This window comes from Phacochoerus africanus, chromosome 11, assembly GCF_016906955.1.
Source record: "Phacochoerus africanus isolate WHEZ1 chromosome 11, ROS_Pafr_v1, whole genome shotgun sequence".
Taxonomy (NCBI): Eukaryota; Metazoa; Chordata; class Mammalia; order Artiodactyla; family Suidae; genus Phacochoerus; species Phacochoerus africanus.
Genome location: NC_062554.1, coordinates 16,557,530 through 16,629,618, shown reverse-complemented (window position 1 = coordinate 16,629,618; position 72,089 = coordinate 16,557,530). Strand labels below are relative to the sequence as shown.

Here is a 72,089-nt window from a genome sequence, read left to right as displayed (position 1 = left end):
TTTCCAGGGAAAGGAAAGGGACACAATTGCTCTTTGGAAATCAAGCCTGTCAGCCTGCACCCTGGACTCCTCTGTCGGGTGGGGGCCTGCAGCAGACTGTCACGTGAACTGTTAATAAAAGAGAAAGCAATGGAAAAGCAGATTCATCATCAACTTTGCTCTCCGCCTTTCCATCCTTCACATTCATGCCTTAGTGTGATTTCTTTGTTTTTTATGTATAATTTACAAACACAGACATGACAGATCTTTTAAAAATTATTTTTTATTCTTTATTATAATATAGCTGGGAGTTCCTGCTGTGGCACAGTGGGTTAGGATCTGGCATTGCTGCACCTGTGGCGTAGGTTGCAGATGTGGCTCAGATTTGATCCCCGGCCCAGGGACTTCCATTTGCTGTGGGTGTGGCCAAAAAAGGGGGAAAGTGTAGGTATAGTTTATTTACAGTGCTGTGCCAATTTCTGCTGTATAGCAAAGTGATATATACATATATATATATATATACACATATATATACATATATATATATTTTTACACTCTTTTAAAAAATATTATTTTCCATCATGGTTTATCCCAGGAAATCAGATAGAGTTCCCTGTGCTATACAATAGGACCTTATTGTCTTTCCATTCCAAAGTTAATAATTTACATCTATCACCCCCAAACTCCCAGTCCATCCCACTCCCTCCCCTCCCTACCTTGGCAACCACAATCTGTTCTCCATGTCTGTGAGCCTGTTTCTATTTTGTAGATAGGTTCATTTGTGCCATATTTTAGATTCCGCATATAAGTGATATCATATGATATTTGTCATTCTCTTTCTGACTTCACTTAGTATGATAATCTCTAGTTGCATTCATGTTGCTGCAAATGGTATTTTTTCTTTTTTTATGGCTGAGTAGTATTTCATTGTATATAGGTACCACATCTTATTAATCCATTCATCTTTTGATGGACATTTAAGTTGTTTCCACGTCTTGGCTATTGTGAATAGTCTTGCAGTGAATACAGCTGTGCATATATCTTTTTGAATTATAGTCCTGTCTGTATATATGCCCAGGAATGGGATTGCTAGACCATATTGTAGTTCTATATCTCGTTTTCTGATGAATCTCCATACTATTTTCTATAGTGGTTGTACCAATTCCCACCAATAGTGTAGGAGGGCTTCCTTTTCTCCATACCCTCCTCAGCATTTGTTATTTGAAGACTGAGTAATAATGGCCACTCTGACTAGTGTGAAGTGGTACCTCATTGTAGTTTTGACTTGCATTTCTGTAATAATTAGTGAGGTTGAGCATCTTTTCATGTGCCTACTGGCCATCTGTGTCTTTTTTGGAGAAATGTCTATTTAGGTCTTCTGTCCATTTTTCAATTTGCTTGTTTGATTTTTTTGTTGTTGTTGAGTTGTATGTATTGTTTGTATATTTTGGAGATTGAGCCCTTGTCAGTTACATGGTTTGCAACTATTTCGTACATGGTGTGAGAGTGTGTTCTAGTTTCATTGATTTAAATGCACATATAAGGTGTGCATATAATATGATTCCATTTATATGAAATTCTGCAATAGGAAAACTACTTTATTGCACTGATAATTAGAACAGTGATCGCCAGTGGGGGAAGGGATTTCCTGAAGGGGGGGGTCACAAGGAAATTTTTCTGTGATGACAGAAATGTGTATCTTCATTGAGGTGTTGGTTACATGGGTGTGTGTGTGTCTGTCATCCAAGTTCATAGAACTGTACATTTAAGATCTGTCATGTCTGAAGAATGCCTATTCTCACCACCTTTATTCAACATAGTATTGGAAGTCCTGGCCACAGCAATCAGACACACAAAAGAAATAAAAGATTCCAAATTGGAAGAGAGAAGGTAAATTGTCACTCTATGCAGATGACATGATAGTATATAGAGAAAACTACTCAATCTGATAAACAAATTCAGCAAAGTAGTAGGATATAAGATTAACATTCAGAAATCAGTTGAATTTCCCTACACTAACAATGAAATATTAGAAAAAGAATATTTTAAAAATACCTTTTTTTAAATCACACCCCCAAAAATAAAGTACCTAGGAATAAACGTGACCAAGGAGGTGAAAGACTTATCCACTGAGAATTATAAAACATTAATTGAGCAAAGAAATGGAAGATGTTCCTATGCTCCTGGATTAGAAGAATTAATATGGTTAAAATGGCCATACTATCCAAAGAAATCTACAGATTTAATGTGATCCCTATCAAATTGTCCATGACATTTTTCACAGAACTAAAACAAATAATCCAAAATTTTATATGGAACATGAAAGACAAAGCAAACCTGAGGTAAAAAACAAAGCAGGAGGCATAACTCTTGGGTCCAACATAATGTTTTTGAGATTCATCCATGTTGTTGTATCAGTAGTTTGTAATATTTTTAATTAAAAATATTTATTTATAGCAGTACTATTTACAATAGCCAAGACATGGAAGCAACCTAAATGTCTATCAACAGAGAAATGAATTAAGAAGATGTGTACATATATACAATGAAATATTACTCAGCCACGAAATAATGCCATTTGCAGCAACACAAATGGACCTAGAGATATCATACTGAGTGAAGTAAGTCAGACAGAGAAAGACAAATATCATATGATATTGTTTATATGCAGAATCTAATACATGGCACAAATGAACCTATCTACAAAACAGACTCACAGACATAGAAAACAAACCTATGGTTACCAACAGAGGAATAGGGAGGGAGGAGAGCTAAATTGGGAGTTTGGAATTAACATACACACAGTACTATATAAAAAATAGGTAAACAACAAGGACCTACTGTATAGCACAGGGAGCTATATTCAGTATCTTATAATAACCTATAATAGAAAAGAATCTGAAAAAGAATAAATATATATAATTGAATCATTTGCTGTACACTTGAAACTGACACAACATTGTAAATTAACTATACTTCAATAAAAAGGAAATACAAGATGGTTGAAAATTTTAAATTTATTTTATTGAAGTATAATTGCTGTACAATATTACATAACTTATAGGTATATGATATAGTGATTTACAATTTTTAAAGGTTACTCCATTTATAGTTATTATAAAACATTGACTATAGTCCCTGTGTTGTAAAATGTATACCTTTTTATTACTAATAGTATTCTATTACATATATGTATATGTATACACACACATACATATTCCATGTATATTCATTCCATATACAACTGAATACTGTGTCTATGTATACAATTAAAAAGTATATACCATATATAAACACAAATATATATAAATATATATGCTCCATTATATATGTATAAAATAAAGAACTGAACATTCTTGGTTATAAAGTCATTCATCAGTCCCCCATTGCTTACATAATAATGTAAAAACTTTTGAGGATGGCATTCAAGTCCCTCTCCTCCGACCACAGCCTCATCTCCTGCCACTATTCCATGTACACATCTCATTGTTCTGGTAATACATTGTCTCTACTTCCATGTATTCTAACGTGGCTGTGTCCTCACCTTAAATGTTCTTTGCTCCCTCCACCCACCACCCACCACCAGCAGTTTCCTCCATAGCCTTCCAGTCTGTGTGACACCTTCCCTTACCTCCTAGCCTTCTTCTGTCCTTGGTGTGCCCATGACCCCTTATACATCCCACAATTACAGACTGGATGTTGGGGTCCTTGAGAATGGGATAATTCACAACTTTTCTTGGCAGTCCTAGGATGAGAAGAGTGTTGTGGTCTGTAAAGAGAGGATTTTCAGATAGAAAATTGATAATTTCATTGGTTGGATGAGGAATCAGGTTGCTCAATGTTATGTAGTACAGCTTTAACAGCCAGCACAAATCAGGTGTCTTCACAGTCTATGAAACTGGCTGGAAAAGCAGGCAATGCAGGTGGACTACTCACTGCCAGCCCCATCCTGTCGGAGACCTAGTGCCCATCTCTAGCCCCTGGTGGCTCCTTCTCAAACTTGCAACATCTGAGAATTTCTCAGTGGGAACTCAGCACACATGCATGTCACTATTTTTTTTTTTTGAGATGCAACTCACATACCATAAAAATTCACCCTTTTAAAGTGTATAGTTCACTGGTTTTTCATATATTCACAAAGTTGTGTAACCATTACCAGTATCTAGGTCCAGGAAATTTTTATTACTCAAAAACAAACTCCACACCTATTAATACAGATCATCAATTTTAGGCAAATGATATTAAATTTTAAAACAGTAATCATAGATTAAAGCATGAGAATGCAGCTTTAAAAAGCAATAAAAATATACCAGGCAGAGGAGTGAATCATGTGCAGTTTTTTAGCAAGATGACTCATTCCAGATCAGTAACAGATGGCTTCAGTTATAGGTAAGATTCTATACCTAGGCAATTTTTCTTACTCTCTATACCAAATTAGAAGTTCTAACTCCCAATTATAGCTTGTTGGGAATGATCACAAATGTCTGGTGGTTTTCTTAGCTCAGGATACATGGATCAAATGAGTCATGTCGTACATGATACATCCGAAGCCATTCCCCCCTTTTCCTGCTAGCACAACACTGATCTGTTTAGGTGATATGTTTAGGTGTTGAGGAAAGAGCCCTCCATTTCAGTGATTGTACCTGCCTATGTGATCCAGAGGTAAGTTATGATTGTCTTGAACACATCGTCATAACAGCTTTCCCCATGGTCACTGAGTGGTATTAGGTAAGCAGGTAATCTGGTTTTGGGTAATGAGATATTTTTCTCATTAGGAATATGAGAACTCCCTTCTGTATAAAATCATAAAGCCTCTGAGGAAAAATCCCTTTGCCCTTTTGGAATAGGGGTGCGATGTCTGGAAGTGGATCAACTATCTTGCATCCATGAGGCATCCACCTAAGGATGAAAACGAACATATTTAGGAGTTTGGCCACATGGTAGTACCAATGTGGAGCTGAACCAATGTCAGGATTTGCTCACATTAGGAACACTTTATTTATCAATTATCTATCTATCTATCTATCTATCTATCTATCTATCTATCTATCTATCTACCTAATTTTCTATGACCACCAGTCCAATTATAAAGACCAAGAAATTACAAAGAGATTTCTAACTCAACATCCCATGAAGGATTTCCCATCATGGCTCAGTGGAAATGAATCTGACTGGCATGGATGAGGACGTAGGTCAGATCCCTGACCTTGCTCAGTGGTTTAAGGATCCGGTGTTGCCCTGACCTGTGGTGTTGGTCACAGATGCGGATCAGATCTGGTGTTGCTGTGGCCAGTGGCTACAGCTCTGATTCGACCCCTAGCCTGGGAACCTCCATATGCTGCAGGTGCGGCACTTAAAAAAAAAAAAAAAGACATACACATACAAAACATCCCGTGAGATGTTACTTTTTATAAGCCTAACAAGCTTGAACTTCTTAATTTGGGTGGTAGAGATGAATGGACTACTAATTCTGCTATTGGCTGTCACTATATGGATCTAGAAAGTACTTTTTTATGCTCCATTGCAGTTTGTTGATATAGTTTTGAATTCTTTCTCAATAATGTGCCTTTAATTACTTTCTTGGATGAATAAAGAAAACCATCACCTAAAAAGAAAAACAAACAAACAAACAAACAATCCGTAGGTAATCAAGTTGCTTTCTCCACAATTTTATTCCTGAAAATCTCATTATCTTATCCTCGAAATAAAGCAATCTTGATATTTCAGCTCTAACAAGATTAGTCCTGGCTATTCAGGAAACTGAATATGTTGCTAAGATAAGACACTTGAGAAATACTCTTAACATTGTTACAATGTCCTTATTAGTATTATGGTGTAATTATTTCTACTTAGAATAGAGTAACTGGAAAAGCTCTTATAGAATGACTTTTTACATGTAAAATTTTAATTTGTTATTAAAATAAATATGTGCATAGTTTAGAAAGAAAAATATTAGAATTTTTTCCCCATTATCCCTATTTTTGATTCTCACTTAAAATATTTTTAACTGTTGTTTCTTTCTATTTTTACCTACATATTTCAAAATAATTTTATGTGGCAGGCATGGATATGCTCAGATCCCTCTTCAGGAAAGGACTCATTGCCCAGCTGCCACAAGTGTGGTGAGCTGACAGCCTTCAGATGTTACCTGGTACAGGCTTCCTGTTCTTCTAAGCTGAGGCCACACTCTTCTGCAGGTGACTCCATTGAATAATGGGGCTACATGGCCATACACAGGCTTAGCCATTTCTGCCTAGTGTAGTACTCCTTTCCTGAATCATTTTTGCTCCAAATGTCCCCTCTGGGTGTGCAGAGACTTTTAAAACTTTTATTGGAGTGTAGATGACTTACAATGTTGTGTTAGTTTCAGGTGTACAGCAAAGTGAATCAGTTATACACATATATATATCCATTCTCAGATTGTTTTCCCATGTAGGTTATTACAGAATATCGAGTAGATTTCCCTGTGCTATGCAGTAGTTGCAGAGACTTTGTCAGGGTCTGTGGGACCGTCTGAGGCCCTCCCTTTCCTTTCTTTTCACAAGTCTCAGATCTGCATTGTAGTCTGAAGGCTTTCCTTGTCCAATTCTACTTTCTCCCCCTTTTGCCTTTCATAAATGTTACTCTCAAAAAAACCACTTGCCCTGAAAACTCTATTACGTATAGAACAATTTTTCCACCCATGGAGTACTCCTCCTCTTCCCTTTCCCAGTCCTCCCAGAATATCTATAACATAGTTTGTTTAAGTGAATATTCATTTATTGTTCTATTATTATGTAAATTTCATTCACAATTCTACATTTTACTAAAATTTCTTGTACAGCTTTTTGTTTTGCCTGAAATTAATAATTACCTTATTTTTTTGAGGGGGTACTTAGTTTTCCATGTATATTTCACTTTATTCTTCCCTAAGCACATTAACAGAAGCTTAGCAATTTCCTATAGAATTTACAATACTTTTCTTTTCATATTTTTTAGGGCTGCATCCATGGCATGTGGAAGTTCCCAGGCTAGGGGTCAAATTGGAGCTGGAGCTGCCAGTCACAGCAACGCAGAACCCGAGCTGCATCTGTGACCCACATCACAGCTCACGGCAATGCTGGATCCATAACCCATGGAGCAAGGCCAGGGACTGAACCCGCATCCTTATGATTACTGGTTGGGTTCATTACCACTGAGCCACAACAGGAACTCCTTAGAATGCTTTTGATTGCAAAGCAGCATCATATCCAACTAAAAGTAGCCTAAACAAAAATAGTTTTATTATCATACTCTTAAAGAAGTCCGGAGCTAGGGATCTGGAGTTGGTTGACTCAGTGACATTATGATGTTGTTGAAGATTCATGTGCTTTTCATATTTCTGCTCAGCCAACCTCAGGATGTTGATATTTTGCTTTTAGACTTGACTCTTCATGGTATAAGATGGCTGCTGCAGCTCCAAGTATCACTTGTATATAATGAAGGCAGGAGGAGAGCATTTCTTCCTCTCTTCTTCCTTTTTCTCATTTTATTTCCTTTTAAAAATGTGTAGGTGAGGATTTTCATAGAATTACAAGAGTAGATTTCTCTTAAAGTCTCATTGACCAAGATTAGCTCTCATGCTCTTACTGTGGTTAAAAGGGAGATGCAACTTTCTGTCACTTTCAGCTTCCACAGAGGGAGGTGTGCTCTGTCAAGTAAGAATAAGGGTAGGTATATCACATCTTCTTAATCCATTCATCTGTCAATGGATATTTAGGTTATTTCCACAATGGAATACTACTCAGCCATAAAAAAGAACAAAATAATGCCATTTGCAGCAACATGGATGAAATTAGAGACTCTCATACTCAGTGAAGTAAATCAGAAAGAGAAAGACAAATACTATATGATATCACTTATATCTGGAATCTAATATAAGGCACAAAGGAACATTTCCACAGAAAAGAAGCTCATAGACTTGGAGACCAGTCTTGTGGTTGCCAAGGAGGAGAGGGAGGGAGTGGGATGGACTGGGAATCTGGGGTTAATAGATGCAAACTATTGCCTTTGGAATGGATAAGTAATGAGATCCTACTGTATAGCACTGGGAACTATATCTAGTCCCTTGTGATGGAGCATGGTGGAGGATAATGTGAGAAAAAGAATGTATATATGTATGTGTGACTGGGTTACTTTTTCTGTATAGTAGAAAAGTGACAGAACACTGTAAATCAACTATAATGGAAATAATAAAAATCATTAAAAAAAAGAATAAAGGTAGGATTTTCAAAGTGGAAAGAGTACCTGCCAACTCCTATCGAGATGGTCAAATGCATAAGAAAACTAACCACTGCCATTTATTTTTCTTGGAGACATTCCCCTCCTTCTCCAGGAATTCTCCATTTTGCTGTTCCAATTTAGACTGATGGTCACCACTCAGTCTTCTCTATGGGTGTGGTGATACTTTTCTCTGTCACTAACCAGGGAATTCTCTGACTCTATCCCATGATGGCTTCCCTGTTTTCTGGTTACCCTTTTCTTTTTTTCATGGAACACATTATTCAGTGGTTCCTTGAGAAAAGTTTCTTGAAAGGCAATTTCATAAGATATTGTACATCTGAAAATGTTATTCTTTCCTTATACTTGAGGAATCATTGGGTTTCGTATTGAATACTAAGTAGGAAATACTTCTCTCTCAAATTTTTAAGGGCATTGCTCCATTTTTCAAGTCCCATTATTTTTTTTAATTTTATTAAATTATAGTTGATTTACAATATTTCGCCAATATCTGTAGTACAGCAAAGTGACCCAGTCTCTTTCTCTCTCACACACACCACACACACACACTGCCTTTATTTTATTATTTTCCATCATGGTCTATCCCAAGAGACTTTAAATGTAATTGTTTTTATCTACTAACCCCAAACTCCCATTCCTTCCCAATCCCACCCCCTCCCACTTGGCAACCACAAGTCTGTTCTCCATGTCTTGAGTCTGTTTCTATTTTATGGATATTTTAGATTCCACATATAAGTGATATCATATGGTATGTGTCTTTCTCTTTCTGACTTAACTTCACTTAGTATGATAATCTCTAGGTCCATCCATATTGCTTCAAATGACATTATTTCATTCTTTTCATGGCTGAGTAGTATTCCGTTGTGTATATGTATCACATCTTCTTAATCCATTCATATGTTGATGAATATTTAAGTTGTTTCCATGCCTTGGCTATTGTGAATAGTGCTGCAATCAACACAGGGGTGCATGTATCTTTCTGAATTATAGTTTTGTCTGGATACATGCCCAGGAGTGGGATTGCTGGATCATATGATAGTTCTGTATTTGATTTTCTGAGGAACCGCCATACTATTTTCCATTGTGGTTGTACCAATTTACATTCCCACCAACAGTGTAGAAGGGTTCTTTTTTTCCACATCCTCTCCATCATTTGCTATTTGTAGACTTATTAATGATGGCCATTCTGACTAATGTGAGGTGGTACCTCATTGTCAATCGTTGTTAATGAGAGATATGTTATTCTGACTTAATTTTTATTTTTTTGTACATAATGTTTATCTCTTTTAAGAGTCCTTTCTTCCATGATATTCTGAAACTTTATACTAATGAGCTTTGGTGTGGGTCTTATCATTAAGTTTACTAGGTATTTAGTAGATTCTTTTGGTCTGGAAATCGACATCCTTCAGTCCTATAGCATTTCTTCATTTCATTTCTTTGATAGTATTTTCTCCCCCATTTTATCATTCTTTTTTAATGAAATTCCTATAGGCTTAAAGTTGAACATTTCTTTGACCTTTTGTTCATCCTAGGAGATTCCGTTAACTTTATCTTCCAATCCCTTTATTGACTTTTAAAAATACATTACCACAAATTTCTGAGTGCTTCTTATTTTTGTTTACTCCCCTCTTTTTTTGTAGCATCTAATTCTTCTTTCATGGTTGCAGTATTTTCATTACCTCTTTAATGTTATTTTATCTCTTTAAATTATAATTTATATTGAAGTTCTCTTTGCTCTTTACTCTGGATTCTCCCCCCCCCGTTTTTTTTTTTTTTTTTTAAATTTCTGTCATCCATGTTGGAGACATTGCCAAAATAGTTGACCAATGTTGGATGTCAATTTATATTTGAGTGGATAACCAAAAAGCTTATTGGAAATCCACTCAGTCTTTTCTCTTGTGCTATTAACTCTTCAGAGAAGACTCAAACTTCCTGATGGAGGAGCATATGACCTGCTGCAAACATTCTAGAAACTGACTGGAGAGACAAGGTTGACGGTCATTATTCATTACTCATAACATAGAAACTCATTTAATCCCTTTGTTTTCAGTACAGTGTCTAATTGCACATTCTATGTTGTACATGGAATCCCCTAGACTAGAACCATTCTGAATCAATTCCATAGATAATAGAAAACTCGTTTTCAATCCAGGTGGGAGAAAACTTGCTATGTGGCTGTATGGGATGGGGGAGGGGAGCTTGAAATGCTTCTTTTTTAAAAAAATTAAGTATAATTGATTTACAATGTTGTGCCAATTTCTGCTGTACAGCAAAGTGACCCAGTCATACATATGTATACATTATTTTTCTCATACCATCTTCCATCATGTTTTATCCCAAGAGACTGGATATAATTCCCTGTGCTATATAGTAGGAACCCATTGCTTATCCATTCTAAATGTAATAGTTTGCATCTACTAACCCCAAACTCCCCTACCTTGGCAACCACAAGTCTGTTCTCCATGTTTGTGAGTTTGTTTCTGTTCTGTAGATAGGTTCATTTGTGCCACATTTTAGATTCCACATATAAGCAGTATCATATGGTATTTTTTTCCTCTTTCTGACTTCATTTAGTATGAGAATCTCTAGTTGCACCCATGTTGCTGCAAATGGCATGATTTCATTCTTTTTTATGGCTGTGTAGTATTCCATTGTGTACATGTACCACATCTTCTTAATCCATTAATTGGCTTTCAACCGATTCTCTTACTTTACCTCTCCTCACTCTTACTTTCTCAAGTACTGAAGCTTTCCTGTGTTCTGTGGTTCAAATCAGCTAGTTTCCAACTTCTCCTTCTCTTTCCTCCTCCTCCTCCCCCATCCTTCCCCCTTCTTCATCCTCCTCTTCTTCTTCTTTGTAGTGCTTATAGAAATTATTATACTTACAGATGTGTTTACACCAGCATGTATGTTTTGGATTTTATCTTGTTTACTTATATATTTATAATGTTTTAAATATTTTTCTAATTTAGTACTACAAAACTGCCTCAAAGCCATTAATTTGCTTTCATAAATTTGAGATATAATTGCAATATATTATAATGAACAAAATGAAAATGTAACCAAGAAAAACTGTAATGTGTAAATTACATTAATTTGAGGTGAAACCTGTATCTATTAAGTGACTGATCATGTAGTTTAAGTGGAACAAATCTATAGTCTTTGAAATACATGTGTAACCATTGTGATACGATTATAAAGAAAATACTGAGTTTCTGCAAAAGCCATTTTTTTTTGTCTTTTAGGGCCACACCCATGGCATATGGAAGTTCCCAGGCTAGGGGTCCAGTGAGAGCTGCAGCTGCCACAGCAATGCTAGATCTGAGCTGCATCTGTGACCTATACCACAGCTCATGGCAATGCCAGATCCTTAACCCACTGAGTGAGGCCAGAGATTGAATTTGTGTCCTTATGGACACTAGTCGGGTTCATTACTGCTGAGCCACAATGGGAACTACCAAACCATAATTTTTACTTTAAAGATTTTGAAATGTATGTACAAAAAATTGTTTCAAAATTTTCAAGCTTCAAAATTGATTTCAGCCTTTCCTTTGAAAACATCAAGCCAATCTGGGGACCATCTGAATGATCATTGGTGACAAGCGTTGGAGGGAGAGCATAGTTTAGAAAACTGACTTAGTGATTGTCCAGGGTAAGGAGAATCCAGTGTTATTTTTACGCATGTACTGTTAACTATCCTAGTTTAGCAATATTCTGGAAAGCCCATAGCATTTTTTAAGAAGTTGGACAATAAATAAAAGCCAACAACCCAATTGAAAAATGGGCAAAAGACCTGAATAGACATTTCTCCAGAGAGGATATACAGATGGCCAACAAGCACATGAAAAAATGCTCAACATCACTGATTATTAGAGAAATATATATCAAAACTACAATGAGGTATCACCTTGCAACAGTCAGAATGGCCATCACTCATAAATCCACAAATGACACAAGCTGGAGGGGGTGTGGAGGGAGAAAAGGGAACCCTCCTGCACTGTGGATGGGAATGTAAATTGGTACAACTAATATGGAAAAAGAGTATGGAGGTATCTTAGAAAACTATATGTAGAACTACCATATGATCCAGCAATCCCACTCTTGGTCATATATCTGGACAAAACTTTCCTTGAAAAAGACACATGCACCCACATGTTCATTGCAGCACTATTCACAACAGCCAACATATGGAAACAACCTAAATGTCCATTGACAGATGATTGGATTAAGAAGATGTGGTATATATACACAATGGAATACTACTCAGCCATAAAAAAGAACAAAATAATGCCATTTGCAGCAACATGGATGGAACTAGATACTCTCATACTAAGTGAAGTAAGTCAGAAAGAGAAAGACAAATACCATATGATATCACATATCTGGAATCTAATATATGACACAAATGAACCTTTCCATGGAAAAAAAACTCATGGACATGGAGAATAGACTTGTGGTTGCCAAGAGGGAGTAGGATGGATTGGGAATTGGGGTTAATAGATGCAAACTATTGCCTTTGGGATGGATTAGCAAGGAGATCCTGCTGTGTAGCACTGGGAATTATATCTAGTCACTTATGATGGAGCATGATAATGTGAGAAAAAAGAATATATACTCGTATGTGTAACTGGGTCACTTTGCTGTACAGTAGAAAACTGACAGAACACTGTAAACCAGCTATAATGGAAAAAATAAAAATCACTATAAATGAAAAAAAAATCTTCCCCGCATATTTTCCTTGTGAATTCAGGCTTCCCGTTAATAGCAAATAAACAGAAAACTTATACAACCTTGGAAATTAAAAAAAAAGAAAAGTTGGACAAAGTTCTTTGTCCAAGAAAGTAGGATGCTTTCCAGTTTGCAAAGCACTTTTACAACCATTATCTCAGTTGAAGTGAGCAGGGCAGGGGTTATCTTGCTCAAGAGAGATTTCCAAGGTGTTCAGTTAGAAAGAAGGGTTTCTGTTCAGTTGCTTTTGATAGATTTATTGGAGTGTGGTGCTTTTCTTCTACAGTGAAGGCTATTTTTTAAAAATAGCTTTTTGCATAACCATTCCAAAATTTATTGGCTTAAAATCAAAATGTAAAACTTCACATGATGCTATGGGTTGGCAATCTGAGGGATTCTTTTACAGGAACCACTCATGTGGTTTCAGTTGTCTGATGATTTGACTAGGTTTGGAGGGTGCAGAACAGTCTCACAGGCATATTTGGCAGTGGTGCAGGCTGTCATCAAGGGCACCTTGGTTCCCCTGGGATTGTTCATAGTATGGGGTCACTGTGAAAGTGGAAGCTACAAAGTCTCTCTTTTTCAAACTGAAGTTTTGTTGATGTACAATATCATGTTAATTTCAGGTGCACAGCGCAATGATTCAGCTATAGATATTGTAACGGCTTTTTTTTTTTTAAGTTTTTTATTTTATTTTATTTTCCCACTGTACAGCAAGGGGATCAAGTTATCCTTGTAAGGGCTTTTATGTTAAGGTTGCAAAAGTTTGGAATTTTTACACTATTTCCAGCACAGGTTCAAAGGTGTGGAGAAACAGACTCCAGCTTGTGATGGAAGGAGAGGCAATGACATATAGCAAAGGGACTTGGACCCAGGGATCAGTCATCCAATAGGGCCATTATTGCAATGATCAGCCACAGCTATTGTATATGAACATTGTTCATTCCACTTTACAATTTCCTCTTTATGAGGACCCTTGAGAGAAATACCTGACTGTCTCTAGTACCAAAGATCCTTCTATTTATCCTAAAAAATTGGTTTCCTTTTATTTTCTGGCTAATGTTAATTATGATAACTGATCAGATCTCGCTTTTCCCATTGGCTCTTACGAAGATTAGGGCCAAGTTTGTGATTATTTCGCAAGGATATAATGTATGTTTTTAAGGTTTAATCTCATTCTAGGTCTCAGGTCTCATTTAATACTTTACTTTTTTCTGCAAAAAGCTTTATTGTTACCATTTGATCCAAGCCTTGGGAGAGGGCTCCAGGGTGGTTAAAAAGCTGCTTAGTGGCTGTAGAGAGGGGCTTATAAGCAGAAGACCCAACACCAGAGGGGTCCCTCAAAGGCCACAGGCTCCAGAGGCTCCTAGTCTTGCCTGAGGATGAGCCTTTTGAAGAGATATGCATCCAGCCCAGCCCAACCTGAAGATGAGCCAGCCTGTGGAGATTGGTCAGGTGATCGCCCATCTTCTCCATGAGTTTCACCTGCTCCTTTAGGGCGTGGCTCTTCAGAAAATCACAGAAGTGGGGCTCTGCGCAGCCAGAACCCAGGGCATGCAGATCCAAAGGGGCCTGGTTCCGGTTCTTCTCCATGAGAATGGTGGCTTCCAGAGCGTCCTGGGTTCTTATTCCACTCATCCTGAAATGGCTTTCTGGTAGAGGGCCTGTCTGCTGCGCTGGTTTTGCATTTTCAAGTTGCCCTTGTGATTTTCCTCTGCCAATTTGTGGAAAAAGTGGCTTATGCCCTCCAGAACCACATTATTATGGTCAAAATAGAAGCCCAGAGAGAGGTAGGTAAAGGGGGCCGGTTGCTGCATGTTGACCAGGTAGCTGACAACAGCTTCCACCTTGGTGGACTAATTCTGGCAAATCTGGGAGCTCATGGCTGATTGGTAATAAGGAGTTAAGCTCAACAAATGGTGCTGGCTGGTCCTGGAGGCAGAGGGTAGCTGAGTGGTTAACTTAGAAGGACTGGAAAAAATGTTGGGAGGGTGGTGGCGGAACAAGTGGCGTCCCTGGGTCTGTTCGATCCAAACACTGTTGAAGCAAGAGGCAGATCTGAGGAACCACTGAGCACACTGCCATGCTTTACATTTTTATTTCTTCATGACATCCTCCTACCCTTTTTTGTTTATTTATTTATTTCGCTTTTTTAGGGCTGCACCTGAGGCATATGGAAGTTCCCAGGTTGCAGTTCTAATCAGAGCTGCAGCTGCTGGCCTACACTACAGCCACAGCAACACAATGCTAGATCCTTAACCCACTCAGCAAGGCCACGGATTGAACCTGCATCCTCATGGATACTAGTCGGGTTCATTACCGCCAAGCCACGATGGGAACTCCCCTTTTTTCTTTTTAAAATAAGCCTTTTATTTTAGAATAGTGTTAGATTTACAGAAAAATTGCAAAAATAGTATAGAGTTCCTCTACGTCTTATACCCAGTTGCCCTACTTCTTAGCAGCATCTTATGTTACTATGGCACATTTGCTCAACTAATAAACCAATATTTTTATGTTATTATTAACCGAAGTCTATAATTTAGATATCCTTTTCTTATGTAGTTTCTTTTCTTTTTTTTTTCTTTTTGTCTTTCTCTCTTTTCTAGGGCTGCACTTGCGGCATGTGGAGGTTCCCAGGCTAGGGGTCTAATTGCAGCTATAGCCACCGGAGCAATGCCAGATCCGAGCCTCGTCTGTGACCTATACCACAGCTCATGGCAATGCTGGATCCTTAACCCACTGAGCGAGGCCAGGGATCGAACCCGCAAGCTCATGGTTCCTAGTCGGATTTGTTAACCACTGAGCCATGACGGGAACTCCTGTAGTTTCTTTTTATTCTGCTTTGAGATCCCATTTAGGAGACTACATTTCAGTTCTGTCACAGGGTTCTCTTGTTTGTGACAGTCTCTCAGACTTCCCTTGTTTTTGGTGTCCTTGGCAGTGGTGAGAGGTACTGGTCAGGTATTCTTGCAGAATTCCCCTCAGTTTCGGTTTGTTTAATTTGTTTCTCATGATTAGATGGCAGCAATAGGTTTTTGGGAAAACCACAGAAGTGCCATTCTCATGCTGTCCTATCAAGGGTTTATACTATCTGTATGGCAGCACTGTTGTTAACCTTGATTGCCTGGCTAAAGTGTTATCTGCCAGGTTTCTTTACTGTAAAATTATTCTTTTCCACTTCTTTCCATGCTATTCTCTTTGAAAAAAGCTCATCTTGCACATCTCACAGTTAAAGAGTGAGAAGTTTTGTTTCACCTCCTGGACAGCAGAGTGTATATAAATTACTTGGAATTCTTCCTCATGGGAGATTTATTTATTATCCTCATTTATTTATTTCTTAAATCATTTGTTTACATCAGTATGGACTAATGGAAATTTATTTATTCTTTGGCTTATAATTGATTATTACATTATTTATTTTGTTGCTTAAATTATTCCAGCTTCGGTCATTGGGAGCTCTTTCGGTTGGCTCCTGTGTCTCTTTGACTTAGCCCGTCATTTTGTGTTTTGAGCACTTCTTTACTTACTGGCACTATAAGATGTTCCAGACTCATCTTGTTTGTTCTCTACCTGCAGTCCTAGAATCAATCATTTCTCCAAGGAGGGCTAGTTCCTTTTATTGGAGAATGTTATGAGGAACCAAGATTTGGGCACTGCGTTGCAATTTTGCTTTTAATTTGCATTACCTTATTGCATTTTATGTACTCTAATAAATGGTCTAAATTCCTTTCTGAAATGAAGTAGACTAGCATAAATAAACAAGATGCATTTAAAATGTAGATCCAAAACTTAAATCCAGGTCTTTTCTCTCTGGGTCTTATTTTTCTTTGGCATAAACCAAGCTCAACAATATCTCAAGAGATATAGAAAGGCAGAGACATACTCCAGCGTTTCCACTGTTTCTTGCCTTGACATTTAGTATCTGATAATCCTGGCCCAGACAGCATCGTGTCCTAGTATTTTCCCACGCATATCCAGGAACACAGGGGTACTCATTACGTACTGAAAACGCCATCCACATTCATTTGAAAAATGGAGATTTTAACTAAGTCTGTAATGTATATAAATAAATAATACATGAATACATTCTCCATGTGAAAAATGAAAAGGTCCTAGGTAAGGACAAACATTAAGACTAAGTTTCCATATGGTCTATATTGTCTTCATGTACTTTGGGGAATTCCAGTTCTCCTCTAACTTTACTGAAATGTCACATTGCCTATGGTGACTTCCTAATTTTCTTTATCTGAGTGGATTTCTCTTTCTATTGAACTCACAGTGATTTGCTTATACCTTATTTTGTAAAGCTTTGCATGTCTTGAATATGTCTGTACTGTCTACTACATTATGAATTCCTTGAAAGTTGGACTCTGCTTTATGCATCTTTATATTTCTCCAAAATCATACACTTTCTGACATAGAGTCTGAGTTCAATAAAGGCTTGTTAAATAAATGAAATGAGGAATAAATATAAATTAGTATATGCCTTGTTTTCATAACTACATAAATATTATGAAAGGAGTACCAGACCAGTAGTTAGGAGATACTGGTTTACATCAAAGCACAATTTATAATATAAAAGATCTAAAAAAAACCCAAGTTAAGTTAATCATAACAGAAGTGGTTAAATAAACTTTGGTAGACTCACTCAGTGGAATACTACACAACTATAAAAAGTGAGTGAACATGTATTGTTGTTAAGCAAACAAAACAAGAAAGAAGAAAATTTATAATAAAAATATGATTATCTAAAAAGGATAAGCCCAAACCCAAACCCAAACAAAACAAAACAACAACAATGATTACCTATAGGAAAGGGTGAGAGAATAGGGTGGAAGGGACCACAATTCAGTTCTCTCTGAGTATGTCTTGTGGTATAGTTTTGACTTTGAAACCATGCAAATATTTTAAAAATTATAAAACAAAATTAAAGATTTATAAAGCAATTTTATATAAAACAAAACAAACCTACCTGTGTATTGAATTGGTGGGACAACAACACAGAGAAGAATTTTAAAAAGTGAATTTAAGACAGTAATTAGACTGTTCATCACTAGTAGGATAAGTTTTGAGGACAATAATGGAAAAAAGGGGAAAAATAAAATGTCAGTAAGTGTATTATTAGTAAAAATATTGGCATTGTTATTCTGAAACCATTATACATATTGTAGCATATATATATATATATATATATATATATATATATTTGTCTTTTGTTTTTTTAGGGCCGCACCATGGCATATGGAGGTTCCCAGGCTAGGGGTCTAATTGGAGCTGTTGCTGCCGGCCTACACCACAGACACAGCAACATCAGATCCAAGCCGAGTCTGCAGCCCACACGACTGCTCACCGCAACCCACTGAGCGAGGCCAGGGATCGAATCCGCATCCTCATGGTTCCTATTTGGATTTGTCTCCGCCGCACCACGATGGGAACTGCCATATTGTAGCATGTATTTTATTTTATTTATTTAATTAATTAATTAATTTAATTTTTTTCTTTTTTTTGCCTTTTCTAGGGCCCTCCTCGGCACATGGAAGTTCCCAGGCCTGGGGTCTAATCAGAGCTGTAGCCACCCGCCTACACCAGAGCTCACGGCAACACTGGATTCTTAACCCACTGAGCAAGGCCAGGGATCGAACCCGCAACCTCATGGTTCCTAGTCGGATTCGTTAACCGCTGAGCCATGAGGGGAACTCCTGTAGCATGTATTTTATAGTGTGTGTGTGTGTGTGTGTGTGTGTGTGTGTGCGCGCGCGCGCACGCGCATGTGTTCGTGCATACACTATAACATAAAAAAGAACATGAATCTGACCAAGCCACTCTATCTATTTCTCATTTACAGGAAACACAGGGGCCAGAGAAATATTAAATGACACCGTGGAGATGGATCCAACTAACTGAATCCAGAAGGTAGGAGCAAAATGACAAGGCAGTGGCCAATTTCTTCAATAAACCAACAGCAGAGAAAACAAAGAAGGGGGTGATGTAGATGAAAAGAGATTTAAGAGACATACCAAGCAAATTCTTTGCTATTTCTTCCATTAGGGGCTGGATTCTAGTTTTCCTCTTTTTTGTTTTTTTTGGCCATGCTGGGCAGCAACACCAGATGGTTAACCCATTGCTTCTCAAGGGAATTTTCTAATTTCCCTCCTTTTAAACTGGCCTTAATGACTTGTTTGACCAATAGAATGTAGAGAAAGTGATGTTCTGGGAATTCTGGAGCTGGATCATACGAAGCCTGACAGATGCCCCACAAGGCCTCTTGGAACACTGTCTCTGGGATTCCTGAGCCTCCGGGTAAGAAGTCTGAGTACGCCTACTGGATAGGCCAGCATGTCTAGGCACAGGTGCAGTCATATGAATGATGCATCTTGGATCCTAGAGACCAGCTATTGTCAATGTTACATGGATCAGAAGGGTGGAGGAAAGGATGAGAAAGAAAATAAGAGATACATTTTGGGGAGGTGCACAATTCGTAAGGTAACATTATTTTATGATGAAATTGACGCTGTAAATTGTGTGGTGAAACTGAGGAATCGATTTGTATTATTTGAGCTTTCAAAGATAGTGAATGACAAGCAATTGGCATGAGAAGAAAGAGAGAGAAAATGATGCATAATTATTTTTCCTTTTATGAATGTGCATTCCTGACATCTCTGAGGACTAAGATTGTCCTGCAGGGAGTATGATTAAAGTTACAAAGAGGAAAACAAAATAAGTAAGTCAGCTTTTGATCCTGCTGCTATATTTACCCACAAGAAAGGAGGCAGCTCTCAGGTGGGCTTTTGTCTAAGTAATGTCCCGAAATCCAAGTGTAAAAGAACAATATGAAATCTCAATTCTCCCAAATGGTTTGGGGCGAGTTCAGCCCTTGAGTCCCTGGGGGGCTTGGTTCCCAAGGAGACTAATCCTACTTGCTCAGCATTAGGTATCAGTGGAGCAAAAGAGCTCTAGCTTGGAGATCTGCAGAGAGGCCCTAGTGCAGGCTGGAGCTGGGTTCCTCCTCCCCATAGGAAGTGGAATGGATTGATGTCAAAGCTAGTCAAACGAGCTTGCTCATTCAGGGTGTAGGAGGAGGGGCTGATGGGCTGCCAGGAGCAGGCTACTGACTGCTGAAACTCAATTCATCTGAGACGGAGATCTTTCCCCAAAGGAAAGGGGAAAAGCAGCTGAGACCATGAGCTGGGGCCCACATGTGCCATTTAGCTGCATATTGGAAGCGCTAAGGATTTGTTTTGGTCTCAGGTATAGAGCTATTTCAAGCGGAAGTTCTTTGTTGCCCTTTTTTTTGTTGTTGTTTTTTGTTTTGTCCTATTTCAGGGCTGCACCTGCAGCATATGGAGGTTTCCAGACTAGGGGTCGAATGAGAGCTTAGCTGATGGCCTGCACCACAGCCACAGCAACGTGGGATCTGAGCCACAGCTCATGGCAATGCCAGATCCTTAACCCGCTGAGCAAGGCCAGGGATTGAACTTGTGTCCTCATGGATGCTAGTCAGATTCATTTCCGATGAGCCATGATGGGAGCTCCCTCTTTGTTGCCTTCTTGTCTATAGTTTTCCATAAATACCAGAGCTTTCATTTGACCATGCCTCTGCCTGATTGTTACCAGAGATATTGTTTGTTTTCTTGGCAAACTCAAATGTCTCATTTGAATCTTAGCTCAGATGGTACCTGTTTATACAGGGTCCCCCAATTCCTCTGGGCAATGTGAAAGTGTTTTATCCCATCAGCTATTGTACCTTTAATTTGCTTCCATTGAGAAGTAGCACCTTATATTACAGTGGCTTGTTTGCATGCATCTCTTTCCACCAGAAAGGGTAGGAATAATAGCTTCTTATCTCTATCCTCAGTATGAGCACAGTGCTGAGCACATTGTTGGTGTCAGGATCTTCTGGTTGAATGAGTAAGTGATTGGATGGATATTTTATGTGTAAGGATCAATTTTGTGAATCAGGCTGTAGAACTTCTAAGCCGTGAAATATATTTGTATATAGAACTTTATGGTTGACAAAGGACTTCCATTTCCATTATTTCACTGAGTATCACAATAGCCTTATCAAATAGATTCATGATTATTACCATTCTATAGATGGAACTATTGAGGTACAGGGGATTAAGTTAATTTTTATAGTCAGTTGGATAATGAAAGGGTATATTGGACTCCATCTCAATCCATGGTTCTAATTTCAGCACTCTCTCTATACTCTTACACTGCTTTTTTCTTAGTTTCTACAACCTGTAAATATTACTGCTCTCTTGCATTTGAAAATAGTCACTCACTTTGCTGAAAGAACGAACAAATGATGCTGATTTTATAGGGTGATGTGTTGGTAAGAAATTAATGGAGCCTAAGGAATCAAAGACATGGACATTTGTTGAGCTGGTACTTTGTGCCAGGAGCTGTCGTATATACCATCTCACAACAACCCTGAGGAGTTGAGATGCTCTCCATTGCACAGATAAATCAAGTAGGACTTGGAGCTATTATTTGTTTGTGAGGTTATATAATTCTCACAAAGACTCTGAGAACAGTTGGGGCCATTCTCATTTTTCAGACGAGGAAACTGAGCCTTAGGAAGATAGGCTGACTTGTCTAAGGGCACTCACCAGAATTTGAATCTGTCTTCATCTAACTCCCAATCATCTTTGATGCTCAGAGCTCCAATGATGTGTAAGTAAAGAGACTTTACCTATAAGTCTTTTCATATTCCATTTATTTTCAATATGATTACTTGAGGACTTAGCTAACTCTCTGGGGATTAAGAGATTTTTTTCAGACTAAAGATGTCAATTAAATGTATTGTTCTCAGCAGTCTCCGTCTGGGGGTCTGTAAGAGTTGCTCAGTTGAAAGATGGTTAAAAAAAAAAAAAAAGAGTTAGTGCTCTTGGCTGCCAGACCCGGAGGTCAATGGAATGATCCTGCCAAAATCAAAAGGGAAGTGCTGGCATCCACATCCAAGGGTGGTGGGGCAGGGGGAGGGGTGCGAGAAGCACAACCTGGTGACAGGCCCACACAGTTTTCTGAGTGCACGGTCATCAGCAATAAAATAGTCCTATCATGCAAGATAAAATCCTGTGTGTAACTCAAATGAAAGGTATATTATAATTGAGCCAACCTAAGGGTTTTTTGTTTGTTTGTTTGTTTTTTACAAGCGTGTTTCAGCCATGTTAGCTTGGGAAAAGTACTTCATCTCCCAGATAAAATGTTCATAGGGCACCTTCTTCTTTGGTAAGGCTGCTCAAAAATGGTTTTGCTACATTCTGAAAAATGAGGCTTAAAGAAAAGAGTTTTGAAAGGGATGGTCTAAGCTTCCCTGAGTAGACTCTGCACTTAAACTACAATAACTTAAAGAAAACTCTATCACACATAGTACCTTCATATATGTGACTTCACTTAATCCCCATGAACACTCTGATTGAGGTGTTCATACATATTAGGTGTTCATATAAGGAAACATAGTCACCTTTTTGTGTTTTAGAGAAATAAGAGCAAATACTCATCACAGGCTATAGTACAGCCAACAGATAAGGATTTTTCATAAGATGTTTTGCAAGTGCCCTGTCAGGTGGGCCACTTACCTGCATTTAGCCTGAGTAAGCCAAGGCAGAGAGAGGTCAGCTAGCTTGCCCAAAGCTATGTACTCATCAAAGATTTCAACCCATCACAGAGCTACTGAGTGGTGAGGCTAAGACCAGAGACCAAGTCTTTTCTGAATCATCTACTTCTGCCGTTGTTCATTTTCTCTATCCCAAGAAGCTTACCCAGGTGAAAGTGGGTTGAACTTCAGGGTGATTCCTGAAATGCAATAAAAGTTCCAAAAGATCAACCTAAATGGCATGATAGGTAGGGGAGAGTTTCCAATCCATATTTTGTCCCAAGATGCTGAGACTTTTATACACACAAAGGGTGCTCTCTCTCGCTCTCTTGCTCTGCTGTCTCCCTCACCAGCTAGCTTAGTGGGAGCAACTTTCTCCCTTGCCTCCTGCTGTCTATCTGCTGTTAATAAAGGATGGGTCAAGTGCTGGCTCGGATTTGCTCTAACAATTAAGGGTTAGAAGAAGGAGCACTAGAGTTGAGAGTCCTGCAGAAACTCGGTTTGGAATCTTAGGAGCAGGGCTAGAACTTGAAGAGAGGCAGTAGTTTCCTTCCCCATCGGACAGGTGAGGAATCCACGGCCAAGAGAGAACTTCAGTTTTGTCAAGGGCTTAGGAATGGCTTTGGGGTCAGACTGGTCTGGATATAGCCTCTGGCCAACACACTGAAACTCTCTGAGGCTCAGTCTCCTGTTTTGTTGTATGGTGATAATAAGACGTACTTTATAGGACTATTGTTCAAAGATTCAATGATGAGTACGTGGACAGTGCCTAGCATAAGCAAGTGCCCAGCAGCTGATGGCTATTACTGTTACCAGAGGTGGTAATGAAACTCACGTGTCTGGACGCTTGCCTTCTCAACCTCCAGGAGAGTACCCCTCGCCAGGGCGTGGTTATGCAGGAGCTGGACTTGAGGATCCTCAAGTCTTGCAGTTGGAGCTGGCCAAGAAAAATGCAAGGGGCGAAGGGAAACTAAGGGGTTAAGGCGATGAGCCTGAGAAAGCCTAGAAAGCTGGAAAAGTGACCCCCCCCACTTCCAGCTTAGCCCAGCTAAATAAGCCCCTCCCCTCCGCCACCGGGGCGGTCGCCCTGCGCTCCCTCCCTCCGCCCCTCGCTTACAAGACCTAATGAGCTCCCCCGGGAGGCCGACCAGCGATCCCGGCCCCGAGCGAGGAGGCTGCGCTGCTCGCACCGCGCCAGGGCGGGAGCCAGGCCTGGGCCGCGGGCGGAAACCGGTCGGGGGCGCACGGGCGGAGGTGTGGGCCGGGGTGCGGGCCGCCGAGGAGCCGCGGGGATGGCAGTCCAGGCGGCGCTCCTCAGCACGCATCCATTCGTCCCCTTCGGCTTCGGGGGCTCCCCGGATGGGCTGGGGGGCGCCTTCGGAGCCCTGGACAAGGGCTGCTGTTTCGAGGACGAGGAAACCGGGACTCCGGCCGGAGCGCTGCTGGCGGGTGCCGAGGGCGGGGACGTGCGCGAGGCCACCCGCGACCTGCTCAGCTTCATCGACTCGGCGTCCAGCAACATCAAGCTGGCGTTGGACAAGCCGGGCAAGTCGAAGAGGAAGGTGAACCACCGCAAGTACCTGCAGAAGCAAATCAAGCGCTGCAGCGGCCTCATGGGCGCCGCGCCCCCCTGCCCGCCCTCCCCGGGCACCACTGACACGCCCGCCAAACGGCCACTGGCCGCGGCCGGCGCCCAGACCGTCGCGGTCGCGACTCACGGCAAGGCGGCCCCCCGGCGGGAGGCGTCGCAAGCTGCAGCGGCCGCCAGCCTGCAAAGCCGGAGCCTGGCCGCGCTCTTCGACTCGCTGCGCCACGTCCCTGGGGGCGCCGAGTCGGCCGGGGCTGCGGTGGCGGCGACCGCGGGCGGGCTCAGCGGAGCTGGCGCTGGGGGATCCGGAGGGGACGCGGCAGGCACCGCGGGATGTCCGGTGGTCCCCGGTGCCAGGAAGGTCCCGCTGCGGGCCCGCAACTTGCCCCCGTCCTTCTTCACCGAGCCGTCCCGGGCGGTCAGCGGCGGATGCGGCCCGTCGGGGCCCGTCGTGAGCTTGGGCGACTTGGAGAAGGGCGCCGAGGCAGTGGAATTCTTCGAGCTGCTGGGGCCCGACTACTGCCAGGGTACCGAGGCGGGCGTCTTGCTAGCTGCGGAGCCTCTTGATGTGTTCCCCACCGGAGCAGCGGTCGTGCGGGGATCCCCAGAGCTGGAGCCTGGCCTCTTTGAGCCTCCGCCCGCCATGGTGGGGAGTCTACTGTATCCCGAGCCCTGGAGTGCTCCGGGCTGCCCAGCGCCCAAGAAGCCGCCCCTCGCTGCCCCTCGCGGCGGCTTGACCTTGAACGAGCCCTTGCGCCCTCTGTACCCCGCCGCCCCGGACTCTCCGGGCGGGGAGGACGGGCCTGGTCTTTTGGCCTCTTTCGCCCCTTTCTTCTCAGACTGCGCTCTGCCCCCGCCGCCGCCCCAACAGGTGTCCTACGACTACAGCGCTGGCTACAGCCGCACCGCGTACTCCAGCCTTTGGAGACCTGATGGGGTTTGGGAAGGGGCGCCCGGAGAGGAGGAGGCGCCCCGGGACTGACTGCGAGGTACTCTTCTCTCCCAATAAAAGACTGCTCTGGGGGGTCTCTCCCAGGCCTAATGAACGATGGGAAAATGCACATGGAGTTGAAACGGGGTTTTAAAAATTCAATTAATAAAAGAAACTTCGGAGAAAGAAATGCAGAGAAGTTGGGGGTTGTTTTAATCACAGCCTTGTGTGGAGTTTTTCTTTTTTTAAAGCCGTTGGTAGGTTCTTACCAAGAAACCACTTCGTGGTTTAGGGAATAGGGTGGATGGCGAAAGGGACAGGAAGTGGCCTCTGTAGCCACCTGTTCCTTTCCCAACTTTTCATCACAAGGCCAGTGTATTTAGGGTAATTGCCCCTTCCAAACAGTATCCTGGACCTTCCCCTTCCCTCGCCTTGAGTGTGTTATGAATTAAAGCCTATATTGAAAAGAATGGAGCAGAGGTATGTTGTTATTGATTTGGGTGTTTTGGGGTATTTTCCTAGAGGACGGTTTTCTCTTTGGTCTTCCCTGCCTTGTTAGGTGTGTGTTAATTGTGGACAGGAGACCGGTGGGTGACTGCGGACCTCACCTGTGCTGAAGGGCCCTGGAGAGGAGTCTGATCTGTTAATCTGAGGGAGATTTGCGAAAAGTCAGAAATGTTTTAACCAGACATGAAGTAGCAGAGAGGACTCATGGCATATCAGCATGGTTGAGGGGTAGAGAAAGATGTGGGAAATGAGCTGCTGGAAGGAAAAAAGGGAGCCCTTCAGTTCTGCAGACTTGCTGGTGAAAATGTCCAGAGAGACCTACACGCAGACAATATAAGGTGTTGCTTACTGTTTAAGTTGCAGCGGAGAGCTCTCTGTTCAGACACCTAGATAGATGATAAAAATAGCTACATGTAAGAAAGTTGAAACTCTGTGTTATGTTAAAGTTATAAAAATCTAGATCAATATTTGTGTAAGTCAAAAGTACTGCAGTCTTTTCAGAAAAGCATTTGTGAAAAAGCAAACAGACAAATAGTATCAAGCCATGGCAGACAACTTTAAATGCTATCCCTAAGTGATAGTCTTCTGAATAAAACCTGTCTTAAGAAAACACCACAGGAAATACAGTGGTGAGTCTTGATAACTATGAAAAGAACTTTTGCAACTTCAGAAACTTGGTGTCTGTTAAATTTCAAGATGGTGACGAGTAACTCATTCCATTATGTTAGCAGAATGTTATTCAGCAGTTATTTAATTTATTGAAACTACTTTCTGATGAGTACAATCCAGGGTAGAGTTGCACAGCAGGAAAACATTAATAACCCTGGGACGATTACTAAGGCTTTATTAGTGTCACTGCAATGTTTCTTAATTTCCTCTTCTTGCCCAGTTTAGTAAAACAAGGTATCTTTCTCCCAGCATCTTCCTTGCCATACCTTTCATTACTAATGATAACACCACCACTGCTTGTTTCCATGTGCCAGCTCTGAGCTAAGGACCAACTCAATGAGCCTCTCTCTCAGTTCCATGAGGGAGGTGCTGTTATTATCTTCATTTGCAAGTGAGGCACAGACAGGTTAAATAACTGCTGCAAGCAAGTTGTGGACCCAAGATCCAGATCTACAAGTGTCAGGTCACCAAGACCTGCCTGTTACTTGGGAGGCTCTGCTGTGCTTTGTTAGTGTGTGTGGCTCCCAGCTCCTGCATTATTCTGCTAGCAGGGACTCAACCTCACCACTATTGACATTTTGGGTGGGATAAGTCTCTGCTAGGAGGGCTGTCCTTCGTGTCATAGAATGTTTAGCAGCATCCCTGGCCTCTACTCACTAGCTACCAATAGCATTCTCCTAGAGCGACAATCAAAAATGTCTCCATTACCACAAATGCTGTGGGGGGCAAAATTGCTATCAGTTGCAAACCACTGTGCTAGATAAATATGTAAACAGTCGCTGTGGGTGTCTGGCACTTTCACACATATGACCTCATTTAATGCTTACGAAGGTCTCTGCTTAAGGTGTTATTATTATCTTCGATTTTATAGGTAGAAAGTAAGGTCAAGGGGAGGGACTAAATCAATCAATTTAGCAACATCTCATCTCTGCTAATTTACCAGCCATGGGCTCGTTGTTTAATTGTATTGAAATGCAGTCTTCCCATGGGCAAAATTGGGTAACTATCCCAAAGGGTTTTCATGGGGTTTTGGCATAGGGTTTATATAAATGGCCACCAAGAGGGAGAGATAGTTCTTCGTACTCTGCAGCTAAGGCTTGACATTAGGTCAATTTTCCAAACTGCCTTGTTATCCAGGATGCCAACAATGTGTGCTTGGCCCCTGTGTAGCCTCCAAATGATTCCATCTCTGATTCTTCCTCTCCACACGTTGCTTTCCAGCCTGAGGTCATGTGTGTCTGACTGTGCCACCTACCATAGTACAGTAAGGAGTGCCCATTAACAATAGTCCTGCCAAAGGCTGAATGGATTGTTGCAGGCTTTCGAATGTCATTTTATCCCGCAGTCTATGATGAGGTATTTTTGTCTCCTGGTTAGCTATGTACTTGCCCATACATAGACAATGATTTTTAAGTATAATGGTAGCTATTTTTCAGGACCAGATTTATAATATGCTTGTAGTTGTAAGACTTAGCCTAGTTGGTGATAATAATTACATTATATGCTGCATATTTATGACTCCCCATCTCAGCTGGGCATCCCTTAGTTCCTGGAGTGTGTTTTAGTCTTCTTCCATCTTCTAAATGACTGTTCCAAGCCTTTGCTCATCTCCATTCAAGCCTCCACTCTACCCCTCTCTTCACTCCATGTTCTGACAAGACTGCTTCTGTTGTAACTTCCCCTCCACAAAGGATTTTCTCTCAGGCAGGTGGGACCCTCACCTGCTTTTGGAGCTCAGCATCCTGCTCTCCTGTTTCATGAAGACAAGATGCTGCTCCATCAATTATCCTCAGTCTCCTATATCTCCAGCCTCCAATATCCCTTCCTTAATTTGGGTCCTCATCACCCCTCACCTCACCTATGGCAACGATGTCCTAATGATCTCCTTGTCTTTAAACTCACGGTCCTTTAATTCATCCTCCTCATTGCTTGCTGATGCCATCTTGCTAAAAAAGCAACTCTGGTCATCACTCCTTTTCTTAAAATCTTTCAGTGCCTCCTTGTCACTTCCAAGGTAAAGTTCAAAGTAGTTAGCTTAAACATATGACTCCTGTCAGCCTCTCTTGTCTTACTACCACTTCGCTATAGTATCTATGTTACAGGAATATAGACTAATTGTAGATAGATGCTTGAATGTTCCATATCCGTGTCACTTCATGAATGTATTTCTGTACTACCTACACCTACCTAGAATGCACTCCCCATTTTTCTCTGCTTGCTAATTCCTACTAAACATATCATTCTCACCCTAAGTGTCACCTTTTTTTTTTTTGGTCTTTTTGCTATTTCTTGGGCCGCTCCCGCGGCATATGGAGGTTCCCAGGCTAGGGGTCGAATTGGAGCTGTAGCCACCGGACTACGCCAGAGCCACAGCAACGCCGGATCCTTAACCCACTGAGCAAGGCCAGGGACCGAACCCGCAACCTCATGGTTCCTAGTCGGATTTGTTAACCACTGCGCCACGACGGGAACTCCTAAGTGTCACTTTTTTAAGCCTCTCTGGATCAGTTAAGTGCTTCTACTCTGGACTCATCTATGATATGCCAAGACCCCAGGCTTATCTTCTCGTTGCTGTTAACTATATTATTGTAAGAGTAGTTATTCCTCTGCCTGCTCTCTAGCGGGCAGGTACTCACCTTTGCATTCCTATCATTTTCTGGAATCCAGCAATAGTTACATGTAATAAGTGATTGCTGGATGAATTTTATGAGGCTTTGAAGTTGAAGAAGGAACTTCACATTTGAGCTTTGCCTCAAACTTGTCCACTGGCCATATAATCATATGCTACTATTTGTTAAGGACCTACTGTGCCAAGACAGCCAGCTTTCTGTGGAAACCCTAATTGTGGCAGGAATTATGTATGTGGCAAGAACAACCATACTAATAATTTTATTGGGCCAAAGGGCACAGTTACTTTGCCTGGAGTGGTATGTTTGGTGGCAGGCATAGAACGTATGGTGATATGCTTTCAATCATTTGTTCCCCCCATAGAGTGTGACCAAAATCTTTCTCTGTGAGATTAACAATAACTAGAAGCTCTGTTCTCAAAGGGTCTAAAATTGAGTTAAACAGTTAAGACTATAAGGACAAGAAATGTTTAGAGCCAATATGACAGTGAAGAAACAATGTAGGAATCCAAGATATGTCACAAAGTACTAGATAGTTTAATTGCTAACTAAATCATATAGGCAGGTTTTTTTCCCCCCAACGTGATGTTCCTAAAAACATATTCCAAGCTGAGAAAAATCATATTTATTTATTCATAGAATGTGATGGCAGTGGGGATGGGGGGAAGAAGGGGGAGACAGAGGGCATGGTGGTGGTGGTGATATGTGGCTAGATTGGCTAAGATTCCTGGCCATTGGCTCAAGAGCCACTTATTACCTAGAATAAATGTTATGGGTTGGGTTGTGTTCCCTCAAAAAGATGTGTTGAAGTCCCAACTCCTAGGCTCTCAGAAAGTGACTTTATCTGGAAATAAGGTCTTATCTAATCAGAGGTTATCAAGTTAAAATGAGGTCACTATAGTGGGAACTATTCCAATATAACTGATGTCAAGGAGAAATTTAGACACAGAGAGAGACACAAAGAGAGGACAACAATATGAAGACCTGAAGTGAGAAGTCAGCCATGTGACTGGTGTGATACCAAGCAGTGCCCATCAGCACCAGAAGCTAGAAGAGGCAAAGAAGAATCTTTTTTTAACACCTTCATAGGGACCCTACTAACACCCTGATTTCAGACTTCTAGCTTCCAGAACTGTGCGATAATAAATTTATATTATTTTAATCCAGTTAGTTTGTGGCACTTTGTTACAGCAATCCTAGGAAACTAATAAAACAATGGACACTATAACAAGCAAAATTAAATCCTATTACTGTGTCGCACAAATCTTTTGTGTGCTTAAATAAGACTTATGCAACATGCCATATTTCATTTCAGGGAATGGTAGGAAAGGACTCTCAACAGAAATAATACAACCTATAGAAGCTGTCCACAATTTAAGGGATGGGCTCTCCATAGCCAATAATGCTAGCACGCAGACTGAGCAGCTCAGTTCATGCCCAGGCTTGGTCAGAATGAGGGGCGTCTGGCAGAGATGCTGAAGCTGGCTATTTGTTAGGCACTCTGAGGCTATTGTTGAACCTCACTGCATCCAACTTCCCTGAGCTGCAAATACTCAGCATCTGGGCTGCTAAGAGCCTGAGAGTGCTGAGGGTATCTGCTCTTCACCAAGAGGTGAGTCTACTGGCCCAGTGGTGGTGCGGGGAATCTGACAAGCATCTGTGAGTTCAGGAGGGTGCGGCCTTTCCTCTGCCCTCCTTGGTGTGTGCTTGATCTGCATGGCACTGCTTTTGCCCTGTCTCCTGCTCAGGGTTGACTGGGTCTGGAGCTCTATCGGGGCACCCAGTTCACTTAGCTGAGGCCTGGCCCTTTGTCTTTGGCCCTAGACTTAAGGCTTGTGAGTGCAGGCATTGTGTGTGTCCTGTTCGTTGTTGTACCTCCAGGGACTACCTGGGTCTGACATACAGGGGCTCAAATACTTATTATGTGAATAAATTACCAGCCCTCCGAGTTGCTACTGGCAAGTCTCTGTCCCCCCCCCCCCCTTTTTTGGCTTTTTCTCTTTTTAGGGCTGCACCTATGGCATATGAAGGTTCCCAGGCTAGGGGTCTCACTGGAGCTGTTGCTGCTGGCCTATGCCAGAGCCACAGCAATGCCAGATCCGAGCCACATATGTGACCTACACCACAGCTCACGGCAACGCCAGATCCTGAACCCACTGAGCGAGGCCAGGGATCGAACCTGCAACCTTATGGTTCCTAGCCGGATTAGTTTCCACTGCGCCACAACGGGAACTCCAGGCCTCTGTCCTTTCTTGACATCAGATTCTCTGCTGGCTCCAGCCACTGCTTCAAGATGCCTTTGAAGAGGCCTTGGAACTAAAATGCTGCCTCTCATGTGATTGCTATGCTTGGATTCTAACAGCTCGGACTGTCTCACCTGTCCCTCTCGTCCTCTCTTTTCCCTAACATGTATCCAAGTCCAAGTTCCAGTTGCCTCTGGGACCTTGTGACTAAGCTTCTTTCCTGGACCCTAGGAAAGCATCCGACTCAATGTTTCTAGCCCTGTTCCAGCTTCTTGGTAATATTTACCCCATGAAAGACTCCCACTAGTCATTTCTCCAAAGGAGGAGCTTTTGTTAAAATCAGAAATTTGTAGGATTACTAGAAAGGCATGAAATTAACTATATAAGTCATGATTTTATTTGTTTGGCCACAGTATAAAAATAACTGTTTTTTTCAAGGTTGAATATAGTAATAAAGAAATATCAGTCAGGAGGACTGCTGTTAATGAGATGGTGGAACAGGTGGTCCTGGCTTCAGTCTCCTTCACAGAAAGACCTGATGGCAACTGTGCACAAGATGCCTCTGGGAAGATTCCAAATCCTAGGAGTAAGGCTGAAGCATACGCTTGGATCCAAGGTACAAAAACAAAGAAAAACTGCACTGGAAAAAGGTTGAGACCAAGACGTCACTTTGCATGGCCCCTCCCCTCTGCAGGCATAGTTCTGTTCCTGGAGGGTTTCTCAGGGCCTATAATCTCTTCTGTGGGATAAAGAGAGCTCAAGGTCAAAATCCAGCTTCCCCAGCATTCCAGGATGTGTTCCAGGAGGGCCACTTCAGTCTTGCCTCACAGGAATCACTGGGGGAATCAATGAAGGTAGACTAGTAGGGATCAGCTAGAGACAGAGAAGGGGATGAGGCTCACAGCAAAGAACACGTGGATCTTGGCCAATTATGTTCCTGCTGGTGATGACACCTGAGCAGAGAGCCTGACCAGTGTCCTGCCTACCCACAGAGTGAGCTAGAGGCCCTGTCTGGCCAGGTTTTGTGGGCAGTTCTGCACAGTTTGGGTCCCCACCCAAGGGGCTGTCTGGCCGCAGATCTCATACTATGACCCTACCCACCCTGGATGCCAAGCCCCCAGTCCTGCCTGGCAAGAGCCTGGCAAGAGACCATGAGCAGCCTCTGAGCCCAGTTTACTGCTCTGTTTGGGCAGGGAAGCAAGCCATCAGTCCTACCTAGCAACAGAGCACAGCTTGTGGCCTTGTCCAACCATGGAGGCTGGGCACCAAACCTGCCCAGTCTCAGAGCCTAAGGCCCAAGTCAATTATTGAGCATATTCAGTGGTCCAACCCAATCAGGGAGCCAGCCCAACATCAGAGCACAGCTAGTGGCCTGTCCAATTGTGGATTACAACCTGTGGCCCTGTCTCATCATATAGTAAGCCAGCTGCAGTTTTTGAGGCTAGTATTACCCTGATACCAAAGCCAGATAACATTACAAGAAAAGGTAATCATAGGCCAATACATCTCTGAGGAATACTGAAGAAAAATCCTCAACAAAATATCAGCAAATCAAATTGAACAGTACATTAAAAGGATCATACACTACATTTAAGTGGGTTTTTTTTTCCCCAGGGATTCAAGCATGTTTCAATCTATGTAAACCAACTAATGTATGTAACGTTAATAAAATGAAGGATTAAAATCATTTGATCAGAAAAAAATCATTTGACAAAATCTAACATCCTTTCATGACGAAAACTTTCAACAAACTGGATATAGAGGGAACATGCCTGACTTAATAAAGGCCATATATAAAAAACCCACAACTAACATCACACTCAACAGTAAATGTTTGAAAGCTTTTCCTCTAAGGTCAGGAGCAAGACAAAAATGCCCGCTCTCACCACTCCTATTCAACACAGTACTGGAAGCCCTAGCTAGAGCAGTTAGGCAAGTAAAAGAAATAAAAAAACAAACAGATTGGAAAGGAAGAAGTAAAATTGTCTCTATTTGCAGATAACACGATCTTCTATATAGAAAATCATAAAAGCTCCAGCAAAAAACTTTTAGAATCAATAAATACAGTAAAATTCAAGGATGCAAAAAAAACACGCATTTTAACTATCTTAAAATTGGATCTTGTGATTGGATCAATCACAAGAATTAAGATAGTTAAAATACCCATGGGAGTTCCCTGGTGGCCTAGCAGTTAAGGATTTGGCACTATCACTGCTATGGTTTGGGTTCAATCCCTGGCATGGAAACTTCTGCATGCTGTGGGCATGGCCAGAAAAAAATAAATAAATAAAAGATAAGAAAACTTATAAAAATGACCATTCTACAGATTCAATGCAATTCCTATCAAATTTCCAATGGAATTTTTCACAGAAACAGATGAAACAATTCTATAATTTATATGGAACCACAGAAGACCACAAATAGCCAAAGCAATCTTTTTTTTCCTTTTCAATTTATTTTCCCATATAGACCATCACAGAATATTGGGTAGAGTTCCCTGTGCTATATAGGAGGTCCCTGTTGGCCAATTATTCCACATCCTCCAGTGTGCATATGCCAATCCCAAACTCCTATTCCACCCTTTTCCCACCACCTGTCCTCTTTGGTAACCATAAATTTGTTTTCAAAGTCTATGAGGATGCTTCTGTTCTGAAAATAAGTTTATGTGTATGCTTTTTTTAAGATTCCACATAAAAGTGATACACGATATTTGCCTTTCACTGTCTAACTTCACTTAATATGATAGTCTATCCATGTTGCTGCAAATGGCATTCTTTCATTCTTTTTTTATGGCTGAGTAATATTTCATTGTATATATGTACCACATCTTCTTTATCCATTTATCTGTCAATGGACATTTAGGTTGCTTCCACGTATTAACAATTGTAAATAGTGCTGCAACGAATACTGGAGTGCACACATCTTTTCCAATTATGGCTTTCTCTGGATAGATGCCCAGGAGTGGGATTGCTGGATCATATGGTAGTTTTATATTTAGACTCCATACTGTTTTCCATAGTGGTTGTACCAATTTACATTCCCACCAACAGTGTAGGAGAGTTCCCTTTACTCCACACCCTCTCCAGCATTTATTGTTTGTAGACTTTTGATGATAGCCATTCTGGCTGGTGTAAGGTGGTACCTCACAATAGTTTTGATTTCCACTTTTCTAATAATTAATGATGTTGAGCATCTTTTCATTTTTTTTTGGCCATCTCTATGTCTTCTTTGGGGAAATGTCTATTCAGGTTTTCTACCCCTTTTTTGATTGGGTTATTTTTCTTTTTTTGACATTGAGCTGCAGGAGGTATATTTTGGAGATTAATCCCTTGTCAGTCGCTTCATTTGCAAATATTTTCTTTGATTTTGTGGGTTGCCTTTTCATTTTGTTTATGATTTCCTTTGCTATATACAAAACTTTAAAGTTTAATCAGGTCCCACTTGTTTATTTTTGTTTTTCTTTTTATTACTCTAGGAGGTGGATCTGACAAGATATTGCTACAGCTTATTTCAGAGAGTGTTTGGCCTATGTTTTCCTCTAAGAATTTTATAGAATCCAGTCTAACATTTAGGTCTTTAATCTATTTTGAGTTTATTTTTGCATATGGTGTTAGAGAATGTTCTAATTTCATTCCTTTACATGTAGTTGTTCAGTTTTCCCACCATCGTGTATTGAAGAAATTGTCTTCTCTCCATTGTATGTTCTTGCTTCCTTTGTAGTGGATTAGTTGACCAAAGCGATCTTAAAAGGAACAAGCTATAGGTATCACACTTCCTGATTTCAGCCTATATTACACAACTATGGTAATATAAAAACCATGTTTTACTGGCATAAAAACAGACACATAGACCAATGGAATGGAATTGAGAGCCCAGAAATAAACCCACACATATACAGTTGACTAATATGTGACAAGAGAGCCACAAAGACTCAGTGGGGAAAGGGTGAGCTCATCAATTAATGGTGTTGGGAAACCTCAATATTTGCATGCAAAAGAAATTGGACCCCAATCTTACACCATTCACAAAAATTAACTCAAAATGTATTAAATATTTAAGTACAGAATTTCAAATCATGAAACTCCTAGAAGAAAACATAGGGATAAACCTCTTGACAATGGGCTTGGCAACGATGCTTTGGATATGACACCAAAAGCATAAGCAACAAAAGAAAAATCAACAATTAGGACCTCATCAAACTAAAGAATCAACAAAAGAAAAAGGCAACCTGTGAAATGAGAGAAAATATTTGCAAACCGTATATCTCACTAGGGATTAATATACAAAATACATAAGGAATTCCAGTAACTCAATGACAAGACCCCAAGTAACACAATTTAAAGATGGACAAAGAGGAGTTCCCACTGTGGCTCAGCAGAAACAAACCCGACCAGTATCCATGAGGATGTGGGTTTGATCCCTGGCCTTGCTCAGTGCTTTAAGGATCTGGTGTTGCTGTGAGCTGTGGTATAGGCTTGGGTCTGGCACTGCTGTGGCTGAGGCTGTGGCGGCAGCTATAGCTCTGATTTGACCCCTAGCCTTGGAATTTCCATATGCCACACCTGTGGCCCCAAAAACAAACAAACAAAAAGGACAAAGAGGAGTTCCCACTGTGGTGCAGTGGGTTGCTGATCTGGCTTGTCTCTGCGGAGGTGCCAGTTCAATCCTTGTCCCGAGGCAGTGGGTTGAGGATCCAGTTTGTTGCAGCTGTGGTATAGGTCACAGCTCCAGAACTTCCTGTGTTGCAGGTGCAGCCAAGAGAGGAGAAAAAAAAAAAAAAAAAAAGGGTAAGGAACCTGAATGCACATTGCTCCAGACATACAAGTGGTCAGTAGTTATATGGAAAGGTGCTCAACATCACTAATTATTACGAAAATGAGAATCAAAACTACGATGAGTTATCATCTCTCATGCATCAGAATGGCTGTTATTAAAAAGAAAAGAGACACTCAGTATTGGCATAAAGGGAATGCTTGTGCAGTATTGGTTGGAATGTAAATTGGTACAGTAATTATGGAAAACAATGTGGAGTTTTCTCAAAAATGTAATGCTAGAACTGCCATCTGATCCAGCAATCCCACTCTCGAGTATATAACCAAAGGAAATGAAATCGCTATCTCAGAGGGATTCTGCACCCTCATGTTCATTGCAGCATTATTCATAATAGCCAAGATATGGAAACCACCTAAATGTCTATTGACAGATGAAAGGATAAAGAAAATGTAATGTATTTACAATGGAATATTATTTACCCTTAAAAACAGAAGGGAATTTTGCTATTTGTGACACTATAAATGAACATTGAGGGCATTATTCTAAATAAAATATGTCAGACAAAGAAAGATACTGTATAATCTCATATGTAGAATCTAAAAATGTCAACACATAGAAGCAGAGTAGATTGGGGATGGCTCGGGATGAGGAAAAAGGGGAAATGTTGGTCAAAGGGTACAAACTTTCAGTTATTAGATGAATAAGTTCCAGGGATCTGTTGTACATCATGGCAATGATAGTAAACAAAACTGAATTGTATATTTGAAAGTTGCTAAGGAGTTCCCACTGTAGTGTACCTGGGTCGGTGGCATCTTGGGAGTGCTGGGATGCAGGTTCGAACCCCGGCCCAGCACAGTGGTTTAAGGATCCTGCATTGCCACCTGTGGCTTAGGTGGCAACTGTGGCTCAGATCGGATCCCAGGCCCCGAGAACTCCATATGCTGTGAGGCAACCAAAAAAAAAAAAGGAAAGTTGCTAAGTGAGTAGTAGATCTTAAGTATTTTCACTACCACCACAATAAAAGATGATAACCATATGCAATCATTTTGCAATGCATATACTTATCAAATCATCATGTTGTATACTGTTAATTTATGTAATGTCACATGTTAATTAGGTCTTAATAAAGGTGAAAAAAAGTTCATCTCGCAGAAAAACTTTTCAACAAATCTAATGTCAACCTGCTATTTTCATTACGCCTATGTGGCCACGGCTGTTGGGACATGTGAAATCAGAGCTCTTTCAGAGTGTGGAGCAGGAACTCAAGAATGGGTAAGATTTGGAGAAGTACTTGGAGGAAGAGGATATTTCTGGTGAAGGAAACTGCCTTAGGGAAGGTATTCATTCATATAACATTAATTTAGTTCTTATTCAAATACCTTTTCTATAGCACATATATAGCTCTGTAAATGTGCCCATTTTGTGCCAGGCACGAAGATGCAGAGATAAATGTACCACAGGTCCTAACTTCAAGTGGTACATAACCTAGTGAGACAGACAGATAACCATTGTGTGTTAGGTGCTGGAACTAGGGCATAAGTGAAGTCCTTCAGGAACAAAAAGAAGGTTCTAACTCTGCTGGCACGTATCACAAGTGGCTCCAATGAGCTGTATGTTCTTTCTTTCATGTCGCACATTTTTACATAGTCGCTACCGAGGGCAGGTACTGTGCTCAGTGGTGGGGATGTGATAACTAGAAAGGTGGACATGGAAACCTGGAGTCTCCCTGCCCCAACAGAGCTTCTAGTTAACTTCAAGCAACAGCAGTAGTATATGAGGACAGTGCGAGAGAGTGACCACACACCCTCAGGAATAGAGAGGGGCAAACATAAGAAGAATTTGCAGAAATGGGATGTGAGCCAGAGCTGGCACATATGTGGCAGGAATCTCCCCTCACTCTTGCAGTCAAGGCAGATGTTGCTAACTCTTCAGGGCAAGCTCATGCTCTGACCCTGAATTTAGTCTCACATACTGCCATTTGCCCAGGTTAGAACCTGTTTTTCAATCTAGCATTGAGTCAGGGCCCCAGAACTGATCCAGTGCTGGAAGACTGACTTGTGCTGTCCAAAAACACAGGGATCCAGTCTGGGGACAACTACGGCTAGGCTTCTTTATGTTTAATTAATTGTTCCAGCAGCTACTGCCTTATTTGCATGAATTCTTAATGTCTTTCTCTGCTAGAGTCTTCCCCTCTCCCCAGAGCATGCCAGAACCTGGAGGCTTACCTAGTCCAACAAACATAAAGTCCAAAGGAGGGATTCAAACTGGTTTTGTGATTCACGTGAATCTAGAACTGCAGTCTGATAATTCTGCTACTGTTGCTTGTCATGAAACTCAGGATCATAGAGTTGCACAGCCATAGAGATGAGTGGAAACTAAATTCCAGCCCATGCTTACTCTAGAGCCACTAAGCTGTGCATCAAACAGGGGATGTCTTCTTCTTCTTCTTTTAATTTGCACAAAGGCACTGTATAGGTAGCTCTGACCCTGGGTGACAATCTTGAAAACTGGTCTTACTCAAAAGAACAGACCAGCTGGTACAGCTGACTGCATTTGCCGCGAAGGTCCCAAGTGCATTGTGGGAGGGCGATCTCCTCCCAGGAGCAGTAGGTCAGGACTGGTCTGGAGCCATCACCCCGGGGGGGCCCAGCACCATCAACACTCTTCTTCCTCTCTTTCTCGGGTCTACTTAGGTATGAGCTTTTCCTTTTAAACTCTTTCCTTGAATTGTGGGTAGTATGGATTGAATGTGTGTGTCTCCCCCAAAATCCATAGGTTGAGACCTGAACCCCCAGTGCAGTGGTATTTGGAGTTGGGGCCTTTGGGAGTTAATTAGGTCATGAGGATGGCGCTTGTATGAATGGAATCAATGCTCTTAAAAGCAAAGGCCAGAAAGCTAGCACACACTCTCTTCCTCCGTGTGAGGACACAGAACGAAAGGGGGCCTCACCAAGAAGCCCACCATTCTGGCACCTTGATCTCAAACTTTCAGCCTCCAGAACTGTGAGAAATAAATGTCTGTTGTTTGAGCCACCCGTTCTGTGGTACTTGTTACAGCGGCCTGAGCTGAGACAATGGGGCTCCTCACTTTTACGGGAGGCTCCCTGAAAGTTCACAGTTATTTCCTATTTCAGCCTATGCTTGTCTAGCTGGCAACTCCTACCTTCTGATAAGGGCCACTGATAAGGTCCCTGATATCTTAGTCAGATGGTTTGAAGGTTGAGGGTCACCTTTGGAGCCTCACAGTCAGATGGAACTGAATGTCCTTTTTTTTTTTTTTTTTTTGGTCTTTTTGCCTTTTCTAGGGCCACTCCCCATGGCATATGGAGGATTCCAGGCTAGGGGTCTAATCAGAGCGGTAGACGCCAGCCTATGCCACAGCCACAGCAATGCCAGATCCAAGCTGCGTCTGTGACCTACACCACAGGTCATGGCAATGCCGTGTCCTTGACCCACTGAGCAAGGCCAGGGATCGAACCTGCAACCTCATGGTTCCTAGTCAGATTTGTTCACCACTGAGCCACAACGGGAACTCCAGAACTGAATGTCAAGACCTGCATTGTCCTTTCAGCTGCTGCCCTTGGGCAGAATAGTAACCCAGAGCCTCAGGTTTTTCTTCTGTCATATGGTAGTAATGGTATCACACAGGTTTGTGGTTGCCTTAGATGACATGTGTAGAGACCCAGGTGTTATAGAAAGACCCTTTTAAACCTGTAACTATTTTTGTTACTACTATGGGCCAGAGAGGCCTCAACAGAGGGCAGGCAAAGAGCCTTGAACTTCCTGCTCCTTCTCTTCTCTGCACTTAGTGAGGAAGGGCCCTGGATGCCCCTGGATTTTCATCTCAGGATTTAAAAGTTCACTGGAAGCCCCGGCACTGAAAACGCCTGGTCCCCCCACAATGACTTGGAATCCGTGACTAACCAGCCCCTTCACAGGAGCTGGTTCCTAAAGGAGCGATGGTGGACGGAGCCTTTACCTCAGAAGACAAAACACAACTGGCACAAAGGACCCTCGCAGTGGGGAGCGGGAGTGCCGTGTCCTCCCCGCGCTCAGCGCTTGGATCCTTCTCCCCACAGGGAGCAGGCCTCCGCCGAGGGCCGAAGGGTGGGTGGGCAGTTTTGCGTCCAGAGAGTCCAGGACACCGGAGACCTGGGTGTAGACTGCTGCTTCGACTCCTATCTCTCAATCAGTTCTTTCCAGAACGACAGGATTTCACTGCATGGCAGGGGACCAAATGGCCCAGAGAAACCCGGACACGTTTGAACAGTCGCCCAGAACTCAGGCAGAATCTGAAGCATGTTGGCACAGGCCCGGGTCATGGGTGGCTGCCAGAGCGGCCGTTCTCGTCCACACAATGGGGCGAGGAAACAGGGAGCCTGCAGCCTGACTTTAATTACCATCCTTTCTCGGAGCCGAGGTGGGGGTGGGGAGCGTACCTGTAGCTCCTAGGTGTCACCAGACATGACACTGACTTCGAGAGCAAGCTGGAAAACAGTGGAAGATGAAGAAACAACCACAGCTACCCTAACAGCGACCGGGACCTGCACTGACTTCTGCTCCCGCCTTTGCCTAGTGATGCCATGGGTAGTGAGAGAACCTTGCCAAGTGTTGGTTTCTCATCTGGAGAATAGGAATAAAAACATAACTCTGCGGGTTAGGGTGGTTCTGACCATTAAAAATCATGTATATATGTGGCGTTGGTTGCAGATGCAGCTTGGATCCTGCGTTGCTGTGGCTGGCAGCTGTAACTCTGATTCGACCCCTAGTCAGGGAAATTCCATGTACCATGGATGCGGCCCTAAAAAGCAAAAAAATAAAAGTAAAAATAAAAATAAAATCATGTATATAGCTACTGGCAAAGGGCCAGGCACATAGCAGACTCCCAGACTGTGGTAGGTAGGTATCCTTATTTCTAACTGAGATGTAACGAACTCTGCTACTTACAAGCACTAGGTAGGGCAGTCACTTGACTAGTTTTGAGTATCATCTATAAGACAGGGACACTGGTGTTTCCACATGATGGTTGTGAAATGAAAAACAAAAAAAGGCACTGGCAGAGGCGGAGGAACAAGTGGCTTACACTCGGAGGCTGTTAAGCCTCCAGCAGTGTGCCTGCCGTGTTGGAGACTTCAGTAGATGTTAGTGGAATCTGAAAATCACGTGGTTAGAGCACACAGTTCCCTCCTTAGCTGTGACTATATTTTCATTTCATCTGGAGTCTGAGGAAGATCAAAGTCCTGTTGGCTCCTTAATGGATCCCAACTCTAAGCGAATGCTGGTAGCTGACTTTTAGGTCAGGTTGCTATTATTTCTTCTGCATGAGATTGTCATTTCCTTTTGGGTAAGGGAAAAGTTTCAAGCAGAAGCGCAAACCCTGGAGAGCAGAATGGTCCTCAGTCCTAGCTGAACTTCAGAGTCACCTGGGGTGAGGGGGAGGGCTTGAAAAACAGCTCCACTGACACTCGCTGGAGTGGCTGGTGCTGCCAGGCCAGGGTTGGAGCCCAGTTTGAAAACCACTCTTCTGAGCCGCATGCTTCTCACAGGGGCCCTGGAGAACTGGCTGCTTTTTCTACTACCCATTTGTTCCTCAGCCTCTGCCAATGCCTTTTTTGTTTTTCTATTTTCTTGATTCATATAGTTGAAAAAATGTACAATGAGAGGATGTAAAAGACAGGGTTCATCTGGACACTGGACAGAATTATGCAATCATGTCTGATGGGCGAGAGGAGAAAGGTCTTTCCTAAACATTTAAAATGAATTTAAACATTTATCCTCTATGTGGCAGCAAGTGGAGAAAATTGGCCTTGTTTGGTGTTAAGATTAAAAAGCCTGTTTTAAGAGGAAATCTGGAATCATAAGATATAGCCTTTCCTCTGCCCAAATGGGCAGGTTGCTAAACATTCCTGAATCTCAGTATTTTCCTCTGTGAGATGAATATAGTGATGACACTACTTGTCCTGCTTACTTCATTATGCTGTAGTGAGGCACACCAGAATCATATAATTGACTTTTTTTTGGGTATGTGCGTCTTTTTAGGGCCACATCCACAGCATATGGAAGTTTCCAGGCTAGGGGTCAAATCAGAACTACAGCTGCTGGCCATAGCAACATGGGATCCGAGCCACATCTGTGACCTACACCACAGCCCACAGCAATGCCGGATCCTTAACCTACTGAGCAAGGCCAGGGATCCAAACCTGCATCCGCGTGGATACGAGTCAGATTCCTAACCCCCTGAGCCACAGTGGGAATTCCCTGACAGTGTTTTATAAAACTCGGAGCACCAAACAGTGGAAAGAATCACAAGTTCTGCATCTGCCCCTAACTTGCTTGGTGACTGTGGGCAAGCGAGTTTTCATTTTAGCCCCTCAGCTTCCCCACCTGCAACGTGGAACCTAATGCTGGCCTCACAGGACTGTCATGGCACAGGGTTGAAGGTGTTTGTGAAAGTGCTTGGAAAAGCCAGAACACTGTATTAAGTTGCTACAGTATTACAGTTTCCATTGCACGATGATGAAACGGAGTTTATGTGAGGCAATGTCCCCTTGAGCATCTGGAGTGGAGCTACGGCTCTGACTAGGCCTGGTGGGCTCAGCTTCTCTGCGTCCAGTGGACACCCCCAGGCCCTGCTTAACTGTGGTGACTTCTCTTTTCTCCCAATTGCTAATCTTCCAGAGTCATGGGCAGGCCCAGACCCATTCTTTGGGTGAGGCCAGGAAGAATAGGGCCATTTAAATCTCTGCTCAGATGGCTGGAAAATCCTTTTATCCTGCTTCACTGAAAAGCATCACAGATCAAAACTTGAAGAATCCGAAGGCCTAAAGAGCCACCTAGTGATGACACATGCACAGGACTCTGTCTTTTGTCGGTAGCTTCATTGGCATAGAGGTAGCAGGAATGGATTTGTTTTCTTCCTCTCTTAAATTTGTGCCTCCCCTGGCAAACACCAAACAGAGACTGATGTCACTGTGTGCTTTATCTGCTTATAAACTGGACTACAGAGTGATGCTAGATAAAAGCTGGGAACCTCCGAGGACCTGAACTGCTACAAAGCACGGTTTCTACTCTTAGCTCCTGGTCTGCAGGCAGAGGCGTGCGTGTGATGGAGTTTTAGGTGATGGAATGTGAGCAAAAGTGATATGCGTCCCTTGCAGGTAGGTTGGGCCCACCAAATTGCCCGTGTGTGATTCCCCAACGCCACCCTTCCCCATGCCTTTTCTCCTTTATGGTTTGATGCAGATGGAGATGGCAGGCTTGGAATTCATGTGTGGAAGGGGGAGCCACAAGATAGAAGGAATCTGGGTCGGCAAGTCATCATTTAGAGGAGAGCTGCCAGTCAGTGAAGGAAACCACGTTTGGACTTTATACAAGCAGGAAGTGAACCTCTTTTGGGCTTGAGCTGTAACACATCTTTGCATTTGTTAGAGTGAAGTCAGTCAGTACAGGTGTGTGCTGGTTGTGCTTATCCGGTCAACAGTGGGAATTAGAGATGGGTTTACCATAGTTTCCAGGAATACTCATGTATTCACTGTGCATTTGTTAAGAGAGGGTACACGGTTAGAGGTTGTACTGTCATAGACTCTGTTCCAAAGTGCCTCATCCAGGAAGACTATCACAGTCTTAAACCATCCTTGATCTGTTATGCTCATTAACCAGTTTGCTGTCGATATTCTTGTCTTAATGGTACATTTTGAGTTTCATGTTATTTTTTTTTTCAATGTCACTACAGTGTGAAAGTAGACAGAAAATAGAGATTGGGGTGTTATTCCCCTGCCTCTCCACATGGATCTCTGGTTTTGGCAGTGGCTATGTTCCTCATTGGCTGTATATTTGTTTCCTATCGTTGCCATAACAAATGACCACATTTAGTGGCTTAAAAAATATTCATGTATCAGAACACAATTTTGGAGGTCAGAAGTGGGCTTACCTGGGTTCTGTGCTCAGCATCTCATAAGGCTGCAATCAAGGTGTCGGCTGGTTCTTTTTTTTTTTTTTTTCTTTGTTAGGGCCACACCTGTGGCATATGGATGTTCCTGGGCTAGGGGTCTAATTGGAGGTTTAGCTGAGGGCCTATGCCACAGCCACAGCAACTCAGGATCCAAGCCACATCTGCAAACTACCCTGCAGCTCACAGCAGCGCCGGATCTTAACCCACGGAGTGAAGCCATAGTTGCAACCTGTGCCACAGCTTCGGCAATGCCAGATCATTTAACACACTGCACCAGGCCAGGGATCGAACCCATCGATCTGCAGTCACCTGAGCCTCTGCAGTCACCTGAGCCACTGCAGTTGGATCCTTAACCCACTGTGCCACAGCAGGAAATCTGGAGTTCTTTTCATTACAATGATTCATGGACCGACTAGCACTTCTCCAGCACCAGCAGTTAGGAGCCAGGGAAGTACAGAGGGAGGAGGAAGCATTCCAAGCCTGAGTCTTTTCGCTCCGTGAGTGTCTATCGAATGTCTTCCATGCTGGGCTCAGTGCCGAGCAGTGGGGATGTAGTGGTGAGCGCAAGGCACACAGCCCTCTCTTCCCTGGATCCTATTTTAATCAATGATGTAATAAATAATATGACGTGGGTTCTGACACGTGTCACGAGGTAGAGTACACATGGTGTGAGAGTGTGAGAGTATCACCAGCCTGAACTAGCCTGAGAAGACGCAGCCCTGTCTGCTGCCTGGGAGGGTCCAGCTCATCAGAAGCCTGTTTGCTGGGAGCGGGTGGTGGTCTGAAGAGCCTTCTAAACAAGACCTTGCCTGATGGGAAAAGAACCGAGCTTGGATGAACTAGACACAACCTGGAGGTCTTGGTAATAGGTCGAGAGGGGCAAGTTTGAGTCGAGTGTGGCATCTGCTCTTTCAGTTTATTTCCTCATCTAGTCCCCACTGCATCTGAATTTTTAGAAAGTGGAGACGGGATAGGAAGAGGAAGGAAGTGTGGTCCCCACAAGGGAGTTACCTGAGTTTGCTCCTGAGCACAGGTGAGACATGTTCTGGAAATTCGTAGAAAGGCTTTGCAGAAGTGGAGGTTCTACATATGGACATGGAGACAGGAAAGGGTGGAATCTGGATTTTTAAAAAAATTGTTAATTCCCCAAAACATTTTTTTTTCATACTGTACAGCATGGTGACCCAGTTACACATACATGTACACTTCTATTTTCTCACATTATCATGCTCCATCATAAGTGATTAGACATAGTTCCCAGTGCTACACAGCAGGATCTCATTGCTAATCCATTCCAATGGCAATAGTTTGCATCTATTAACCCCAAGCTCCCAATCCATCCCTCTCCCTCCCCTTCCCCCTGGGCAACCACAAGTCTGTTTTCCAAGTCCATGATTTTCTTTTCTGCAGAAAGTTTCATTTGTGCCGTATATTAGGGAATCTGGATTTTGACTCTTATTGTGACTGGAACCTCACTCATAGGTAGAGTTTGAAACTTGGGGCAATGTGGGATGCATGGAAAATTTCAAGCACAGCCTTCCATTGCCTGGAACAGTTGTTGATTCTGGATTATGTCACGATATACCAGACACTGGGGTGGCTTTAATGTGTGACCCAGCTTGTGCCTTGCTCCCAATTGGGAAGGGGATACACAGAACATCCAGTACCAAGATGACCTTGAACATGGATTTTGTTAGAGGATCTGGGGTCCTTAATGTTGCAACACGGGGAAGAGAAATTGAGATCTATAAGGTCAATACAGTTTAATCATCGCTGGAAAGACTCACTGAAAATTACTCCTATGTGTTTGGACCTACAGTGATTAAGAAATGAATCACTGCTGCCATCTGCCCATTAAAAAGGAGGGCAGAAGAGGCTTGGTATGCCTTTTTTTTTTTTTTCCACCCTGGACAGTGATCTCCATGTTGTTTTGACAGAAAAAATTCTGTCCTGGAGTCTACTTCAATGAGCTTTTGATCCCCTAATTAAATCACTCTTCTAGATTATCCAAGTACACGTTCTGGGATAAAATATTTTACAAGATTTTCTTTTAATGAATCCCACTGGAATCTAACAGAAGCCTAATTAGTCCCCTTAATTGGTATGTTCTGTACGAGGAGGCTCAAGCCGACTGCTGATGCTAGCGTGTCCTTGCTCTGCTAGGAGCTTCAGCCCCTGGCTGTTGGCAGTTATTATTTATCCAGACAGATGGTGAATGGTCCCATCATCCCAATGACCTGGGTACCTAGAAGAAGAGGACAAATGCACACTCAGCTCGAGAATATTGCCCCTCCAGAAAGTGGCTTTAGGTATTAAAGAAGTTTTGTTTCCAATTTCATAATCACCATAATATAATTTTGGGCCATGTAGGCAAAGCTTAATTTGCACAGAAGTGTGATACTGATGGCGTAATTTGGGAGCTTCTGATTCTGGGTGATTATACCCTTTTCACTGTCTCAGGCCCAGTTCATATGCCAGCTCCCTCTCAAGTCGTCTTTGACCATCACGGCAAGGGGTAATGTGGTGTCTTAAAAAGACTGAGAGTTTTGAAGTGACACTTAAATTTGCATCCCATTTCTACAAATAGTTTTGTGCTACTGTACAGATTCATTAATTTGTCTAATCTCTGTGTCCTGACCTATACAAAGGAGATGCAATATACTCAGCAGTATTACTGTGAGGATAAAATCTGATATGCCAGACAATAAATATTAAGCAGAAAATACCATAATTTCTTCATCTGTGCTCTCTTAAATATATGACTTATATCTCTACCTAGCTTTTACTTCATTCTGCCGTGTATTATAGTCAGTTTCAAATTTAGTGTTTGTAGGCTAGGTTCTGGCAACAAAAAGTTCCATACATGTGAGGCTTCAACACAATTGTTTCTTTCTTGTTCTTAGAATAGTCCCTGGGAAGGGGAATCTGTTCTATGCAACAGAAGACTGTATGGATGAGAAAGTTTGCATTATTTATCACGTGACGATTTTGTCATTAAATAAAGGGATGCTAAACAAGTACCAGATTAAAGGTGTTGTTTCCCCACTCAAATCTTTTCTTTCAGATGGTCTCAGAGTAGTTACCCTCTTAATGAAAGAGAGAGAAAGAAGCATGGGGACTGGCAAGAAACCAGGACTCATATTACTTATATGTGGAATCCAAAAAAGTGCAAAGAACTACAGAATATAACAACAACAACAACAACAACAAAATAAAGCAGACTCACAGATATAGAGAACATACTAGTGGCTGCCAGTGGGGAGAGGGCAGAGGAGAGGGGGAACATAGGGGTAGGGGATGAAGAAATACAAACTATTAGGTATAAAATAAGCTACAGGGTATATTGTACAACACAGGGAATATAGTCGATATTTTATATTAACAATTAATGGAGTATAACCTTTAAAATTATGATTCACTATACTGTAATCTGTAACCTGTAATACTGTACATCAACTCTACTTCAATAAAAGCCAAGCCAGGAGTTCCCGTTGTGGCTTAGCAGGTTAAGAACCTGACTAGTATCCTCAAGGATGCGCCTTTGATCCCCGGCCTCACTTAGTGGGCTAAGGATCCGGCATTGCCACAAGCTGTGGTGTAGGTTGAAGACATGGCTTGTATCTGGCATTGCTGAGGCTGTGGTATAGGCCGGCCTGGGAACGTCCATATGCTGCAGGTGCGGCCCTGGGGGAAAAAAAAAAAAGCCAAACCAAAACATAACCCACCCTGGCCATTAGAACCATGCATGGCAAAGAAACTATGTTGTGCTAACTGGCACATGAAACTGACTGAAGGCAAATATATCCAGTGCGTTGGGTATATTCTTGTCTCTTGCTAGAATGAAAGTTTTCTAAAGAGCAGCGATTTTGCTTAATATTTTCTGCATCTGCTTTTACAGTCTCCAAACAATAAATGCTGAATTGAATTTCGTTGAGGCTCTTGGATCTTTTGAATGAGGGACATGTCAGTATTGGAGACTTAAGTGCCAGTGTTTGGACATCTCATAGGCATTTTTGGTGCCCATGATGTCATAGGACCTAAGCTTGGTGCTGGAGACACTAGGAGCAAAGCAGATGTGGTCTCACCCTGTCTTCTTGCAACTGTCAGCCTATGGGGGACATGCTTTTGTCCAATGATCACTGACCTTCTTAACATCACACTCTTGTCAATGCCAAGAATATTACTTAAAGTGGAAAAGAGGGGTGAATGGCTGAATTCCAGATATTTCCAAAAGCTGGTGTGAGAGGGACTGAACAGCAGACAGAAGCTGGAGGAATCTATTGCATGACTGCCAGGCAGGCAACTTCTCCTTCTGCTAATGTTCAGCCAAATGGTGTTGCAGACAGAACTCACTTGTGGAGTCGGGTAGTTTGAAATTCAAATTCTGATTCTGCTCTTTACTAGCTGGGTCATATTGGGTAAGTTGCTTAGCCTCTCTGTGCCTTGATTTCAAGTGATTAGGTGGGATTATTAATGATGATGATGATGATAAAGATGAGCATGAACATTTTCGAGCCCTCGCTATGTGCTTGGCAACATTCTGAGTATATTAATTCATTTAATAAGATTGCTGTAAGGGTTAAATGAGCTAATATATTTAACGTTTGTAGCACAGTTGGTGGCATGAAGCAGGTAGAAACAGTATCCCTTAACAGTGGTCCAAGGGTGGTGGCATTGGGGTGTCTGCTGCATGCATCAGCAATAAAAGGGGTGGCTTTTCTGTGGAGAATTTATAAACAGAAATAAAGCTGTCTGGAAATTGGTTTGCTTTTTATTATCACCATAAACTAGCAATTTTAACAATGTCAGTTACAAAATATTGGTCCTTGGAAAAAAAAGACTTTTGCTGTGGGTCCTGTAGAGGTTGAATAATTTCAATATGCAGACACACTTTTTTTTTTATGGAACTATAGCTGATTTACAACATTGTGTTAGTTTCAGGTGTACAGCAAAGGGATTCAGTTGTGTGTGTATACGTATATATATATTTCAGATTCTTTTCCATTATGGGTTACTACAAGATATTGAATATAGTTCCCTGTGTTATACAGTAAATCCTTGTTGCTTGTCTATTTTATGTATAGTAGCTTGTATCTGTTAATTCTGTACCCCTAATTTATCCTCACCCCATCCCTTTCCCCGATGGTAACCATTAGTTTGTTTTCTATGTCTCTAAGTCTGTTTCTGTTTTGTATAGAGAGTCATTTGTATTATATTTTAGATTCCATATATAAGTGATAACAAAACAGTCTTTCTCTGCCTTATTTCACTCATTATGATATTCTCTAGGTCCATCAATGTTGTTGCAAGTCGCAATATTTAATTCTTTTTTATAGCCAAGTAATATTCCATTGTATTGATACATGTACACAACACATATATACATATATATATATACACCACATCTTTTTAAAAGTCTTTATAATTTAAATTTTTTTTGGCTGTGCCCATGGCATGTGGAAATTTCTGGGCCAGGGATCAAATCCATGCCACAGCAGCAACCAGAGCCACTGGAATGACAGTGTTAGGTCTTTAACCCACTGAGCCACAAGGGAACTCCTATTCCACATATTCTTAAATGGATCATCCGTGGAGGGCACTTGGCTTGTTTCCATGTCTTGGCTATTGTAAATATTGCTGCTATGAACATTGGCATGCATGTATCTTTTAAAATTAGAGTTTTATTCTTTTCTGGGTATATGTCCAACAGTGGGGTTGCTGGATAGTATGGTAGCTCTATTTTTAGTTTTTTTTAAGAACCCTCCATACTATTCTCCATAGTAGTTGTACCAATCTACCTTCCCACCAGCAATGTAGGAGGTTTCCCTTTTCTATACATCCTCTCTAGCATTTATTATTTGTAGACTTTCATGATGGCCATTCTGTCTGGTGTGAGGTGATATCTTTGTAGTTTTGATTTGCATTTAATAGTGATATTGAACATCTTTTCATGTACCTGTTAGCCATCTATGTCTTCTTTGGAAAAATGTCTCTTTAGGTCTTCTGCTCATTTTTTGATTGGGTTCTTTTTTTTTTTGATATTGAGCTATATGAGCTGTTTGTTTATTTTGGAGATTAGCCCCTTGTCTGCAAATATTTTCTCCCAGTCTGTAGATTGTCTTTTCATTTTGTTGATGATGTCTTTTGTTGAATGAATGCATATATTTATGCTTAATCTAATACATTTTTGTCACTTGTCTTTTATTTAAAATTATAATTTACATGGAAGTTAATTTGGAGACTTTCTAATTATTCAGTTAGTTCCTAACATATGCGGACTCAGCTACAGAGGTGAGTTTGGAAAGTAATTCATAATGATATGGAATCATTCCAGCCCATTTTGGGCATAGTTCCCTGTGGTCCTACATATTTTGGCACTTAAGCAAGTAGATTAATAATAAAAATAGATAGCATAGTGGTTGAAAAATGATGAAACAGAACTTGAGCTACTTCAATTTTTCCTTCTCTGTGCCAATCATTCTTAGAACAACACGGAGTTCACTTTATTGGAAGCTTTTATTCAAGTGTTTCTTCTTTAAAGAAAAAGTAGTTAATGTAATTATATCGTCCCCATTCTCTACTTTAGTATTTATGTCAGTTTAAATTTTTTTATTGTTATGAATACATATATATAGAGACACACCTATATGTGGTGAAAAATTTTTTTCACTCCTTGAATTCCTTGTCTGCTCATTCTTATTATTTGCTTTCTTTCATCATCATCATCATCATCATCATCATCATCATCATAATAATAATAATTGTCTTTTTAGGGCTGCAGGTGCGGCATATGGAGTTTCCCAGGCTAGAGGTCTAATCGGAGCTGTAGCCGCCGGCCTATGCCAGAGCCACAGCAATGCCAGATTTGACCCGTGTCTGCAACCTACACCACAGCTTACGGCAATGCCAGATCCTCAACCCACTGAGCAAGGCCAGGGATCGAACCCACAACCTCATGGTTCCTGGTCAGATTCGCTTCCGCTGCGCCACGATGGGAACGCCCCCTTTCGTAATTATTACTGCGAATAAATGTATTTTATGGAGGAGGGTGGTGTTAGAAATGACCCTCATCAAGTGTCACACGTGCTGGGAGTAGATCATTAATACCATCCTCTTCCCTACGCGGATTTCTTAGGTCAGTTAAGAGACGCATCACCATCTTGGCAGCAACCTGTCGATAAAAGATACTGTTGTTCAGAAAACTGCTTTGGTTCGCCTTGGAAGGAGGTTGAGGTGGGGGTGAGAGATGACGCATTGGCTTTCCTGAGACCACTGAAGATACTCCTGAAACCCAGGCAATTAGTGGCTGAAGGACAGATCCTTGTTCTAAAAGCTTCAATCGCAGAGGTGGAGGGATGTGATGAAAAGACACGGAGGCCCATAAACCTTGTGCCTGAGGCAAAGGAAGCTGGTGTTCATGGAGTCAAAGCCCTGGAGTAAGAGGCATGCTGGGGTCTAGGTAGCCCCTGAAACTACGTGGTGGACAGAATCTTTCTGTGAGAGACGGTCTGGGTGAGGGAGTGCGCACTGCCTCTTCCACATTCAACGTAGCTTAACCATCTTGACCGATAGCTTCGAGCACGTGATGGCAGCGGGCTGTGCGGTACCATCCTTTGTGCAAGTTTTCATCTTACAGCTTCAGCTTCATTCCCTTGGAGCATTTACTAAGTGCCTATGATGTGCAGGTGCTCTGCTGGGAGGGGCTTTCTCATTTACTCTTTCAGGAACTCATGTGATACTATTGAGAGGACAATGTCGGGGGTAAGGACGCTGGGTTTCATTATTACATAAATCAAGGTTCAAATATTAGCTCTGCTGGTTCCCAGCTGTGTGACCTAGGGCAAGTTACTTCACCTCTCTGAACCTTCACTTCCTCATCTGTAAAATGGGAATCAAGAATAACTGCCTGGCTGAGTAGTTGAGAGAAGTAAGGGCAGCAGTGTTAAGTAAAGGCCAAAGCTCAGCACCTGACACATCGCAGGCCACCAGATGGCTGCAATTTCATCTCTAAGTGCAATTGAAAAAGGCCCAGAGAGGTAAGTGACTTGTTTAGAGTGTAACAAAACCACCCCCTACTACTTCCCATGTTTCTTTCTTACTAGAAGACACTCCGATGTAGTTCTCCTGCAGGGGCTGGTGAACCCATGCTTCTTTTGTTAGGTGTGGTCGCTGCCCAAATGTGGTGCTGATGGAGGTGACTGAATCACGTTCAGGCATAATAATTCCTGTGAACCTCATGGTTAGAGCAGTGGGAGAATATTTTCCAGAAGAAGAAGCTGATGTTTCCCAGAGGCGGAAAGTTTGCGTGTGTCTATTTAGGCAGAATAGCGGGTGTCCACCCAGTAGCATTAGAGCTCTTAGAGTTCTGCATTTTGTTAGCTATTCAGAGCAACTAGTGACAACATGCATGCCCTTAGGACGCCTGGCCTTCTCCTCCACTTAGGTGTAATGGAGAGTAGATACGATATCAGTATTCATGAGGCTGGCCATGAGTAAAGATGCTTTGGTGCCCTAATGCTGAAATGCATGATGCAAGATGCCAGCAGCTCACAGCTAGAACCCAGTGGGGAACTCCTAGGACCTGTGTCTCTGAATCAGGGGTCAGGGTATTGGTGACAGCTGATGCATCTATGAGAATGGCCTTAACTCCTGTGCTTATGGAAAGGGGCTAACGCCAGGAGGGCATTATGAAATGCTGGCATAGGAAAGGTCTTTTCTCCCTGCTCTAACTTAAACAAATATCTTCAAAATGCATTCTTTGAAACTGTGTGGGAAATGTGTATTCCTTCTTCCCCATGAGTAAGGGGTAAGTGCTCATGTGAATGGCCACATGACTGGTAAAATATAAGATTATGTGGCCCCAAACTTTATTTCTTTGTGTTATTCCAGTACCTCGAAAAGCGTTTTGGTGCCATTAACTGATTCCCCTGCTTTACTTCTAGCCTCACCTGCCTACAAACAAGCTGAGAGGATGAGGAGCTGCATTTAGACTAATTTGAGCTCCAGATTACAGAAGTAGGTTAGGTCTTCCATCTAATTCATTCCTTAATACATGCAGGCTCGATAAATGCTTGAATAGATGAGTAAGCAGGGATACTTCTGCATCTCAGAGATACTTCTGCATCTCAGGTTGCAGAAGCAGATTCTGTGAGGGGGTGTATCCTTCACCTATGGAAGAGGGGGACATGGAGCAGGACTGGGCGGAGGGACCTGGAGCTGCAATGCAGTCTAAGGACAGCTACAGCCAACCTATAAGGAGCTGGGAGCAAGAATAGCCCTTCAGGGGTGTCTCTCTTTTGGTCAGACCTTTACCCCACTGCATCAACTGGTCATTGCATGTGGGCCGCCCTGGGAAGGGCATGAGGGGCCAGGAAGCTCTTTGCAGCAGAGGTAATTCCTGGGGCTGGCACCAGGAGGCTGTCCGCAGCTGAACACTCCCCGCAGTTAGGTGACAAGTACTTTAACGAGGGGAATGTAAGCAGAGCACGCCGTGTCCACCACACAATGGTATTTTATAAGGGGTGGGGTGTCTATAACAGCGTGTATGTGGTCATTAATGTTTAGACTAGAAAAAGACTTTGCCCCTGTTTACCTGGTTCAACTGGGGTGACATAATGGCCTTTGAACACAAGGTGGCGCTGCAGTGTCAGTTCTGAGGCGCTTTGATGCTGCTTGAAACTTGTGAAGAAAGGACTGTCATTCTCCTAGGTATTTTATTCTTTTGGATGCGATGGTAAATGGGATTGCTTCCCTAATTTCTCTTTCTGCTTTTTCATTGTTAGTGTATAGAAATGCCATCGATTTCTGTGTATTAATTTTGTATCCTGCGACTTTGCCAAATTCATGGATGAGCTCTAACAGTTTTCTGGTAGAGTCTTTAGGATTCTCTAGGTATATGTCATCTGCAAATAGTGATAGTTTTACTTCTTCCTTTCCAATTTGGATTCCTTTTATCTCTTTTACTTCTCTGATTGCTGTGGTTAGGACTTCCAAAACTATGTTGAAGAGCAGTGGCGAGAGCGGACATCCTTGTCCTGTTCCTGATCTTGGCGGGACCTCTTTCAGCTTTTCACCATTGAGAATGATGTTCGCTGTGGGTTTGTCATATATGGCCTTTATAATGTTGAGATAGGTTCCCTCTATGCCCACTTTCTGAAGAGTTTTTGTCAGAAATGGGTGTTGGATTTTGTCAAAGGCTTTTTCCGCGTCTATTGAGAGGATCATATGGTTCATTCTCTTTACAAAGAAAAACCAGAGGAAAGAGCCTGAGATGCTGTTTTAAAGTCGTTTTCCCCCTGACCTACTGAGATACTCAGAAGACATGAGATATAAGGTGTCAGTGTGTGTGAGTGTGAGAGGGTGTGTGTGTGTGTGTGCATGCGCGCGCACACACACGCGAGTCCATCAACAGGTAGGGAGGAGGAGGTGGGGATATATATGGGAGCTGTCTCTGTCTTCGGTCTTTCCTTCCTGCCTTTAGAAATTATGCACCTTAGTGGTTGCTCCTGGGTTCTGGGCTCTGGCTGCTCACTGGGGTAACACAAATGAACAACATCTGGCTTCCCCTATGGGAGCTTTAATGAAGCAATGAAATGCCATCTGTCTGTACCCTAACTTATAGGTTTCATGGGTGCTGTACTCCTAAGTCAGAACTTAGGGAGTGATGAGGGGAGGGGCGCCGTGGCTGAAGATGAGTTAGAACTAAGCCTGGAGCTAGATTTCTTAGCTCTCCGTTCAAGAGGCAGCTTTAGCACAGGGGTTAAGTCCTTGGTGCTGGGGTCAAACACCTGGATCTACCTCTGACCCCTAGTACTTTCCAGCTGTATGAATTTAGGCAAACGATACAGTTACTTTGTGTCTTTAAAAAGCTCTTGGATGGGAAGCTAATAGTTGTTCCTCCATGATAAGGCTCTGTGAAGATTCAGTGAGAGCTAATACATATAAAGGGTTAAGATGAATGCCTGGCATGACAGGGCTTGCTGTTATTTTGAATATTCTCTTGTTAGTTCTCAAATGTTCTTGAGCATCTATGCCATGCCAGGTCCTGTGCGAGTTGCCTGGGAAACAAAGATGGTCACCGAAGCCTCATGTTGCTCACAGGAGACAGGTGTGCATGTCAGGCAGTTAAAATCTAGGTGCCAAGTCCTAGGAGGAGGTACACACGGGGTTAATGGGGGGCAGGAGGGGCACCAAACTCAGTCTCGGTGGGGAGGGGCCTCAGCGAGGAGCTTGGGGAGAGCTTCCAGCTGAGGTGCTTCTTGAACTGAGTCCTTAAAAGGTGATTGGGAGTTCAACCTGCCAGGGTGGGCCGGGTGGCTGGAAGAGCAATCAGGAGAGGGGGACAGAAGGGATGCGAGTGACAGAAATTTGTGAGCAGGGGGAGACCAGCTGTCCAGTGTTGCCAAAGCATAAAGTTGGAGCGTGAAGTGCTAAGGGTTTAGGTTGGGGAGGCCCTGGGTCTCAGATTTTGTCATGGCTGCTGAAAGCTATGGAAGGTTTTAAGCAGAAAGGTGTCTCCAGGGATCAGGCCTGACACCCAGAGGGGACTCGGGGTTAGTGGGTGCATGTAAAAGTGGAGTAGGATTTTAGCAAGTCATCGTAGGGAGCATTACTGGGATTCGGCCTAAGGTGGAGGATGGCATCAGGCCAAGTCTGGAGACTCATTCTAAACAAGTATCAGTATATTTTTGTGTGTGTATATGTACCTGATGTGTGTTTGCAAGGCAATGCATCCTCTTAAAAACAGACAAGTAAGGTGTTTTCTTGTGGCGCAGCTGGTTAAGGATCCAGCGATGTCACTGTGGCCTGGGTTGCTGCTGTGCCATGGGTTGAATCCCTGGCCCAGGAACTTCCACATGCTGAAGGCATGGCCAAAAAACAAAACAAAACAAAAAACCCCCCAAACCCCCCAGCAAAAACCAAAGACAAGTAGTACAGAAAGCCATATAGTGAAAAGGTAAAATGTCTTCCATTCATCATCTCCTAGTCCTGATTCTTAGAGGTAACTAGTGTTAAGGATTTTTTTTTTTTTTTGGTCTTTTTGCCATTTCTTGGGCTGCTCCTGTGGCATATGGAGGTTCCCAGGCTAGGGGTTGAATCGGAGCTGTAGCTGCTGGCCTACACCAGAGCCACAGCAACGCGGGATCCGAGCCGTGTCTGTGACCTACACCACAGCTCATGGCAACGCCAGATCCTTAACCCACTGAGCAAGGCCAGGGATTGAACCTGCAACCTCATGGCTCCTAGCCGGATTCGTTAACCACTGAGCCATGACGGGAACTCCAAGAATTTTCTTGGGTTTCTTTCCAAACAAGTGCAGGCAGACCCATCTACACAGAAGAACACAGTGTGGTGCTGAGATGCTAGACTCCTGAGCCGGCCTGCCTGGGTTCCTGCGGTAACTCTTTTTCCCTGTAGCTTTATGAGCTTATCTCTGTTATATAACTTCCCTGTGCCTCAGTTTTCATATATATGAAATGGACCCCTACCCCATAGGGCTGTTTTGAGGATAAAGGAGTTCATAAACGTAAAGCACTGAACTCAGAGTCCCTGGCATGCGGTGTTGGTGATTTTTACAGAACATCTCTTAAAAGGTGATACGGAAGTATATTTTAGTGTGGCTTTCAAGTGTGCTTTTTCTCACTAAAGAATCTGGCACATCTTTCCACCTCGGTAAACATAAATCCACCTCATTGCGTTTTTAATGTTGCGTGGTGGCGCTGTATGTATGGTTATACTATAATTTATTTAACCACTCTCGTATTTATTGGTTGTGTCCAGTTTTCCACTCTTGCACACAATGTTGCATTGCTACACACAACGGCTGTCTTTGTATAGTTGTCCCAGTATTTCTGTAAGGCAAATGCCTACAAATCACATTTCTGGTATAAGGAAGAGCCCTATCCTAAAGAACTGTTTTCTTTTCTTTATTTTATTTTTTTTTTAGGGCCACACCTGCGGCACATGGAGGTTCCAGGCTAGGGGTCCAGTCGGAGCTACAGCTGCCGGCCTACACCACAACCACAACTCGAGATCTGAGCTGCGTCTTTGATCTACACCACGGCTGGATCCTGAACCCACTGAGTGAGGCCAGGGATTGAACCCGCAACCTCATGGTTCCTACTTGGATTTGTTTCTGCTGCACCACACCAGGAACTCTCAAACTGTTTCCTTTTCTTTTCTTTCTTTTTCTTCTTTTTTTTTTTTTTCCCAGTGAAAGCAGCTGTCAGCTGCTCCCACCCTGAAGCACATCTCAAGGAACAGATCTTTTTGTTTTTCCTTGGTTGCTGTTATTTAAAAACACATTGTTCATACAACTGATCTCTTTGGTGCCTCTCTATAAGACAACATATATACTGGGTGGATAATTACATGAAGAATCATTAGATAATATTCCACAAAATGTATTTTGATGAACGGTACATGTACATGTTCTAGGTGGTCAACAACCACAAACATAAAATGTGTAATCTTGAGATGTCAGTACAGTTAAGGGAGAAAACCCCAAATGTGCATATTTTCAGAAGACAAATATTTAGCCTAATTTAAATCAAAAAGCCCTCTGAATCTTAAGATTTCTAAATATTCTGAAACTATTTTCGAAAAATAATTTCAGTTTTTATCACATCTTGAGGCTTTAGAAATAGTTTTACATCTTTTAAAATATTTATACAGCCCTGTATTTAGTCAAGCTCACCAAGATTGGACAGAGATAGGGGAAAAGGATGTTTAAGTCTAGAATTTTTGAGGTAGTGACGTTAAGATACTGTCTCCAGCCACAGAGAGATGATTAAGAGATGACCTGTGTTTTCTAAAGCTCAGGTTCTTTTCACGGTCCCATCTTTTGGAGGGAGAGATCTTAAATCTGCAGCTGTGCCCCAGGCTGGGTCCCCGCCCTGGGTGAGGAGTGTGATGGAGCCGGTGGGAAGCTCTGGAGAGGAGTTAGGCTGACCGCCGTAAACGGTCCCCCTGGGAGGCAGAGAGTTCTACTCCTCTTTCTTCCCGAGCTCATCTTCTGTCTGAAATTCAGAGTTGGGGGGGGGGGGCTTTGAGGGTGGACGTTGGTGGCTCTCACCCTGGCCTGACGATGAGGAAGAGGAAGGAGTGTGAGCGCCCCTGCGGCTCCCTGCTCTCTGGGGCAGTGGCGCTGAGAGCTCCGAGGACGGTGGAGCCCTCTGGTGGGGCTGTAACTCAGGGGCTCACAGACTTTACATAAGCACCGTGTGAAGGAGAGGCTCCAAGCCCAGCCACTCTGTGAGGGGCCAGACCTCGGAGCCACCACACTCGGGGCCATCTCCCCCAACCCAAATCCTCTGGGGCAAGTTTCCACGGGTGCCAGAAGCTCCGCTCCTCCCGGCCCGTGAAGGACAGACCCCAGACCCACCCCTCCACGCCCCACAGGCAGAGACCAGCCCCGGCGGAAGCAGAATAGCTCCGGGAGGAAAACCTGTGAGCCCTGACCTCGAGGCCTCTAGCTCTCTTCACTGAGCTGACCCTGGAGGTGGACCTCCCCCTCTCTCGAAGAAACCCAAATACTGGGGCAGGGGCCACCAGGGCACCCGGAGCAGTGGGCAAGAATTGACCTAGGAGCGTTCCCGAACTAGCCTTCATCAGTGATTGGGAGCGTGGTGGATGAGAAGCAAGGGGAGGAGCAGGCACCGCTAATTATGCTGCAGGAAATTGTGAGCGGGGCTGACAGCCTCACTCTCCTGAAGGAGAAGACTTGGACTTTAGAAAATTGTCGCAGGCCAGCAGGAAGGAGGTTCTGGACCTCCCCCTGAGAGCTTATGTATATGAAAACAACAAAAGATGCTGGCTGGTATTTGCACCTCGAGCTGTGGGACAAGTGCAGAACATGTCCCAAATGTTCTTTCCCAAATGTTCTTCTAAACTCTTGGACCAATTTATGCTCCCACAGTGCACGAAAGGGCTAATTCCCCCTCCTCTTTGACAGCAGTGAGTGTTACTAAACTTTAAATATTTTGCCAAACTGATAGGAATGTGACGTGGTATCCAATGTCGATTTAATTGATATTTTCTTAATTATGAGTATAATTGAGCGTATTAAAGTCTACTTATTGAACATTAGCTCTTCTATTGGGTTGTGTGGCTTCTCCTTATTGATTTGTGAAAGCTCATTTTATGGTGAGGAAATTGGCCCTTTGTCTTGCAAATGAAGGCCAATATTCTCTTAAGTTTTTGTGTTCTCTTGACTTTGTTTTCTTGTGAAGAAGTATTTACTTGAAAGAAATTCTCTGGAATTTGGACGTGAGGTAGGAACCTAGCTTTAGTTGCTTTTCTAAAATGGCTGGCCAATTAGAGCAAGGCTGTTTATTGGCTAATCCTTGTTTTCCTTGCAGATTTGAAATGCCTCCTCTTTCCTATATTAAAGGTTCTCACACTCCCTACTTAGGAGATCTGGCTTTTGCCCCCAACTCTGTCACTAATTTCTGTGGGATTTCTGCAAAGCCCATCCTAAGGGCCTTACTCCCATGTAAAAGGTAGGGTTGGGAGAGATAATGTTTAAATTCCCATCTCAACACTGGATGTTGATGCCACAATGCCATCGTGGTATCAGATCCTCCTTCCTCTTGGGTCTTTTTCAGCCCCTTGTGGGGACAGGATCACCTGGAGTCTGCTTCCAGGGCTGTGCCTGTATCGCTTTTAGGGCCACACCCTTGGCATATGGAGGTTCCCAGGCTAGGGGCTGAATCAGAGCTGTAGCTGCTGGCCTACACCACAGCCATGGCAATGCCAGATCCGAACTGTATCTGTGATCTACACCACAGCTCAGGGCAATACCGGATCCTTAACGCATTGAGCAAGGCTGGGGATCAAACCTTCATCCTCCTGGCTACTAGTCAGATCCGTTTCTGCTGAGCCATGAAGGGAACTCCTTTGCATCACTTTTAATGTAACTTTTTTTCTCTGTGAAATAATTGTTGAAACTTTGAAAGCTTAAGCTGTCTCTTACATAAATCCCTGTGTGGCCTGTCACAGTGAGGCAGAAGGAAATAAAAAGGTCTTTTTTTTTTCTTTTTAGGGAAGCATATGGAAGTTCCCAGGCCAGGGGTCAAATCAGAGCTGCAGCTGCCGGCCTACACCATAGCCACAGCAACACCAGATCTGAGCTGCATGTGTGACCTATACCACAGCTTATGGCAACCCTGGATCCTTAACCCAATGAGTGAGGCCAGGGCTCAAAATCTTTGATCCTGGGATTAAAAGTAATTGGGGTGGTGTGGAATTACCACCAGGTGGCACTGTGAGCTCAGCAATGGATCAGCTTTGCACCTAGCGCACCTACAAGTGCCTCTGAGGACCTGGGTGCAGAATCAGCCTCCCTGAGCAGATGGGATTTTCTGCTATGTTTGTTCTGAACTACCATGTGGGGGCACAGCTGTGTTTGTTGTCTTTTGTGTTAAAGAAGGCACTGTGTGATTCCTCTCCCTTTCATGATTTGGATCTGGTAACAGGGTCTTTCTCCTTGGCAGTTTGAACGGGGCTCCTGTGCTGTCGGGTGGTTGCACAGTTATAAACGGTGATAGATTTCAGGTGGGGTGGAGCTCTTCCTGGAACTGATTTTGCTGTGGTGCAGGCAGGAGCACTTACTGTGGATTGGAAGTTCCTCCTGGAAAGGCGAGAGGTAGATAAGCCAGGAGACCCTGGTGTGTAGGGTTGAGGCAGCAAAGAGGAAGCAGCATAAGGAAAAGAAACCATTATTTACTGAATGGTTATTCTGTGCCAGCCGTGGAGACAGGAGCTTTCCCCATGTCATTTTAGTTAGTCCTCACAATAAACCTGTAACTTAGCTACTATTATTGTCCCCATTTTATAAATGAAGAAACTCAGCCTTGGAGAGATGAAAGCACTTTACTCAAAGTCACTAAGCAGGTCAGCTTTGCAGCCAGGATTCTTCCCAGTACATGCTCCAAGGACCAGATCCCAAAAACCTGGGAAGGGAGTTTCTGTTGTGGCTCATCAGTTTAAGAACCCAACATAGTGAGGATGCCGGTTTGATCCCTGGACTCAGTGAGTTAAGGATCTGATGTTGCTGCAAGCTGTGGTGTAGGTTGCAGACGTGGCTTGGATCCAGTGTTGCTGTTGCTATGGCTATGGCATAGGTTGGCAGCTGCAGCTTCAATTTGACTCCTAGCCTGGGAACTTCCATATGCTACATGTGTGGCCCTAAAAGACAAACAAACAAATAAACAACAACAACAAAAACCTGGGAAGAAGTATAGACAGCAGTTTTTAAAAAAGCAAACATTAAAAAAAACAAACAAAAAAACAAAAAAACCAAGCAAACGAAAAAAAAGAATCTGTCACTTAGCAGTGCAGCCAGTACCAAATTCTCTCTTACTTTCTCAAAACCATGGTTACCATAAATGTTCAAGAGACTATTTGTAAAAAAAAAAAAAAAAGGGGTGTGTATGTGACATGCAGTAGTGTCACTATGTTACAGGTGAGGAAACAGACTCAGAGGGACCACACATTTGCTCCAGGTTACAGCTGATAGTAAGTGGTGTGGCTAGGATTCAAATAAAGGTCTGTGTGACTCAGAGCATCTGCTCTTTTAAAAAGGCAAATAGAATTGAAACGTAAGAACTTATCCACTCAGCGAACACTGACCAGGCAGCATATAAGCACTGGGTGTGATAACAGCTGCCTTCACTTAAGATTAGTCTGATTACAAAATCTTTTTTTTTTTTTTTTTTTATTAAGGGCTGTACCCATGGCATATGGAAGTTCCCGGACTAGGGGTTCAATTGGACCTGCAGCTGCAAGTGTACACCACAGCCACAGCAACGCCAGATCTGAGCCACATCTGCAGCCTACACCACAGCTTACGACAATGCCAGATCCTTAACCCACTAAGCGAGGCCAGGGATCGAACCCACATCCTCATGGATACCAGTCAGCTTTGTTACCACTGAGCCATAATGGGAACTCCCCAATTATAAATTCTTTAGTCTTTTGGGTCTGTCCTTGTATTTACCTACCCATCCTTGTGGGTGTAGGGTCCTGCCATCCTAGGTAGTCAATAAAGGATTATGAATGGGTTAGAGTGGGATTGACCTGATTAAATGCAGCTGGAGGGCTTGAAGTGGTCCAGATCTTTGGACTTGCCAAGTCTCATGAAACCAAATTATCAAAACCATTCAACTTGGTTCAGGATGGCCAGCACTTGCTGAGTGCCTGACCTTTTATTCTTTTCTATTTAGCTAATTTTGGCCATACCACCCAGGCTGTTGCTAAAATTAGATTGTACACTGAAATATAGAGCTACCCTAAAATCTAAACCAAGGGCAAGAACGTGTGAACCTCATATTGGAAGTAGGTGGAAGAGGGGGCACTGAAACTCTAGGGTATGGAAAGCTAGTGTAGAACTGAGTTGTGTTTGAGATTTGGCTCTTCTGTTAACTAGCTGTGTGAACTTGGACAGGTGATAGACCATTCTAAACATCAATTTCCTCCTTTGTAGGATGCAGTGTTCATCTCACTGGATCATCACCAATGTCAGCTTCCTAAGGAAGCTGTCTAAGTACTGAGTGTTACAATTTCAGTCCCTGGCAGAGGACCCAACACCTAGTTAGTGCTCAATAAATATTGAAAGAAGAAATATTGTTCTTCAAAGTAGGTAAGACAGATGCAACTATTCCAGTTTTATGGATAGGGAAACAGATCCAGGGGGGTTGTCGAGTAAGAGAAGTCTGTTGAGATTTACTCAAGGTCTCTTATCTTAAAGGGGGAGAAGCCAGTTTTTCTGAATTTTGGCTTTGTAACATGTTGGGTCTGAGTTTTTCTACTTGTAAAAATGACCTCCGAAGGGATCTCACTGGTTCTTTATAACCCAAATGTCCAGTGAGTTTAGGTCCGTCACTCTGGTAACTGGAAGGAAATAGGATCCAAGAGTGGGCAGGATTAGGATGGTGTTTGGAAAGTTGCATTCATTCATTCATTCATTCACTCATGCAACAAGTATTTTTTGAGCACTTGTTCTACACCCGACGCCGTCTTATATCTTGTGGGTAAAGGTAAACACAAAGATGAAACACAGTCCCTGCCTCCACCAAGCTCACAGTGGAGTGGGGGGCAAAGCAAGTGGCAGGGACAAGCGGGCAGTTGGTGCCAGGACAGGGCGGATAGAGGGTGTTGTGGGAGGAAGAGGGAGAGGAAGGGAAGGGTCAGAGAAGGCTTCCTAGGAAATGCGTTATGCAGCAAGTGGAGAACTTAAATCGGAGTAGAAGCCCACCAGGAGGAGTCAGAAAAAAGTCTCTGTCCTTGTGGGATGGGCCAGCAGATGTCTCCTTTGCTGTGCTCTTTTCTCCTCACCTGGAAGGAGAGGGAGGGACCACAGTCTCTGTGGAAACATCTTTCTTCCTCAGGAAGGAGGTGAGCACATGCTTATTTGGCCACCTTATCTCATGGTGATGTTCACGCTCACACAGGCCTCTCTCTGATGACCTAGTTCTACATTGGTGGTGTTGGTATTCTGGTTTGGGTTTCCCAGAATCAGCCCTTGAACCAAGGATTTGTATGCAGTCAGTTTATTGGAAGGTGCAGGTAACAGGGAAGTGAGAGGGAGAAGTCAGCCACTAAAGGGTGAATTATAAAGCCAATTTTTTTTTCCAGAGCATACTGAAATGTTTTTATTTAAAAAAATAAAAATTTGAATTCTCTTTAAAAAATTATGGGCAGAGAAAATAATAGTAACGATAAACAGAAACAAACTATTGATTCATGCTAAAGTAAGAAGAGTCATACACATATTTTCCTAAGTGAAAAAAAAAAAGACCGAAAAAGCTATATACCTCATGATTCCATTAATATAAGACTCTGGAAAAAACAAAATATAGGGACCAAAAAACAGGTCACTGGTGACAAAGTTTGGCAAAATGTGGGAGGGCTTAATTACAAAAAGGTATTCCAAGAACGTTTTGAGGGTGAGGGGACACTTCTGTATGGCATTTTGGTGGTGCATACAATGATTAAAACAGTTTAAAAAAACATTTTATTGGCGTATAGTTGACTTACCATGTTGTATTAGTTTCAGGTGTACAGCAAAGTGAATCAGTTATACATGTGCTTATAACTATTCTTTTTTGGATTCTTTTCCTCTATAGGTTATTACGGAATACTGAGTAGATTTCCCTGTGCTATACAGTAGGTCCTTGTTAGTTATTATCTATTATATTTATAGTAGTGGGTATACATGAATCCCAACCTCTGAATTTATCCCTCCCCCATATTTCCCCTTTGGTAACCAAAAGTTCGATTTTGAAATCTTTGAGTATGTTTCTGTTTGTATCATATTTTTAGATTTTGCATATAAGTGATATTATATGATAATTATAAGATATTTGTCTTTGTGTGATGTACTTCACTTAAGCATGAGAATCTCTAGGTCCATCCATGTGGCTTCAAGCCAGTTTTCACAGTGGCAATTGTTGCTTAATCCCATGGAGAAACTCTGGAAAATGTTATGAAACACATGTCTCGGAATTCCCCTGGTCAGTGGGAGAAGGAGTTGGGGTATCTATTGGTTAAAGGCTGCCTACCCTGTCCTCTCTAGGGTGTGTGTGTCTTCAGTGCTGGGGGTTCTAGCCTGTGCCTTGGGCAGACAGAATGAGTTCTGTTATCCCAAACTAGCTCTCTGAGAAAAAGAGGTGCTGACATGAAAGTAAATAGTGAGAGGATCTGAAGGGTGCAGGGGGAGCAATGGCAGTGTCTCCTACCCTTGGGGCCTTGGCCTATCACATTAAGTTGTAATACCTCGTACTGTGCTGTCATATTGGTGATGATTCTGACAGATGTCATCAAAGCTGTTCAATGGTCAGATTCCTTCTAGTTCCGACCCTTCGCTCTTTAGATGGGAAAACATGGATACATAAATTTAGGGCAGAGAATCTGGCCTTGGTGGCTTATCTGGAGAGTTTCCTGGCTTATTCTAAATCTCACAGAAATTCATCTATGGGTAATTCATGGTGTGGCTCAATGGGTTACAAATCCAACTAGTATCCATGAGGATGTGGGTTTGACCCCTGGCCTCGCTCAGTGGGTTAAGGATCTGGCGTTGCCATGAGCTGAGGTGTAGGTTGCAGATGTGTCTTGATCTGGCATGGCTGTGGCTGTGGCCGGCAGCTGCAGCTCCGATTTGACCCCTAGCTTCCTGGGAACTTCCATATGCTGCAGATGCAGCCCTAAAAAGAAAAAGAGAGAGAGCGAGAGAGCGAGAGAGCGAGAGAGAGCAGGAAAGAAAGAAAGAAAGAAAGAAAGAAAGAAAGAAAGAAAGAAAGAAAGAAAGAAAGAAAGAAAGAAAGAAATTCATCTATGAATCTCTTTTCTTTCATAGTGTTTAGGCTCCACAAACCAGACACACCTATAATAACACCAGATTCCCTCTAGAGGCATGACTCTACAGTAACAGGGGGAGACTGGGCCATAGGACTCTACAGTAACAGGGGGAGACTGGGCCATAGGACTCTACAGTAACAGGGGGAGACTGGGCCATAGGACTCTATTCTCTTGATCTATTCTCCACAAACCAGACACACCTATAATAACACCAGATTCCCTCTAGAGGCATGACTCTACAGTAGCAGGGGGAGACTGGGCCATAGGACTCTATTCTCTTGATCTAAAAGGCCCATAACCTAACAGTCACACATCTCTGGTTGTATGTGTGGTCCACCTCCCATGTGCCAGATACTATGAAAATATAAGGTATGATGCCTGACCTCCAGGAGCTGATAGATTAGGTTAGAATTCATGATACACGCATAAGAGGTAGTCAACCATGCCAGACCAAGTAATGAATCTTCCAAAATGATGACATAGATACTAACAACAATACCTTTCCTAAAGGGAAGGATCAAGGTGGGCTTTGCTGGTGAGGATGAGGGATGGAGATGGGCTGCTGCTGGGCTTTGAAGGGTGAGGTGGTGTTTAGAGAGGCAGAAGGACTTCCAATGGGAGATGTCACTGCAGGAAGAAGGGAAAGGGAGTGGGACAAGCTCCGAGGACACGGACCACTCGGAAGCAGGTTCACGCTGGAGAGGAGTGTGTGGGTGAGGAGCCTTGTGGATATAGCTTGTGAAGGGCCCTCCAGGGCAGCTTTCATCCTGTAAGCAAGTGGGTTTCAAGGCATAGTTCATGACGTGTCCGACCTTCTCTCGAGGCCATTGCTAAGGAGGAAGAGGATGAGGAACAGGGAGAAACACTCCAGGCCTCCCCAGCCACATCAGCCAGCCCTGCTTTATTTCCTCTGCATTTTGGGGTTTCCAAAGGCAAATTCATTTATCAGATTTCAGTGGGAAGAAAAAGACCAAAAGTCACGGTAGTAGTGACGACGGAGCCATTAAAGTTTTAAGTCATTGTGTGAGTTAGATTCATAGATCGTTGTTGTGTGCTTGCACTACTGTTTGCTGGGCCGCAGGGGTGTGCAGATGAGTAAGGCAGGGATGTGCGGAATGGCCCCCGATGGCCGTGTGTGGGGTAAGTTGTGAGGAAGGATGTCTGCATGTGTGGAGACGGGGGAGCAGCAGGTTTTAGTCATCCTGACGTGAAGTGGCAATATCTGGAACAATACTATCAAGCAGCATTGAAAAATTATTTCATTGAGGTATAGTTGATTGACAGTGTTAATTTCTGCTGTACAGCAAAGGGATTCAGCTACATATATATATATAATATATATATTCTTTTCTGTTATGGTTTATCGTAGGATACTGAGCATGGTTCCCTGTGCTACACAGAAGGACCTTTTGTTTACCCATCCTATGTAGAATAATTTGCCTCTGTTAACCCCAAACTCCCAATCCATCCCTCCCGACTCCCCTTCCCTTTGGCAACCACAAATCTGTTCTTTATGTCTGTGAGTCTGTTTCCCAGATAAGTTCATTTGTGTCATATTTTAGATTCCACATATATGTGATATCATATGGTATTTGCTTTCTTTCTCTCTGACTTCAGAAAGTAATTACTTGCAGAAAATAATTAAAGTATGATAACCTCTAGGTCCAACCATGTTGTCAAGCAGCATTTTTAACTCTTTCTTCCATGCCTTCTGGGATTCTGCATTTATTTACCTTGTATTAAACTTCCCCTTCCTAGCTATACCCTAAGCTAAAGCTTTCTTTTGTTCTTTGGAAGTGCCTGTGACTGCCCAGGTTAGAGGATCCAGCCTTGCACTTCTGTGTCTAGGAGCAGTGAACAGATGCAGTGGCAAGAGCGAGGCAGCAGAGTGCTTGAGTGTCCTGACGACCTGCAGAGCTCTTAGTAGGCCATTTAGACATTTAGAGTCCATTAGAGAAAAATCAACCCCCAGGCGCCCCAAACCATAGATGCCTGTGAGCTGGTGCTCTGTATTCGTGCTCAGTTGTTCAGATCCATGACTCTGTAGCACATGTATTTTCTTTACCTTGGAATAGACTTGCAACTTTCTGCCCCTTTCCTAACTGCTCTTGTCTGTTGCCTGTGCAATAGCTAGAGGCAGACTCTTAGAAGCCCACTCCTTTGGCAGGAACAGTCATTTGTGAAGGGCTGGGCACATATTCATGCCATACTGGCAAATAGAAACAGGATGTTATTAGGGAAAAATTTACAAGAAGTGGTGTTGATGGGCCATACCCCACACTCTCATTACCCCACAGGGAGAGGGGCTCAGTGTGGGTTCCATGGCTAAAAGTCTTTTTTTTTTTTTTTTTAGGGCTACACCTGTGGCATATGGAAATTCCCAGGCTAGGGGTTGAGTTGGAGCTACAGCTGCCGGCCCACACCACAGCTCGGACATTGCAGGATCTGAGCCTCATCTGTGACCTACCCTATAGCTCACCACAGTGCTGGATCCTTAATCTACTGAGCAAGGCCAGGGACCAAACCCGTATCCTTATTGATACTAGTGGGCTTCTTTACTGCTGAGCCATGATGGGAACTCCCACAGCTAAAGTTCTAATACAGAAGGATCCTATCTCTACCTCCAAAGTGCTCTATATATTTGCAGACTATGGAGCCAGGAGACATCTGCCCGCTGTTAGGATAGAAGGTCCTTGGTTGGTATGGTGACCAACCATTCTGGTTTGCCTGGAACTGATGTCCAGGTTTTAGTACTCAAAGTCCTGCATCTTGTAAAATCCCATATTCTCATGCAAACTGGAATGATTGAACAAAAAGCCTTCAGAAAAGCTTAGGAACTAGTCATAGTAGTTCCCCCCCCCCCTTTGGCGTTAACCATACCTTCTGAGCCAGAGTTCTATTAAGTTACCAAAAGGGGGAAGGAAGTCAACCTCCAAGTCATCAAGATTTGTCTTATTCTATCCCCTGCCCTGCCCTGCCCTTGGCCTTATGGCAGTCTCTCTCTTGATTCCAGCTGATTCTATGGCAATGCTTAGTGGTAGGGTGTCCAAAGGGCTCTCTGCATGGGGCTTGGTGAGTTACATAGTCAACAGAATGTGAGTTTGCATTCCAATCCAGTGTCTGGAATTCTCCAGGAAGAACTCTTTGAGGTCCTTTGACCATATCCATAACAAGAATGGAGGAAGTTATTCACCCTCTAGATTATCCATAGAGATGGGTCTATTATTACTCTTTGAGGAAGTATCAGACTTTACCCCTTTATTCCAGAGCACAGGAGCAAATGCAAGGACATTGTCCATTTGCCCAGTGGGTGGGGAGCGCTGCCCATATCAAATTATCCAGCATTCCCTGAGTCAAACCATATTGCCTGGAGTTCCTTCCTGATGCCCCTGGGTCTTGCATAACCAAGGGTATCAGGGCTATTTTCCTAGAGGGGTTATGGCCTTGTGTCCTCCAGTTCCACTGCTTTGGGGAAATCTCCTTGATGGAGTATGCATACACAGTTCCACTGGTACCCAGTTCAAGATGGAAAACCTTTCCTTACTATCTTAGTCAACCCAGATGACTCATTCTGTAGTAGAGTTTATAGTAGAAATCCTTCATAGCAGGCATTTGGCTTTATTCAGCCAAGATGACGGCATACTTCTTCATGCAAATGAATCATTCGGACCTCTGAAGATTTCTCAGGCTTGGAGACTTAGGATAGCCACCCTGGAGACAGTCTCAGTCTAGTTTTGTGCATGAACACACTTGCTGCTGCTTTCTTCAGGCTCCTGTTAGATATGCCACACATCTTGAGGGGGTGATTTATGGTTCTAGCAGAGTCATAAAGGGGGCATGTTCTTCTTTTCCTTCTGGATGTGCTTTCCCTGTTTCCAAGGGAGTCAAATGCCCTGACAGCTGCATCAAAGTCCCGCAGTGGGGTAGGGTGCCCTGACTGTGTCCAGGAGAGCTGAGAGCTCAAAAAGGCTTCCAAGTTAATAAAAATGTTCATGTTTTTTGAGCATCCTTATCTTCCTTGGATTCCCTTTCACTGCAGATCCCCTGCTCTGCAGCTTCTAAGTCTGAGGGTATAACTTTCCCAACTATCCAGTTAGTGACCATTCGACTTGGCTGATCATGTGCCACTGTCCCCAACAGTGAGGTTTTCCGATGACGTCATTCAGGTAAAATTCTCTCCTGTCTTCCAAAATTCCCTTTCAGTGGAATGAAGGAACCCCCATTGGATACCACTTCATATGCGGTGTAGGTAACCCACACCACTAATGCCACATGGAATCAACTCTGCAAAGATACACGGAGGATGACCTGTAAGCACAGGGGTAGCAGAGTGCACAGGATCCCCAAACCAGCACAGTTATACAGTGAGGTGTGAATGGGGGACAGTGCAGTGCAAAGCACTCTGGCAGAAGAGCACACATTTACAGGGATGGAAGCAAGGAGTTGGGTGGAAGGGACTTAGTTTTCCTTGTAGCAGAGATTTAGGTCCAGGAAGTAACTCTGAGGAGCCTCCTGAGTTCAGCTAGGGGGTTAGTGAACCAACCTTGCTGTTGGCCGAACCCTCACTTCTGTTTTGTTGAACTAATTCATTGTAAAGATCTCAGGAAATGGGAAGCAAAAGGATGTCCCCTGGCCAGTGGATAGAAAAGGCTTGTCCTTCTTCAAAAAGTCACATCTAGATTCTGGTCATCGAGTTCCCCCACTGAGCAACAGCTTCCAGCCTGTCCATATTGAAAAATCCTTCCTGATTCCCATAGCTCTGGGGCTTAGCTCTTCAGTTATTTCGTACTCACTCTCTTAGGGTGACAACCAAGGCTTTAAAATTAGAAGACATGGGTTTGAGTACATGCTTGGCCTTTTGCTAGCTGTGTGGTCTTGGAGAAGGCATTGATCTTCTGAATCTGTGTTCTCATCAGGAAACTAACTCATGGGACTTCTCTATAGGTCAAATAAACCAACAGATATCCATGTCAGTGCTCTTTTCAAGACTCCAAGACATGCTGCAAGAGTTTGCTATGATGATTTTTGCTACCTGCAAAGTTCTAAGGAATCAGATGGTATGTGGATGGCACCGTTCCCCTCACCCTGGAGCAGCTGTTCTGGTTCTGTTTGCCACACATGGGTGAACAGTTTACTCCAAGGGAATAGTTTACTCATTATTGGATTGTGACTGCTGCAGGTAGCACAGGGTGCCTTCCACCTGCTGTAGAACACAGCCTACTCCATCCCAAGAGCCAGGCAGATGCCAGATGCCACCCTATGTGTGCAGTAGAGAGTAGCAAGGCCTGCTGTCTTACAGAAATGTAATGGCAGGTATCTAATGCGATTAAGGCTTGGGCAAACAACCCTGATTCAATGACATGCTGTTCTGACTCCCGCTATAGACATTCTTGGACAGCTAACTCCATTTTCCCCCTGATTGCCCATGTGAGTTTTCCTAATTTGGCTGAGCCTTTGATGTGCTCTTCATTTTAGGCAATATGGTACAGTGGGGCGAACATATGCTTAGGACATAGGCTTGGATTCAAATCCCAGTGCAAGTTCTTAAAAACTGAATGGCCTTCGTCACGTTGCTATAACTCTGAGCCTTGGCTTTCTCACCTGCACAGTGGATAATATCCACCTCAAAGTGTTGTTGTGAGGAGCAGGTAAGATAATGTATGTAAAGCACCCAGTATGTACCAGCTGGGTGGTACATAAATATCACCTGTCCAACAAATGACTAGTGAGCTGCCTGCATCCTACCTGACCCCTACTTAGGGTTTGTTGCTAAGTATTTTTCCAGTGCTTTTTAAGCTGCACCATGTCTACAAAATAGCTGGGAATCTTATTAAAATGCAGGCTCAGAATCGGTAGGTCTAGAGTGCAGTTTGAGGTTCTGCATTTTGAATGATCTCCTGGGTGATGCTGCTGCTGCTGCTCAGGGGCCATGTCTTGAGTCGTGGTGCTTTTTAACCTTAGTGAGAACGTCCTACCTAGGAAACCAGTAGAGTCCACCCACCTGTTCCCTGCTGCTCTTACTTAACTCAGAAATTCTCAAGCACCATTTAACCAGCTGGTGCCTGTATGATGGCAGAAGAATTAATGGAAGAAAAATGAACTGTAACAATACATGTTCCTGAAACTATCCTAGGAGATTCTGTTTCTGTAGGTGAGGAGCAGAGCTTGGAATCTGTATTTTTTCCCCTCTTATTTAGGGCCACACCTGCATCATATGGAAGTTCCCTGGCTAGGGGTTGAATTGAAGCTGTAGATGCTGGCCTACACCACAATCACAGCAGTGCGGGATCTGAGTCGCATCTGTGACCTATGGTGCAGCTTGAGGTAATACTAGATCCTTAACTCATTGAGCAGGGCCTTGGATTGAACCTACATTTTCATGGATACTAGTCAGATTCTTAACCTGCTGAGCCACATGGGAACTCAGGAATCTGTATTTTTAAAAGGCATCCTAGATGATCTTAATGGGACCCAGCCACGTAACCACAGCTGTCAGGTGTTGGGCCAGCATGTCAGGATTCATTAGTTATTATAATTGAGACGGAGTCCGACTCACATCTAATCCTGCGTGCTGCATTATAAAGCCGCATCGTGGAGGCTCAGTGACTAAAGGATAAACAGGAATGAGTCAAGTCTCTTTAGGCACTTCATTCACATCATGATCAGTATGAGAAACCCGTCTCCATTTCTCACTGTTATCAATAAAATATTCGTATGTCATATTCATAAAACATTTAGGGATTCTCATCCCATGGCCACTCACAGGAAAACGTGGACACTCCTGCCTTTTGCTTTGGAAAGCAACAAAATGCAGTGTTTAATGGTTAGACTTTGGGTCAGATAGACCGGGGCTTACATCCTGGCTTTGCAGCTAAA

At 42.9% G+C, this 72,089-nt stretch overlaps 1 protein-coding gene and 1 pseudogene across 1 annotated transcript; one reads left to right on the top strand and one right to left on the bottom strand.

Annotated features, from left to right (window-relative positions):
* Window positions 1-13,703: 13,703 nt before the first annotated feature.
* LOC125111495 (ferritin light chain-like) lies at window positions 13,704-14,849 on the bottom strand (annotated as a pseudogene).
* A 7,570-nt stretch (window positions 14,850-22,419) lies between these two features.
* FAM181B (family with sequence similarity 181 member B) lies at window positions 22,420-25,556 on the top strand. Its single transcript, XM_047753814.1, has one exon. It carries the CDS (start codon window positions 23,860-23,862, stop codon window positions 25,135-25,137), a length of 1,278 nt encoding a protein of 425 aa, XP_047609770.1. The 5' UTR covers window positions 22,420-23,859; the 3' UTR covers window positions 25,138-25,556.
* The last annotated feature ends 46,533 nt before the right edge of the window (window positions 25,557-72,089 follow it).

Excerpts from the sequence above, each read along its gene's own strand:
- FAM181B (XM_047753814.1), top strand. The coding sequence starts at position 23,860 with ATGGCAGTCCAGGCGGCGCTCCTCAGCACGCATCCATTCGTCCCCTTC.